This window comes from Pseudophryne corroboree, chromosome 3 (assembly GCF_028390025.1).
Source record: "Pseudophryne corroboree isolate aPseCor3 chromosome 3, aPseCor3.hap2, whole genome shotgun sequence".
NCBI classification, from domain to species: domain Eukaryota; kingdom Metazoa; phylum Chordata; class Amphibia; order Anura; family Myobatrachidae; genus Pseudophryne; species Pseudophryne corroboree.
The window spans coordinates 210496464-210568552 of NC_086446.1; the positions used below are offsets into that span (position 1 = coordinate 210496464).

The following is a 72089-nucleotide window of genomic DNA, read 5'->3' on the forward strand; positions in this document are numbered from 1 at the left end:
ACGTGATAAAGCGTCAGCTTTCACATTTTATCATCAATAGTTTTTATTGAGAAAAATCAATTTTATGGGGTACAAAATGAAAAAAAGGGGGGGCGTACAACACAAATTAGTAACATGATCTAGAGGGGGAAGGAGGGGGGAGACATGGGAGGGAGGGGGGAGCATCCAGTAACACAATGGTACAGGCACTTTGAGGTCAGATATGGCAGACAGAAGAGAAACGATAGGGATGAAAAGAAGAAAGAAATAGGTTGGGCAAAGTAGGAGACAGGACCGCTACAAATGGCGTGCAGACAGAAACTGTTAAATATGAAAAACGAACGTAGGTGCAGAGGCTACGAGAAAAATCAGACATAACATTTTCAAGGGGCATATCACGAGGAACAATATAATCCAAGGGGTAAGTGTTGAGGGATAAGAGGAGACAGAAGACATAAATATAAATATAAAATATAACTCTACAATCACTAAGGATAAGAGAAGAAAAACCATACTGTACTGAGAGCGGGGAAGATACACCGGGGAACGACCTACCCATTCATCACTCACTAGCGGGGGTTCAATTAAGCTAAAGCGAGCCGAAACGTTATTAGATGGGCTGTGGAAATATTGGGAACCTGGGCCAGTGGTGACAAACATATGCCATGAGGACCAGCGGGTCATGGGGGAGGTAGTTTCCATGAGGTAGTGGTGGTGCGTTTTGTGGATAACGTTTAACAGAGCAGGAGCAGCAGATTGCTTCCAAAGCTGAGCAAGAGTGGCGCGAGCGGCTATCAATATGTGTCCTAAGACATATCTGCTAGAGGGGGGGACGAGGGGGGGAAAGATGTGAAGTAACGCTACAATCGGGTCAGGGGTAATTCGCGTGTGGAGTACTTTATTGATCAAATCAAACACCTCGGACCAGTATTGTATAATTACCGGGCAGGACCAAAATATGTGGTAAATGTGTCCTATTGAACCACAGAGTCTCCAGCATTTATTACTGCAGGTAGGCCAAAATCTGTGTAGGCGATCGGGGGTCAAATACATTCTGTGGACTAGTTTAACATGCATTTCAGTGTGGTTCAGGCATTGGGACATGGAGTGGGAGGATAGAAAAACCGTTCGCCATTCCTGATGTGACAACGTTCTTCCCAAATCCAATTCCCATTTTAACTGAGCTCTAGATTTGGAGGGGGAGGAGGGGGTGATCAGTAGATTATAGAAGAAGGAGATATCACCCCTGGTTTTGCTCAGAGATAGCCGAGAGAAAAGGACTTGTGAGGTGGAGTATAGGGTTAGTAAATTGGAAGGGATCAATTTCCACCAGTGCGCGACCTGAAAGTAGTGGAAGAGTTCTGAAGCAGGGAGGGAGAACTTCCGTTGGAGAGCCGGGAAGGACAACAGGAAGAGTCCATCCAATATATCCCCCAAACACAATATGCCCAGCTGTCTCCATTTGTAGAGATTTAGATGGGGAATTATCACTGAGATAGTGATAATGGAGATCTGGATGATATAGCAAGCCAACAGGGTGGCAGATAGCTTGTCCCAGGATTTAAGCGAGGCTTGCGTGGAAGGGAGAAGGTGCGGGAGGACAGGTCTGAGCATCTTGGGAATGCGAAAAAGATCCGCAAGGGGGACCGAGCGGGCTCGGGTTTGTTCCAGTCCCACCCAAGACACCTGTGAGTCAGTGGCAAAATAATATTTAAGGGGTGCTAACAGAGAAGCCTCCTGGTATAGAGAGATGCTGGGTGAATAGAGGCCTCCTGAAGCTCTCGGCAATATCATTTAGGAGTGGGCCAGTAAAGGTGGTTTAGAGGACCATACATATTTAGTCAGTATTTTAGAACAGGTCTGGAGAGCCTTTTTTGGGAAAGTATATGGGATCGTGCGGAATAGGTACATCAGTTTGGGCAGGAGGGACATTTTGAATGCAGCCAAACATCCTAGCCAGGAGACTTCATATGCCGCCCAGGATTTCGATAGAGCCTCTAATGTGACTAATAGAGGGGAGAGATTATAGGTGAAAATGGGGATTTGAACACCTAAGTATTTTATCGAATTGTTCTGCCAGTTATAGGGGAAGGAGGATTGGAGGGTCAAAAGGGCGTGGGAAAGGTTAATGGGTAGGGCGTCAGTCTTTGTGATGTTAAGTTTATAATAAGAGGCTAAGCTAAAAGAATCCAAAATAGAGATCAAAATAGGAAGAGTAGTGGAGTGGTCTGAAATAAAAAGACGAACGTCGTCCGCAAACAGGCTTAATTTATGGCGGGAGGAGCCAAAGTGTAGAGCCGGAAAGTGGGGATTGTCACGAATAGTAATAGCCAGGGGTTCAATTGACAGAACAAATATCAGGGGGGAGAGGGGGCAGACCTGTCTGGTGCCATTTGTGATAGGGAAGGAGTCAGATAGAAAACCAGTGCTGAACACCCGGGTAGAAGGGGAGCTATATAGTGCTAAAATAGAGGAGAGGATACGGTCCCTGAAGCCAAATCGGGGAAGGACTTCACGCATATAGGACCAGTTTAGTCTATCGAAGGCCTTCTCAGCGTCCAAGGATAGCAAGAGAAGGCCCTGATCTGTAGAGAGAGAATCAATTAAGTGAAAAACTCTGCGCGTATTGTCCGACGCCTGTCGGCCCGGAACGAAACCAGTCTGATCCGGGTGTACCAGCAATGGGAGGAAACGATTCACTCGTGCCGCAATCAATTTGGCGTAAAGTTTGATGTCAGTGTTAAGCAAGGCAATGGGACGATAGTTGTGTAGATAAGCAGGGTCTTTGCCGGGTTTGGGTATAGTAACTATTTGCGCTTCTAAAAGTTCTGTTGGTAAAATTCCATGGTCAGAGAAATTGTTAAAGAGGGCAGTCAGGTGGGGAGAAAGAACATCAAGAAACGAGGCATAAAAATCAGAAACAAACCCGTCCGGGCCAGGGGCCTTGTTGCGGGGAGAGGACTTAACAGCTACGGAAATCTCAGCAGAGGTCCATGGGGCATTAAGAGCGGACAGTTGCTCTTGGCTAAGTGTGGGGAAAGAGAGATTGTCCAAAAAAGAAGAGATAGAGATAGGAGTGGGCTGAGGGGTGGAGGGGTCAGTCAGTAAATTGTAGAGTTTAGCGTAGTATTGTGCAAAGTGATTCGTGATATCTCTGGGGTTAAGGACCTTCCGTTTAGAGGGGGAGTAAATAAATTTGATCTTGTTCCTAGCTTGCTGAGCACGGAGCTTACGGGCCAACATTCTGCCAGATTTGTTGCCTAGCAGATAAAATTTTTGTCTGTCTGTTTAAAGCCGCTTGTGTACGGGCAAGAAGCAATTTTTGGAGTTGGCTACGAACCTTGGAGATTTCTTTCTTGAGGGCTCTAGAGGCATTGACCTTATTGCGCATTTCAAGATCCATTAATTCGGCTTCCAAGTCCGACTGTAGTTGGAGGGCTTTTTTCTTGAGGGTGGCACCAGCTTGGATAGCTGCACCACGAATAAAAGCCTTAAAGGGGCACCAGTGGTTGATGATGGAGGTGTCTTGGGGGGAGTTGGTGGCAAGGTAAGAGTTTATAGAATCAAGAATTATTGTTTTGCAGAGGGGATTGTGTAGAAGATAAGGAAAGAGATGCCACGGCCTAGGGGGGTTCTGGGGGACAGAAAGGTTCCATTTCCAGAGAACGGGGGCATGGTCCGACCAAGTGATCGGTAAACTAACAATGTCCCGAGTCCTCTGGAGAGACCACTTATCACATAAAATTAAATCAATTCTGGAATAGGAATTATGTACTGAGGAGTGGAAGGTGTAATCCCGCCCTGATGGATTGTTAATCCTTCAGATATCAAATAGGTCGAACTCCGAGAGTAAATTGCGGAAGGCTAAGGAGGGGCCGGATTGAGCTGTAGGAATGGGACGGGAGAGAGGGCCAGATTTATCGAGTTTCGGGTCCAAGACTAAATTGTAATCACCTAGAACAACCAGGGAACCCCTAAGTGATTTGCGAATTAAGAGAAACAATTTACGTAAAAATGGCATTTGGTTAGAGTTAGGGGCGTAAAGGGAAACTAGTGTAGTGGGTTTGTCATCCAGGAGACCTGTAAGAATTAGGTAGCGTCCGTTCTTGTCAGAGATTTGGGAATGGAGGGTAAAAGTGACATGTTTACTAAAGAGGATAGCTACCCCATTACACTTAAACGGGCCATTTGCGTAATATCCCACAGGGAAATTGCTATTATTAAACAGGGGGGGGGTTAGCAGAGGAGAAATGGGTTTCTTGCAACGCTACTACACCCGCCTTTTGTTGGTGGAAGAAAGAAAGGGCTAGTCTGCGTTTGTTAGGAGAGTTTAGACCCTTAACATTGAGAGAGAGGAGGTTAACCATAAAAAATGTAAGACAAGGGTGAGAAGTAAATATCTATACTGGGCATCATAAGTTCAGTTAAACCGGGGATCAAAGTACCACGGGACGTGGAGACAGGACACGGAGCTGGAGCTCGGAGGGGGGCGGGGGGACATGCGGGGGTGCCGGAAGGATATTGTGAACCAGGGAGTAGGAAAAAAAAAAAAAAAGGGTCCGGTACATTGGACCTGCATGACTACTGCAGGGGAAGGGGATAACTTGCAGTAGTATAGAAAAAGGTGGGGGCGGGCAGACAGAGCGTGCACCGCTACTCAGGTACAACGACTTAAGGAGAGAGTAAAAACATGTTAAAGTAGCCCTACGGCGCAATAGGCGCATGCATGGGGGTCAGCACCTATAAACAACTAAGAATGACTCCAAAGAGGAGCCATTCCCCCATGGGCCAAAGGAAACTTAAACAACGGCAAAAAAAAAACTGTATAGAATAACAGATACATTGTAACAAGTGAAAGAGCAACCTGTAACACATAGACCTAAAGAAATATCAAAAAGGGTAACAGATACTATAGGTACTGATGTCGTCCCCTCACGGCGGAGGGGAAGAGGACTATAGTTTCACATAACCAGGAAGAAATGTGGAGGGATCCAATGCTGTAACCACATAGCTCAGATAGTCGACCATTCCTGTCGAAGAGAAGACGGACGGGCCGGTACAGATGCCTTTTGAACAGTAATGTACCAGTCTGAGAGCAACTTGACTCCTGCATCGAGGGAGGAGATGGTGAAGGTGGAGTCCTCATAGGAGACTATCAATTTGACCAGGAATCCCCAGCGGTAATGGATATCATGGGACCTAAGCGCAAAAGTGATAGGGGAAAGGGCACGTCTCTTCGCAATGGTAGCAGCAGAGAAATCCTGGAATATATGAAGGCCCCCTAGGATATCCGAATTTCCAGATCCTCTGGCAGCTCTCATGATACGTTCTTTGACTGTAAAGAAATGCACACGGAGGAGAGTATCTTTAGGGAGGTCTGAGGAGACGGTGCGGGGTCTAGGGAGGCGGTGATTACGGTCGATGAGAAGCTCTGCGGCATCCGCAGCAGGGAGGAGCTTCCTGAAGAGGGCGATGGCATATGGTTCAAGTTCAGAATTGGTGACAGAATCAGGAATGCCCCTGATCTTGATGTTGTTCCGGCAAGATCTGTCCTGCATTTCCGCCAATTTGGAGCGGAATTGATCCAGATCCTGTTGTTGACGATCATGGGAGGAGATCAATTCATTATGGGAAGCGACCAGTTCTTCAACCTTACGTTCCAAGTGGTCGGTCCTATCACCGATTGCTACCAGCTCGGTCTTGACCTCGCGTACAGCAGAGGACAGGTCTTTAGAGAGTTCCGATTTAAAGGCGGAGAGAATCTGGCAGAGAGATTTCACAGTCAAAGGTGCGTCAGAATCGCAATCTACTCCAGAGACCGAGAGCATGGAAGACAGACCAGTCGACATCACAGGGTCTGGTATGGTGGGCGGAGGGGGGATGCTTTGTAGAGGGGAGATTTGGAGAGGTTTCGGAGGGGGAAAGGAGATTTTGGAAGGTGCTGGGTCTTTGTTCTTTTTGGGAGGCATCGCTCGGCAGTGGAGAAGGAGGCAGTTAGCAGTGAACAGGCGTCTAAGCACAGCCGGGTCCAGTCAGAGGAAAAACGTGAAACAGGTGTACTCAGTCACAGTAGGACCATAACATGTTGATTAGGCAAACATGAGTGGCGGTGGAAAGAAAACGATGGCACTCACATCATGGAGAGCATGTAATCAGGAAACAGCAGGGCCGTAATGGAGCTAGCTTGAAGATGTAATCAGAAACATAGGTCAAGGAGATCCTCGTGAACCGCAGCAGCACTACCGGGTGAGGATATATCCAGCAGGGGTAGCCGGGTAGCGAGGACAAGTGGCCTCCCCCGGATGGGCCACAACTGAAGCCCCGGTGACGTGACACTTGTGGGCCACTGTACTGCTTCTCCAATCCCCTCAATGGGTGACAATTGGTGGTCGGTCCCCCAGAGAGGGCCACAGTTGGCAGGGAGAGGAGGGCCACGGAGTCGTGTGAGCTACGGTGGAAGGTCCCTGTGATGACAGAGTGGAGGGGGAAATCAGCGGTCATATGCCGCCCCGGGCAACAGGAGCAACAGGCAGGCAGGAGGAGGCAGCCGCAGACCTCCTGCACCCCTCACACCCCTCCAGCCACTAGGCAGTGGAGCTTCAGGCCGCGATTTCCGAATCGTCAGGGGGCCTCGGGGTGCAGCACCTGCCGCGCTGGGATGCTAGAGGGGGAGCACCGCGGAGCACTGCGAGGGACAGGAGGCGCGGGATGGGGCCGGGACCCCTGTGCTGCGCAGAAGGCAGGAAACCAGAGGGGACGAGGCACACACCACCAGCCGCGCAGGGGCCCAGGAGGGGGACCTTCCAGACACTCCATGCGGTGGAAGGCAAAGGAGAGCAGGGGGAGACTTCGAGCCGGGCAGCGGAGGCAGAGCCGCAGCGGGTCCGCCACAGCGTCGTCCGTCAGTGACAGGCAAGATGGCCGCCGGCTGGGATACTGGAGAGATCTTCCACACACGGACTGCAGCTCTTCCACACACGGGAGACAGGCCGTAAGACCACCACAATCTTCGGGCGTCCGTGGGTCTGGGGCCGGCAGGGGGAGTCCCGGAGGAGGCCAGAGGTGGGGGGGAATGCAGCTACGGGTCCCGAGTCCGCCGCGCTCCGGTCTCGGAGCTCAGCTCCGGGTAGGGCGCAAACTACAGGCCCCGGCTTCAGGAGGGGGTGTAGGCCATGCTTCCCAAACAGCCCGGAAACTGCGCTGGGCAAACCACTCAAGTGCTGGCAGCTGCCCAGAGTCACATATAGAGATGAGAAAAGTGCTTATGGATGCAGGGGCTGCGGAAATAAGTGTGTATTTGATATTAGTAGCAGGAGCTCTGGTGTAATACGTCCATCCACAACCACATCCAGACCACGCCCCCCAGCTTTCACATTTTGAGAACCAGGATGAAATGTAATTAGGAAGTTGAATCTAGAAAAAAATAAGGCCCACCGGGCCTGACGTGGGTTAATACACTGAGCAGACTTTAGATACAACAAGTTTTTATGATCAGTAAGAATCGACACAGGAAACTTGGCTCCCTCTAGAAGGTATCTCCATTCTTCTAGAGCTAACTTGATTGCTAATAATTCTTGATCTCCAATGGAATAATTTATTTTGGCAGAAGAGAATTTCCTAGAAAAGAATCCACAGGGATGTGATTTCCCATCGTCTGAAGTCTGTGAGAGTACGGCTCCCACACCTACAGCGGAGGCATCCACTTCTAATACAAAAGGTTTCAGGATATTAGGCTGGTGGAGAATTGGTGCAGAAGTGAAAGCTTTCTTGATGAGATGGAAAGCAGACAAGGCCTCCTCAGACCAATGAGCTGGATCAGAACCTTTACGGGTTAAGGCAGTAATTGGAGCGACCAGTGTTGAGAATCCTTTGATGAACTTTCTGTAGTAATTAGCAAATCCTAAAAATCTCTGCACCGCTTTCAAAGTTGTAGGAAGAGTCCAATTGAGTATCGCATCCAGCTTAGCAGGATCCATACGGAGTTCAGAACCGGAGATAATGTATCCGAGGAAAGGAATGGACTGAACTTCGAACGTACACTTAGATAATTTTACGTACAAACGGTTTTGACGAAGACGACCAAGAACTTCTCTGACTTGTTGACGATGTGTTGCAAGATCTTGAGAGAAAATAAGAATATCGTCCAAGTAGACAACAACATACTTGTATAGAATGTCTCTGAATATCTCATTTACGAAATGCTGAAAGACTGCAAGAGCATTACTCAAACCGAAAGGCATCACTAGATATTCATTATGGCCGTCTCGGTTGTTAAAAGCAGTATTCCATTCGTCTCCTTCACGTATTCTGATGAGATTGTAAGCACCTCTGAGATCCAGCTTGGTGAAGATGGTGGCTCCTTTTACTTTATCGAATAATTCTGTAATCAATGGAAATGGATAGCCATTCTTGACTGTGATATCATTAAGAGCACGATAATCGTTACAAGGTCGAAGACCGCCATCTTTCTTTTTAACAAAAAATAATCCAGCACCTGCAGGTGAAGAAGAAGGCTGAATAAAACCCTTTTGGAGATTTTCTTCAATATACTCAGACATTGCTTGAGTCTCAGTAACGGAGAGTGGATAAGTGCGCCCCTTGGGTGGAGACTTCCCTGGAATGAGGTCAATGGGACAGTCCCACTCACAATGAGGTGGTAACACGTTTGCAGCTTGCTCGCTAATACATCAACAAAGTCTTTATAGGCACTTGGTAGCACAGAAGAAGTCTCATTCTGACGGAGAAGAGTAACATGCTATAGACAGGACTGGAAACAGGAAGGACTCCAAGCACAAATCTGAATAGTAGACCAATTAATGGATGGATTGTGTAACTGGAGCCATGGAAGACCTATGACCATATCATGGTTAGCTTTGGGTATCACGAGGAACTCAATCTGTTCAGAATGGAGAACTTCAATACGCAAGGTCAGAGGTTTTGTCTGAAGATTAATGTTGCTTTCAGGTATACGACTTCCATCTACTGCAGTCAGAGCTATGGGATAGGGCAGTAATCTAGTAGCTAGTCCCAATTCCTGAACTACAGAGAGAGTAATGAAATTGCCTGCCGTTCCAGAGTCTAAGAGTGCAGAAAGAAATCTTGTACCATGGGAATATTAAACAACAAACAAAGAGGAAGGGGGGTGCAAATCCCCACCCCCAAATTCCCTTCCACACACTGAAAATTACCTGTAACCATCCCTGAATCTATCTGGTAATAAAATTCAGAGAATTCGTCACAAATGTTTGCAAACACATGTTTAGCTGCTGGCCACTTCACGGCTTCTCTGATACAGCAGTCCTAACTCTACTTGATAGCAGTGCCCACATAGGGCCATGTAATTTGTCACAGTATGCCTCATGATAAAGGTTATTACTAAAACACTTCCAGACAGAGAGCTAACTTACCCGGGAGCCACCCCCAGGATCTCCCATTGGCACTACAAGGAACAGCATGCCTTCCAAATGCTGCTCCCATTCAATGCCTCATGCACACAAGCAGACAAACAATTTGGAAGCTGCTCAATCATACCTGGAGGTAATTATATATCAGGTGCTGGAAGGGGGAGGGGTCACAGACAAACAACAAACAAAGAGGAAGGGGGGTGCAAATCCCCACCCCCAAATTCCCTTCCGCACACTGAACATTACCTGTAACCATCCCTGAATCTATCTGGTAATAAAATTCATGGGAATATTCCAAGGTTGCAGGCAGAATACAGTCGTTATGTGGAGAAGCTTTCTGAAAATTTCCTAACCTGACTTCCCCTTTGCAGGCTAGGATATGGCAATTCCCGGACGAATGGGACAAGCACATAGGAAATGTCCAGGATTGGCACAATAGAGACATAACCTCTCTCGATGTCTCCGAGAACGTTCTTCAGGAGAGGGGCATGAGTGATTAGTTTGCATTGATTCATCTGCAGATACGAAAGAAGACACACGAGGAGCAGACTGTACTTTAATGTGGTCACTTTTGAATCGCTCCCTGATTCGTTCCCGCATCCGTAGATCAATTTTAATGCACAAGGAAATCAGGTCATCTAATTCAGTACGAAGGTCACGAGTCACTAGTTCATCCTTTAATTTATCAGAGAGTCCATGCAAAAAGGCTGCCACCAGGGCATCATTGTTCCAACTTAACTCAGAGGCCAGAGTCTGAAACTGGATCATGAATTGCCCAACAGAGCGGGATCCCTGTCGTATCCAAAGAATGTCAGCCGAGGCAGAAGCGGACCTGCCAGGCTCGTCAAAGATTTACCGGAAAGTGCTCACAAAGTTCTTGTAGTTAAATAATAGGGAATCAGCACGCTCCCATAATGGTGATACCCAATTCAAGGCGGAGCCGGACAGCAAAGAAACAATATAAGCCACTTTGGTTCTATCGGTGGGAAAGTTATGAGGCAGTAACTCAAATTGTACTTCACAGACATTTAAAAAGCCTCGGCAGAGTTTTGGGTTGCCATCAAACTTGCAAGGGGTGGGCAGCTGAAGTTGTGAACCCCTGGTGGCGATCGATGCTGGCTGTGTTGAAACGACTGGTGTAGGACTGGATATAGGAACAACTGGGTTTAAGGATGACTGGAAATAATCCATTTGTGTAGAAACCTCTTGCAAGAACTGTACCGCTTGCCGCTGGAAGGATTCCTGACCTTCAAGTCTGGTTATAAGACTTTGAAGAGCCCCCGAACCAACACTCTGATGTTCACTTGAATCCATATGGGCCCAGATCAAACTGTCAGAACTCTGGTATTTTGTGAACCCAAGTTTGAATCTATGTGTGGTTCAGTGGTAGGCACACGGTGCAGGAAACTCGGTGGATGTAGGTATGTCTTGCGCATGAGGTACACAGGGAGATGAGAATGTCTATAGGGATATTTATTGAAGAATGGCATAGAAAATATACTGCAATTAGTTAAACTTGAACAGTTGACAAATGCAGGAAAGGATTAACTTGAACCAGAATAGCAGTACAGACAAGTAAACACTGGATGGATTGCTCCGGGACTGGAATTGCAATACACTCTAGCACACACTGGAGAGATAGCGTAGCTCCTGAAATCACAGTACATGTACAAGTACTTAATGCTGGAAACACTGAGCTGGCAATGCTGCTGTAATCACAGTACAGGTGCAAGTACTTAGTGCTGTAAACAGTGCTGGCAATGCTGCTGAAATCTTTGTATAGGTGATATACCTGGAGCTGAATCACAGTGATGGTAATGCTGCTGAAGTCTTAGTGCAGATGAAGTACTCTGAGCTGCATCACAGTGCTGGTAGTACTGCTGGAACTTGGGATCGCTGGTATAGAACAGGGCAACAGGAACATGAAATGATCATTGGAGTCTGAGCCTGAACGTAGCTGAGACAGCGACGTTGATCTGGGCAATTTGCTAGAGCTCTGTCTAGCCCTTTTATTCCCCTTGCCGGTTAACCATTGGACAGTGGAATCATGTGACTAACTGATGCTTGTGGTTGGAGAACTTGCGATCAGCTGATCCACAGCAACATGGCAGCGCCCGTGACAACGGGGGGCCAGAGTCAGTGCAGCAGAAGGCAGAATGGGGGGCGACATGGACCCCACGGGAGCTCCGGAGTCGGACCAGAGTGCGCACTGGCAAGGTATGAGATGCTAAGTCCCGTTTCATGACAAATTGACTGAGACTAATTTGTGATCTGTTTGCTTGCCAGAAACTAAGGTACAGTATTACAACACAATGAAAGACTGTTATTACAACAAAATGAAAGACTACTTTAATTAAGTTCTAAAATTGCTTATCCCATTTAAATTCAATTCATCTTAACTGACACCCTATACACCAAATATCTGAAATCAATACAAATTCCAAAAGCTGGCAAACAAATACTGTGTATTCCTTATACACAAGTTTAGACTCAAACTTAGCCTCTTTTTTTGCTGGATTAATTCCTGCTGGGAGAAGCTCTATATTTACGTTATATTTATTAAGGCTCTGCATAGTACAAAGGAAAATATAGTAATCATATACTGTAATACAATGTCATACAATTAAGGAAATATAGCAACAGGAATGAACATATAGGGCCGGATGTAATGACGCACAATTTTGGTGGCCGTGCGGGATGCAGTCCGAACTTGCACATTTTATTAAAAGGGGAAACACTTACAAGGCAGAGTTTTGCCTTATAAGTGATTGCCCCTTTAAAAAATGTCCGCGTTAGGATGGCATCCGCACGGCCGCCAAACTCGGACGTATTACACTTGGCCCTTAGGGTCTAAGCTAGAGCCAACATTTTTTCCTTTTTTTAAAACAATATAGAATTATATATTTGTAGACAGAAACAGAGTTGCTTGACTATCCTAAATGGAATATGTAGGTTCAATATATCAAGGAAAAGGGGAAATGTCTTAGTCCTGTTATATCAACCCAAAAAGTAAAATGACCGGCAAGTAGATTTAATTAGCACAGTACAAATAATAAAAGAAAAAGGAGAGGAACACAAAATAGAATTAAAAATAACCAGTACAACAGGTGCTTACCCCAGGACCCACAAGCCGCCAATCTATCCATGGAGCAAATCAAGGATGAGAGAAAAGGGAGGTAAGGAAGAGGATAGTGAACACAAATATGCATATAATAGGGATAAAGTTGAAAGAAGAGAAATAAAGGTTCTCTAAAGAATGGCTAGCGAGTAATAGGGTTTAGATCCACCAGTAATTGGTAAGAAAACATGGAGTGTGCTGGAAGCAATGCTGAATAGCAAGTTTTTTAAATGATGGGAGCGTCTGAATAGATTTGCCCCAACATTGAAACAATTTAGATGTCAATTTCTCCTTATTCATAATTGTTTACAGCCAGTCAATGGTAAATAAAACAAGGAGTCTAGAAGTGGCCATGACTACAGTGGGTGCAGAATTGTTGAAGGATAGTTTTCCTTCCAACTGCCACTAGAAATAGTAATATTTTTTATCAACATTGGGGACATCTGGTTGGACAGCTAAATAGCCAAATATTGCCCAAGACGCTGTGCCTCAGAAAGATATGCCTAAAGTGGTATTACCATGATGAGTCAAGTCTTTCCAGAACTGTTGAATTTATTGGCAGTTCCAAAAGCAATGCTTAAGATCTGCTTCCACAACTAAGCATTTGGGGCAACTGGCATCTTCAGATAGACCAATCACATATAATTTTTGAGGGGACAGATGCGCTCTGTGTAAAACTTGATATTCCATTTTCTGATAGGTACTGGCTGGAATGAGCTATTGGTTCAAATGAAAAGTATTGAGGATGTCAGTAGGGAAAAGAAATGGTAGTTGTGTAGCCCATTTGCGAGTTTCCGGAAGCTCACTTTCTGAATCAAGTTTAATTATTATCGGAGCATATATAGTGCAGTTCGAATGTGAACCAAATTAGTCAAAAGCATCAAGAGGATTAACAAAATCTTGTGAATGTAACCTTTGAAAATGGATTTTAAATAATGTACTGTATAGCTTGAAAGTCAGGATACTGGGGTTGAGGTCAAAGAATATGCTTTTCCACAGCTTCAAAAAAAGTAAGTGATGTCGAAGAGGAGCCCAGTAAAAGAGTAGAAATACCCAGGGAGGACCAAGTTGTAAACGATAAAGAGACAGTGCCATCTTGACATTCCATACATCCTACCAAAGGAAGGAATAGAGAATGTGTGTAACTGAGATTATGTAAACAAATGGTGAATGATATAGCATGGCATAGGTAGGGGAAGAGAAGAGGGAGGGGGGAATATTTATTAGAGATGAGCGGGTTCGGTTCCTCGGAATCCGAAACCGCCCGAACTTCAGGTTTTTTTACACGGGTCCGAGCGACTCGGATCTTCCCGCCTTGCTCGGTTAACCCGAGCGCGCCCGAACGTCATCATCCCGCTGTCGGATTCTCGCGAGGCTCGGATTCTATCGCGAGAATCGGATTCTATATAAGGAGCCGCGCGTCGCCGCCATTTTCACACGTGCATTGAGATTGATAGGGAGAGGACGTGGCTGGCGTTCTCTCCGTTTATAGAGAAGAGAGTGAGACTAGAGTAGAGAGAGACACAGTATTTACTTTAGTAATTTTGGGGAGCATTAGGAGGAGTTCTACTACTTGCTGAAGTGATAGTGTGACTGTATATCTGACTTGTGGGGGAGACAGTGGGGAGCAGTTAGAGTCTGAGAGGCAGATTTATGAAGCCTGGTGAAGTGATAAAGTGGAAGGAGATAAAGTACCAGCCAATCAGCTCCTAACTTCCATGTTACAGGCTGGGTTTGAAAAATGACAGTTAATAACTGACTGGCTGGTGCGTTATCACCTTCCACTTTATCACTTCACCAGGCTTAATAAATCTGCCCCAGAGAGCAGGAGTACATATTTTAACGTACAGTGCACACTTTTGCTGCCAGAGTGCCACACTGCCATTGTGACCACACTGACCACCAGTATATATTGTGATTGTCTGCTTAGGAGTACTACTTGCAAGTTGCTGATAGTGTGACCAGTGACCTGACCACCAGTTTAATTAATCACCACCAGTTTAATATATATATATATATATATATATATATATATATAAAATTGTATATAATATATATATAATTGTATACCACCTACCCGTGTGTTTTTTTTTCTTTCTTCTTGATACATACTACTATAGTAGCTTACTGTAGCAGTCTGCGGTGCTGCTGAGCTGACAGTGTCCAGCAGGTCCGTCATCAGTCATTACATAATAAATATATATACCTGTCCGGCTGCAGTACTAGTGATATTATATATATATATATATATTAATTTCATCTCATTATCATCCAGTCTATATTAGCAGCAGACACAGTACGGTAGTCCACGGCTGTAGCTACCTCTGTGTCGGCAGTCGCTGGTCCATCCATAATTGTATACCACCTACCCGTGGTTTTTTTTTCTTTCTTCTTGATACATACTACTATAGTAGCTTACTGTAGCAGGCTGCGGTGCTGCTGAGCTGACAGTGTCCAGCAGGTCCGTCATCAGTCATTACATAATAAATATATATACCTGTCCGGCTGCAGTACTAGTGATATTATATATATATATATTAATTTCATCTCATTATCATCCAGTCTATATTAGCAGCAGACACAGTACGGTAGTCCACGGCTGTAGCTACCTCTGTGTCGGCAGTCGCTGGTCCATCCATAATTGTATACCACCTACCCGTGGTTTTTTTTTTCTTTCTTCTTGATACATACTACTATAGTAGCTTACTGTAGCAGTCTGCGGTGCTGCTGAGCTGACAGTGTCCAGCAGGTCCGTCATCAGTCATTACATAATAAATATATATACCTGTCCGGCTGCAGTACTAGTGATATTATATATATATATATATTAATTTCATCTCATTATCATCCAGTCTATATTAGCAGCAGACACAGTACGGTAGTCCACGGCTGTAGCTACCTCTGTGTCGGCAGTCGCTGGTCCATCCATAATTGTATACCACCTACCCGTGGTTTTTTTTTTTTCTTTCTTCTTGATACATACTACTATAGTAGCTTACTGTAGCAGTCTGCGGTGCTGCTGAGCTGACAGTGTCCAGCAGGTCCGTCATCAGTCATTACATAATAAATATATATACCTGTCCGGCTGCAGTACTAGTGATATTATATATATATATATTAATTTCATCTCATTATCATCCAGTCTATATTATCAGCAGACACAGTACGGTAGTCCACGGCTGTAGCTACCTCTGTGTCGGCAGTCGCTGGTCCATCCATAATTGTATACCACCTACCCGTGTTTTTTTTTTTTTCTTTCTTCTTGATACATACTACTATAGTAGCTTACTGTAGCAGGCTGCGGTGCTGCTGAGCTGACAGTGTCCAGCAGGTCCGTCATCAGTCATTACATAATAAATATATATACCTGTCCGGCTGCAGTACTAGTGATATTATATATATATATATTAATTTCATCTCATTATCATCCAGTCTATATTAGCAGCAGACACAGTACGGTAGTCCACGGCTGTAGCTACCTCTGTGTCGGCAGTCACTGGTCCATCCATAATTGTATACCACCTACCCGTGGTTTTTTTTTTTCTTTCTTCTTGATACATACTACTATAGTAGCTTACTGTAGCAGTCTGCGGTGCTGCTGAGCTGACAGTGTCCAGCAGGTCCGTCATCAGTCATTACATAATAAATATATATACCTGTCCGGCTGCAGTACTAGTGATATTATATATATATATATATATATTAATTTCATCTAATTATCATCCAGTCTATATTAGCAGCAGACACAGTACGGTAGTCCACGGCTGTAGCTACCTCTGTGTCAGCAGTCGCTGGTCCATCCATAATTGTATACCACCTACCCGTGTTTTTTTTTTTTTTTTTCTTCTTGATACATACTACTATAGTAGCTTACTGTAGCAGTCTGCGGTGCTGCTGAGCTGACAGTGTCCAGCAGGTCCGTCATCAGTCATTACATAATAAATATATATACCTGTCCGGCTGCAGTACTAGTGATATTATATATATATATATATATTAATTTCATCTCATTATCATCCAGTCTATATTAGCAGCAGACACAGTACGGTAGTCCACGGCTGTAGCTACCTCTGTGTCGGCAGTCGCTGGTCCATCCATAATTGTATACCACCTACCCGTGTTTTTTTTTTCTTTCTTCTTGATACATACTACTATAGTAGCTTACTGTAGCAGTCTGCGGTGCTGCTGAGCTGACAGTGTCCAGCAGGTCCGTCATCAGTCATTACATAATAAATATATATACCTGTCCGGCTGCAGTACTAGTGATATTATATATATATATATATATATATATTAATTTCATCTCATTATCATCCAGTCTATATTAGCAGCAGACACAGTACGGTAGTCCACGGCTGTAGCTACCTCTGTGTCGGCAGTCGCTGGTCCATCCATAATTGTATACCACCTACCCGTGTTTTTTTTTTTTTCTTTCTTCTTGATACAAACTACTATAGTAGCTTACTGTAGCAGTCTGCGGTGCTGCTGAGCTGACAGTGTCCAGCAGGTCCGTCATCAGTCATTACATAATAAATATATATACCTGTCCGGCTGCAGTACTAGTGATATTATATATATATATATATTAATTTAATCTCATTATCATCCAGTCTATATTAGCAGCAGACACAGTACGGTAGTCCACGGCTGTAGCTACCTCTGTGTCGACAGTCGCTGGTCCATCCATAATTGTATACCACCTACCCGTGGTTTTTTCTTTCTTTCTTCTTGATACATACTACTATAGTAGCTTACTGTAGCAGTCTGCGGTGCTGCTGAGCTGACAGTGTCCAGCAGGTCCGTCATCAGTCATTACATAATAAATATATATACCTGTCCGGCTGCAGTACTAGTGATATTATATATATATATATATTAATTTCATCTCATTATCATCCAGTCTATATTAGCAGCAGACACAGTACAGTAGTCCACGGCTGTAGCTACCTCTGTGTCGGCAGTCGCTGGTCCATCCATAATTGTATACCACCTACCCGTGGTTTTTTTTTTTCTTTCTTCTTGATACATACTACTATAGTAGCTTACTGTAGCAGTCTGCGGTGCTGCTGAGCTGACAGTGTCCAGCAGGTCCGTCATCAGTCATTACATAATAAATATATATACCTGTCCGGCTGCAGTACTAGTGATATTATATATATATATATATATTAATTTCATCTCATTATCATCCAGTCTATATTAGCAGCAGACACAGTACGGTAGTCCACGGCTGTAGCTACCTCTGTGTCGGCAGTCGCTGGTCCATCCATAAGTATACTAGTATCCATCCATCTCCATTGTTTACCTGAGGTGCCTTTTAGTTGTGCCTATTAAAATATGGAGAACAAAAATGTTGAGGTTCCAAAATTAGGGAAAGATCAAGATCCACTTCCACCTCGTGCTGAAGCTGCTGCCACTAGTCATGGCCGAGACGATGAAATGCCAGCAACGTCGTCTGCCAAGGCCGATGCCCAATGTCATAGTACAGAGCATGTAAAATCCAAAACACCAAATATCAGTAAAAAAAGGACTCCAAAATCTAAAATAAAATTGTCGGAGGAGAAGCGTAAACTTGCCAATATGCCATTTACCACACGGAGTGGCAAGGAACGGCTGAGGCCCTGGCCTATGTTCATGGCTAGTGGTTCAGCTTCACATGAGGATGGAAGCACTCAGCCTCTCGCTAGAAAAATGAAAAGACTCAAGCTGGCAAAAGCACCGCAAAGAACTGTACGTTCTTCGAAATCCCAAATCCACAAGGAGAGTCCAATTGTGTCGGTTGCGATGCCTGACCTTCCCAACACTGGACGTGAAGAGCATGCGCCTTCCACCATTTGCACGCCCCCCTGCAAGTGCTGTAAGGAGCACCCGCAGTCCAGTTCCTGATAGTCAGATTGAAGATGTCAGTGTTGAAGTACACCAGGATGAGGAGGATATGGGTGTTGCTGGCGCTGGGGAGGAAATTGACAAGGAGGATTCTGATGGTGAGGTGGTTTGTTTAAGTCAGGCAACCGGGGAGACACCTGTTGTCCGTGGGAGGAATAGGGCCGTTGACATGCCTGGTGAAAATACCAAAAAAATCAGCTCTTCGGTGTGGAAGTATTTCACCAGAAATGCGGACAACATTTGTCAAGCCGTGTGTTGCCTTTGTCAAGCTGTAATAAGTAGGGGTAAGGACATTAACCACCTCGGAACATCCTCCCTTATACGTCACCTGCAGCGCATTCATAATAAGTCAGTGACAAGTTCAAAAACTTTGGGCGACAGCGGAAGCAGTCCACTGACCAGTTAATCCCTTCCACTTGTAACCAAGCTCACGCAAACCACCCCACCAACTCCCTCAGTGTCAATTTCCTCCTTCCCCAGGAATGCCAATAGTCCTGCAGGCCATGTCACTGGCAATTCTGACGAGTCCTCTCCTGCCTGGGATTCCTCCGATGCATCCTTGCGTGTAACGCCTACTGCTGCTGGCGCTGCTGTTGTTGCTGCTGGGAGTCGATGGTCATCCCAGAGGGGAAGTCGTAAGCCCACTTTTACTACTTCCACCAAGCAATTGACTGTCCAACAGTCCTTTGCGAGGAAGATGAAATATCACAGCAGTCATCCTGTTGCAAAGCGGATAACTGAGGCCTTGACAACTATGTTGGTTTAGACGTGCGTCCGGTATCCGCCGTTAGTTCACAGGGAACTAGACAATTTCTTGAGGTAGTGTGCCCCCGTTACCAAATACCATCTAGGTTCCACTTCTCTAGGCAGGCGATACCGAGAATGTACACGGACGTCAGAAAAAGACTCACCAGTGTCCTAAAAAATGCAGTTGTACCCAATGTCCACTTAACCACGGACATGTGGACAAGTGGAGCAGGGCAGGGTGAGGACTATATGACTGTGACAGCCCACTGGGTAGATGTATGGACTCCCGCCGCAAGAACAGCAGCGGCGGCACCAGTAGCAGCATCTCGCAAACGCCAACTCTTTCCTAGGCAGGCTACGCTTTGTATCACCGGTTTCCAGAATACGCACACAGCTGAAAACCTCTTACGGCAACTGAGGAAGATCATCGCGGAATGGCTTACCCCAATTGGACTCTCCTGTGGATTTGTGGCATCGGACAACGCCAGCAATATTGTGTGTGCATTAAATATGGGCAAATTCCAGCACGTCCCATGTTTTGCACATACCTTGAATTTGGTGGTGCAGAATTTTTAAAAAAACGACAGGGGCGTGCAAGAGATGCTGTCGGTGGCCAGAAGAATTGCGGGACACTTTCGGCGTACAGGCACCACGTACAGAAGACTGGAGCACCACCAAAAACGCCTGAACCTGCCCTGCCATCATCTGAAGCAAGAAGTGGTAACGAGGTGGAATTCAACCCTATATATGCTTCAGAGGTTGGAGGAGCAGCAAAAGGCCATTCAAGCCTATACAATTGAGCACGATATAGGAGGTGGAATGTACCTGTCTCAAGCGCAGTGGAGAATGATTTCAACGTTGTGCAAGGTTCTGCAACCTTTTGAACTTGCCACACGTGAAGTCAGTTCAGACACTGCCAGCCTGAGTCAGGTCATTCCCCTCATCAGGCTTTTGCAGAAGAAGCTGGAGGCATTGAAGGAGGAGCTAAAAGGGAGCGATTCCGCTAGGCATGTGGGACTTGTGGATGGAGCCCTTAATTCGCTTAACAAGGATTCACGGGTGGTCAATCTGTTGAAATCAGAGCACTACATTTTGGCTACCGTGCTCGATCCTAGATTTAAAACCTACCTTGGATCTCTCTTTCCGGCAGACACAAGTCTGCTGGGGTTCAAAGACCTGCTGGTGACAAAATTGTCAAGTCAAGCGGAACGCGACCTGTCAACATCTCCTCCTTCACATTCTCCCGCACCTGGGGGTGCGAGGAAAAGGCTCAGAATTCCGAGCCCACCCGCTGGCGGTGATGCAGGGCAGTCTGGAGCGACTGCTGATGCTGACATCTGGTCCGGACTGAAGGACCTGACAACGATTACGGACATGTCGTCTACTGTCACTGCATATGATTCTCTCACCATTGAAAGAATGGTGGAGGATTATATGAGTGACCGCATCCAAGTAGGCACGTCAGACAGTCCGTACTTATACTGGCAGGAAAAAGAGGCAATTTGGAGGCCCTTGCACAAACTGGCTTTATTCTACCTAAGTTGCCCTCCCACAAGTGTGTACTCCGAAAGAGTGTTTAGTGCCGCCGCTCACCTTGTCAGCAATCGGCGTACGAGGTTACTTCCAGAAAATGTGGAGAAGATGATGTTCATTAAAATGAATTATAATCAATTCCTCCGTGGAGACATTGACCAGCAGCAATTGCCTCCACAAAGTACACAGGGAGCTGAGATGGTTGATTCCAGTGGGGACGAATTGATAATCTGTGAGGAGCGGGATGTACACGGTGATATATCGGAGGATGATGATGAGGTGGACATCTTGCCTCTGTAGAGCCAGTTTGTGCAAGGAGAGATTAATTGCTTCTTTTTCGGTGGGGGTCCAAACCAACCCGTCATTTCAGTCACAGTCGTGTGGCAGACCCTGTCACTGAAATGATGGGTTGGTTAAAGTGTGCATGTCCTGTTTATACAACATAAGGGTGGGTGGGAGGGCCCAAGGACAATTCCATCTTGCACCTCTTTTTTCTTTCATTTTTATTTGCGTCATGTGCTGTTTGGGGACAATTTTTTTGGAAGGGCCATCCTGCGTGACACTGCAGTGCCACTCCTAGATGGGCCAGGTGTTTGTGTCGGCCACTAGGGTCGCTTAGCTTACTCACACAGCTACCTCATTGCGCCTCTTTTTTTCTTCTTTGCATCATGTGCTGTTTGGGGAGTGTTTTTTGGAAGGGCCATCCTGCGTGACACTGCAGTGCCACTCCTAGATGGGCCAGGTGTTTGTGTCGGCCACTAGGGTCGCTTATCTTACTCACACAGCTACCTCATTGCGCCTCTTTTTTTCTTCTTTGCATCATGTGCTGTTTGGGGAGTGTTTTTTGGAAGGGCCATCCTGCGTGACACTGCAGTGCCACTCCTAGATGGGCCAGGTGTTTGTGTCGGCCACTAGGGTCGCTTAGCTTACTCACACAGCTACCTCATTGCGCCTCTTTTTTTCTTCTTTGCGTCATGTGCTGTTTGGGGAGTGTTTTTTGGAAGGGCCATCCTGCGTGACACTGCAGTGCCACTCCTAGATGGGCCAGGTGTTTGTGTCGGCCACTAGGGTCGCTTATCTTACTCACACAGCTACCTCATTGCGCCTCTTTTTTTCTTCTTTGCGTCATGTGCTGTTTGGGGAGTGTTTTTTGGAAGGGCCATCCTGCGTGACACTGCAGTGCCACTCCTAGATGGGCCAGGTGTTTGTGTCGGCCACTAGGGTCGCTTAGCTTACTCACACAGCTACCTCATTGCGCCTCTTTTTTTCTTTGCGTCATGTGCTGTTTGGGGAGTGTTTTTTGGAAGGGCCATCCTGCGTGACACTGCAGTGCCACTCCTAGATGGGCCAGGTGTTTGTGTCGGCCACTAGGGTCGCTTATCTTACTCACACAGCTACCTCATTGCGCCTCTTTTTTTCTTTGCGTCATGTGCTGTTTGGGGAGTGTTTTTTGGAAGGGCCATCCTGCGTGACACTGCAGTGCCACTCCTAGATGGGCCAGGTGTTTGTGTCGGCCACTAGGGTCGCTTATCTTACTCACACAGCTACCTCATTGCGCCTCTTTTTTTCTTTGCGTCATGTGCTGTTTGGGGAGTGTTTTTTGGAAGGGCCATCCTGCGTGACACTGCAGTGCCACTCCTAGATGGGCCAGGTGTTTGTGTCGGCCACTAGGGTCGCTTATCTTACTCACACAGCTACCTCATTGCGCCTCTTTTTTTCTTTGCGTCATGTGCTATTTGGGGAGTGTTTTTTGGAAGGGCCATCCTGCGTGACACTGCAGTGCCACTCCTAGATGGGCCAGGTGTTTGTGTCGGCCACTAGGGTCGCTTATCTTACTCACACAGCTACCTCATTGCGCCTCTTTTTTTCTTTGCGTCATGTGCTGTTTGGGGAGTGTTTTTTGGAAGGGCCATCCTGCGTGACACTGCAGTGCCACTCCTAGATGGGCCAGGTGTTTGTGTCGGCCACTAGGGTCACTTATCTTACTCACACAGCTACCTCATTGCGCCTCTTTTTTTCTTTGCGTCATGTGCTGTTTGGGGAGTGTTTTTTGGAAGGGCCATCCTGCGTGACACTGCAGTGCCACTCCTAGATGGGCCAGGTGTTTGTGTCGGCCACTAGGGTCGCTTAGCTTAGTCATCCAGCGACCTCGGTGCAAATTTTAGGACTAAAAATAATATTGTGAGGTGTGAGGTATTCAGAATAGACTGAAAATGAGTGGAAATTATGGTTTTTGAGGTTAATAATACTTTGGGATCAAAATGACCCCCAAATTCTATGATTTAAGCTGTTTTTTAGTGTTTTTTGAAAAAAACACCCGAATCCAAAACACACCCGAATCCGACAAAAAAAATTCGGTGAGGTTTTGACAAAACGCGGTTGAACCCAAAACACGGCCGCAGAACCGAACCCAAAACCAAAACACAAAACCCGAAAAATTTCAAGTGCACATCTCTAATATTTATGGGTAGCTGGTATGAATGCCAAATTGATTTCTCACAAATATTTAAAATGCCCGCTCTAATATATATTGTAAATGCCTGCACATCTTATTACCATATCCCATAAATGTGCGCTGTACATCGCACAACACTGCATCCCATAAGAGAAAACAATACACCCACACATTATCTGAGTTCCAAAGCTCATTGATGTATATATTTGTTATTAAAAGGATATGGATTCAATATATATTACAAAGTACAGTATACCTATAGTTACATAAATACAACTCACACAGTAAACAGTTAGAACATGCAATTACATACAATTACATACAATTTCAATTACATGCCAGCGATACAATTACCATTCCCTCCAATGTAGCTTATGTCTCCCTCTATCTGTAAATAAATACAGGAACTGATCTGCTAGCAAGTCCATCATCATCCTCTGAGAGCAAAAAGCAAGTAACTCTGACCTCCTGTGTGGTCAGCTTATGTCTCATCTAGTTTCTGGGGGAGGGGTCAACGATGAATCACCAATTCCTTTGTATATGGTAATCAGATTCAGCCTTGAAGACATCCAAATGGCTGGCCTGAGTTCCCTATCCTCTACCTCTAAGAATATCTATTGTTCTAATAAGAGCGATTTTAGCTTTTGTACATGTAATCATAACTATTTGCTGCAATATCCTATAACTTCATAACAAGTATCAAATTAATCTACACATTAAGCTGGTTGTTTTAATAGTAAACATGACCGGTCTATCTTGTTCCGTTCAAATAATACACATACATGACATTATTTTAATATATATAATTCTAAATCATCATGATGTCTGGCGCTTGATATTATTATAATTATGTACTGTATGAAATAAGTGTCGAATCCATCTCTGTGGCATGTCCGTGTAAATGCGTGTGTTACCATATATTGCTGCGCTCGCTGCGCGTATTTGCAAGTATAGAGACTTAAATGTGTGTAGTTTGTATGTTCTCTTTATGTAATATTTTTGACTTTGACACTGGTGTGAGCAATAAAAATTTATGTTGCCCCAAAATAATGTATTTGCAGTGTATATATACTGTAAATGAACACGTAAGATGAAATATCTTTAAATCAATGGTGTTTATTGAAATATCCAATTCTCAAAATATGGAGAAGTGACAGTGCTCTCCATAAATGAGGGATTACCCTTATAACAGTAAGTCTTAGGTGATTCTTTAGGAACATCCTTGGCCATAAGCACTTAACCTAGAGATTATGTTCTCCCTTGGTGAGTACATTAACCCTTGTGTGAGCCTCAGTCCAGAAATGCAGTGTGTATTTGCGGCATCCCGTCTACACTGTCCACTTACCGGTAAGTGTCTGTGTGTTGCCAAACTGTCTTCTGTGAAATCAGCCGGGCTTGTTAGGCATGTCTGTGCCATTTCTGCTTCTTTGTCCTGATGCTGCAGACTACCTTTACAGCTTCTTGGCTCCCTTGATGTTTGAAGCCCACTATTTGCACTGGGAATATTGGCAGACACTTGTCACCGCCGGCATGGGGCTCCTGTGTCTTTTGGGTCTACAGTCACGCGAGTGGCCTCGCAATGCTCTGCGGTATCTTGGTCCTCTACAGCCGAAGTGCGGCTGTTTGAAGTGTAAATGTGTAAGTGTAAACTTCTTAGTTCCCTGTCATGGGTGAGTATTATAATCCTAACTTCTCATCGATTCTCTTTTTTATTTTTCCTGTGGCAGATCTGATTTGTACTGGATATTTCAATGTTTTGAACTTTACATAATGTCTCCTATCTAATGGCCGTGTGTGTTAAGTGTTCAAGAAAGATTATTACAGTAACATATGTGTCGCTAGGTGTGGATTATTAGATCTACACTAAAAAGGTCCAGTCAATAGGTCTACCACTAATGGTAGACATGCATTAGATCGACAGGGTCAAAATGTCTACAGGGTCAAAAAGTCAACATAGAATAGGTAGACAGTAGGAAAGGTCAACAGGGTCAAAAGGTTGAAATATAAATAGTCAGCACAAAAAAGTAAACAATTTTTTTGTTTTTTTGGCTGTTTTGTCACTTTTTTGCCACAAATAAGCCCCATTAGTGTACAGGCAGGTTACAATTTCCCAGTCATAGTCCATGTGGATGGTAATGTATGAAAAAGTAAAAAGAATTGAAAAAAATGAAAAAAACTTTTGTCTACCATATGTGTGTCGACCATTGTCATATCAACCTTTTTGACTGTATTGCCTTTTTGACCCTGTCAACCTAATGCATGTCTACCATTAGTGGTAAATCTATTGACTGTAGATCTTTTTAGTGTAGATCTATAGTCTTGATACAAAGATTAATGATGGGGATGTTGTTGAGTGATCATTACGCTCTTATGACAATCATGCTCTCGGGAATGATGCAGCATGTTTTCATGCAGTGTGTTACTAAATGTATCACCTTCTGCTGAATTAACAGGATGTGTTGTGCTTTCTGGGGTGTATGTATCTATACAGTTTGTCCAGAGGGATCTATTATTTGTTACTGTGTCAAACGGTAGTAACATGTTCATTAGATTTAGATTGTCATCTGAACATCATGATACCAATTGGTCTGTAAACATTGTGATATATTATTGTGTGTTTGATCAGACCGCTGAGAATGTGTTGTAGTCAATATTTAATTCCTTTGGATTTAAAGATTTCAGGGTGTAAATCCACCATAGTTCCTCTTTATTGATTTCAGTTTACCTCCTGCCCCCTTCAGTTATGGGGTACCTGTCTTTTAGCAGCAAACAGATTTAATTTGGTGCAACATAAAGTCTTATTTCTCACACCAGCCTACACATAGATTCTCCCCCTCCCTTCCCCTATCTGTTCCATGCATGGCTGTAACTAGGTGTGAGCCAGTGGTGCCTGGCACACAGCACAGATGCGCTGGTGGCACAGGACCACCGGCAAAACCCACCTGCCCACTCCATCACTGCTCTGTCACTGCCACCTGTGCCCTCCCATCATCAACACCTGGCACGCCCTGCCATCTCTCACATAGGTAGCCAGGCAGCGCTGCAGCTCCCCCTTCACTCCCTCCCCATGTGCTGGGAGAGAAGACATCTCTCCCAGCCTGCCCCCAGCCCACCCACAATGTACTGCGCTGCGAGGAGTGCAGCATAGGGCAGGAAGAGGTAGAAAAGGCTATTGGTGTGAAGCATGCTTGACCATCACAGGTGAGTATACCACTCTCTCTCTCGCTCTTCCCCCAATAATGTGTAAAAAATGGAGACTGCCTGCCATAATGTGTAAAAAAGGGGACTGCCTGCCATAATGTGTTAAAAAGGGGGACTGCCTGCCATAATGTATAAAAAAGGGGGCTCTGTTGCTGTAAGGTGTTAAAAAAGGGGACTCTACTGCTTTAATGTGTAAAAAGGGGGGACTCTGCTGCCTAATGTGTAAAAGAGAGGGACTCTGCCTGCCGTAATGTGTAAAAAATAGGAGCTCTGTTGCTATAATGTGTAAAAAAGGGGCACTCTGTTGCTGTAATGTGTAAAAAAGGGAGACTCGACCTGCCTAATGTGTAAAAAAGGGGAATTCTGCCTGCCATAATGTGTAAAAAGGGTTATTCTGCTTGCCATAATGTGTAAAAAGGGGGACTCTGCCTGCCATACTGTGTAAAAGGGGACTCTGCCTGCCATAATGTGTAAAAGTAATCTCTGCCTGACGTAATGTGGAAGCTCTGTAGCCATGCCCCTATATTTTTGGCGCGCACCGGCCCTGATTTGTACTATATATGGGGAGGGGGATCTCCAATGCTGTTTTTTGCACACAGCATTAAAATTCATCATCTATTTAGTAGCGCCAAATTGAACCCATACCCCACAGTGAGTGCAGTGCAATCCATTTTTGTATTAAGATTATGTGTTTTCCTAGCTAATTTACAGGCCTGCATATATTTATGGGTTAGATGAGGAATTTACTTAATTAATGGATTGTGGGTTGATCCAATACTGAAATTTATTTGGGAAAAAAAGACACTTTAGGGATAGAAATTCTGACTGCAAAATGAGCGTGTGACCATCACAATATCTATCTTCAGTATTATTTAAAAAAACAAAATACTTTTCTTCATTTGGATAATGTAGACAATTTCTGACTATCTGAAAGAACTAGAGCATTGGCTTCTAGATACAACAAACTTCCTGGGTCCTGATTATTTCTGTATTTAATTTTCAATGCCAGGCATTAACTGTACTCTCAGCATTTTCTTTGTGTTTGACTTACAATGCTAATATATCACTGTGCAGTAATTGTAGATTACACTCATCCCAACAGAGATTAATGTTGAGCAGCTACATTACACAAAACCACACAGGAACACATCCATGCTTTTTATAGTTAGATTGTTTTATAATAGGTAGTGACGTGCACCGGAAATTTTTCGGGTTTTGTGTTTTGGTTTTGGATTTGGTTCCGCAAACCGTGTTTTGGATTCGGGCGCGTTTTGGCAAAACCTCCCTGAAAATTTTTTGTCGGTTTCGGGTGTGTTTTGGATTCGGGTGTTTTTTAAAAAAAACCTCAAAAACAGCTTAAATCATAGAATTTGGGGGTCATTTTGATCCCATAGTATTATTAACCTCAATGACCATAATTTCCACTCATTTTCAGTCTATTCTGAACACCTCACACCTCACAGTATTATTTTTAGTCCTAAAATTTGCACCGAGGTCGCTGGATGGCTAAGCTAAGCGACACAAGTGGCCGACACAAACACCTGGCCCATCTAGGAGTGGCACTGCAGTGTCAGGCAGGATGGCACTTCAAAAAAATTGTCCCCAAACAGCACATGATGCAAAGAAAAAAGAGGCGCACCAAGGTCGCTGTGTGAATAAGCTAAGCGACACAAGTGGCCGACACAAACACCTGGCCCATCTAGGACTGGCACTGCAGTGTCAGGCAGGATGGCACTTCAAAAAAATTGTCCCCAAACAGCACATGATGCAAAGAAAAATGAAAGAAAAAAGAGGTGCAAGATGGAATTGTCCTTGGGCCCTCCCACCCACCCTTATGTTGTATAAACAGGACATGCACACTTTAACAAACCCATCATTTCAGCGACAGGGTCTGCCACACGACTGTGACTGAAATGACTGGTTGGTTTGGGCCCCCACCAAAAAAGAAGCAATCAATCTCTCCTTGCACAAACTGGCTCTACAGAGGCAAGATGTCCACCTCATCATCATCATCCGATTCCTTACCCCTTTCACTGTGTACATCCCCCTCCTCACAGATTATTAATTCGTCCCCACTGGAATCCACCATCTCAGGTCCCTGTGTACTTTCTGTAGAGATGAGCGGATTCGGTTTTACTCGGTTTTACTCGGTTCTCAAAACCGAATCTTATTGGCTATCCAAAACACGTGACATCCGTGAGCCAATAAGATTCGGTTTTGAGAACCGAGTAAAACCGAGTAAAACCGAATCCGCTCATCTCTACTTTCTGGAGGCAATTGCTGGTGAATGTCTCCACGGAGGAATTGATTATAATTCATTTTGATGAACATCATCTTCTCCACATTTTCTGCAAGTAACCTCGTACGCCGATTGCTGACAAGGTGAGCTGCTGCACTAAACACTCTTTCGGAGTACACACTGGAGGGTGGGCAACTTAGGTAAAATAAAGCCAGTTTCTGCAAGGGCCTCCAAATTGCCTCTTTTTCCTGCCAGTATACGTACGGACTGTCTGACGTGCCTACTTGGATGCGGTCACTCATATAATCCTCCACCATTCTTTCAATGGTGACAGAATCATATGCAGTGACAGTAGACGACATGTCAGTAATCGTTGGCAGGTCCTTCAGTCCGGACCAGATGTCAGCACTCGCTCCAGACTGCCCTGCATCACCACCAGTGGGTGGGCTCGGAATTCTTAGCCTTTTCCTCGCACCCCCAGTTGTGGGAGAATGTGAAGGAGGAGCTGTTGATGAGTCACGTTCCGCTTGACTTGACAATTTTCTCACCAGCGGGTCTTTGAACCTCTGCAGACTTGTGTCTGCCGGAAAGAGAGATACAACGTAGGTTTTAAATCTAGGATCGAGCACAGTGGCCAAAATGTAGTGCTCTGATTTCAACAGCTTGACCACCCGTGAATCCTGGTTAAGCGAATTAAGGGCTCCATCCACAAGTCCCACATGCCTAGCGGAATCGCTCTGTTTTAGCTCCTCCTTCAATGTCTCCAGCTTCTTCTGCAAAAGCCTGATGAGGGGAATGACCTGACTCGGGCTGGCAGTGTCTGAACTTACTTCACGTGTGGCAAGTTCAAAGGGTTGCAGAACCTTGCACAACGTTGAAATCATTCTCCACTGCGCTTGAGTCAGGTGCATTCCCCCTCCATTGCCTATATCGTGGGCAGATGTATAGGCTTGAATGGCCTTTTGCTGCTCCTCCATCCTCTGAAGCATATAGAGGGTTGAATTCCACCTCGTTACCACCTCTTGCTTCAGGTGATGACAGGGCAGGTTCAGGACTGTTTGGTGGTGCTCCAGTCTTCGGCACGCGGTGGCTGAATGCCGAAAGTGGCCCGCAATTCTTCGGGCCACCGACAGCATCTCTTGCACGCCCCTGTCGTTTTTTAAATAATTCTGCACCACCAAATTTAATGTATGTGCAAAACATGGGACGTGCTGGAATTTTCCCAGATGTAATGCACGCACACTATTGCTGGCGTTATCCGATGTCACAAATCCCCAGGAGAGTCTAATTGGGGTAAGCCATTCTGCGATGATGTTCCTCAGTTTCCGTAAGAGGTTGTCAGCTGTGTGCCTCTTATGGAAAGCGGTGATACAAAGCGTAGCCTGCCTAGGAACGAGTTGGCGTTTGCGAGATGCTGCTACTGGTGCCGCCACTGCTGTTCTGGAGGCAATACATCTACCCAGTGGGCTGTCACAGTCATATAGTCCTGAGTCTGCCCTGCTCCACTTGTCCACATGTCCGTGGTTAAGTGGACATTGGGTACAACTGCATTTTTTAGGACACTGGTGACTCTTTTTCTGAGGTCTGTGTACATTTTCGGTATCGCCTGCCTAGAGAAATGGAACCTAGATGGTATTTGGTACCGGGGACACAGTACCTCAATCAAGTCTCTAGTTGCCTCTGAATTAACGGTGGATACCGGAACCACGTTTCTCACCACCCAGGCTGACAAGACCTGAGTTATCCGCTTTGCAGCAGGATGACTGCTGTGATATTTCATCTTCCTCGCAAAGGACTGTTGGACAGTCAATTGCTTACTGGAAGTAGTACAAGTGGTCTTCCGACTTCCCCTCTGGGATGCCGATCGACTCCCAGCAGCAACAACAGCTGCGCCAGCAGCAGTAGGCGTTACACTCAAGGATGCATCGAAGGAATCCCAGGCAGGAGAGGACTCGTCAGACTTGCCAGTGACATGGCCTGCAGGACTATTGGCTTTCCTGTGTAAGGTGGAAATTGATACTGAGGGAGTTGGTGGGGTGGTTTGCAGGAGCTTGGTTACAAGAAGAAGGGATTTAGTGGTCAGTGGACTGCTTCCGCTGTCATCCAAAGTTTTTGAACTTGTCACTGACTTCTGATGAATGCAGTCCAGGTGACGTATAAGGGAGGATGTTCCGAGGTGGTTAACGTCCTTACCCCTACTTATTACAGCTTGACTAAGGCAACACACGGCTTGACACCTGTTGTCCGCATTTGTGTTAAAATAATTACACACCGAAGAGGTGATTTTTTTTTGTATTTTGACCAGGTATGTCAATGGCCATATTCGTCCCACGGACAACAGGTGTCTCCCCGGGTGCCTGACTTAAACAAACCACCTCACCATCAGAATCCTCCATGTCAATTTCCTCCCCAGCGCCAGCAACACCCATATCCTCATCCTGGTGTACTTCAACAGTGACATCTTCAATTTGACTATCAGGAACAGGACTGCGGGTGCTCCTTCCAGCACTTGCAGGGGGCGTGCAAATGGTGGAAGGCGCAAGCTCTTCCCGTCCAGTGTTGGGAAGGTCAGGCATCGCAACCGACACAATTGGACTCTCCTTGGGGATTTGTGATTTAGAAGAACGCACAGTTCTTTGCTGTGCTTTTGCCAGCTTAAGTCTTTTCATTTTTCTAGCGAGAGGATGAGTGCTTCCATCCTCATGTGAATCTGAACCACTAGCCATGAACATAGGCCAGGGCCTCAGCCGTTCCTTGCCACTCCGTGTCGTAAATGGCATATTGGCAAGTTTACGCTTCTCATCAGACACTTTCAATTTTGATTTTTGGGTCATTTTACTGAATTTTTGTTTTTTGGATTTTACATGCTCTCTACTATGACATTGGGCATCGGCCTTGGCAGACGACGTTGATGGCATTTCATCATCTCGGCCATGACTAGTGGCAGCAGCTTCAGCACGAGGTGGAAGTGGATCTTGATCTTTCCCTATTTTAACCTCCACATATTTGTTCTCCATTTTTTAATGTGTGGAATTATATGCCAGTATCAATAGCAATGGCCTACTACTATATATACTGCGCACAACTGAAATGCACCACAGGTATGGATGGATAGTATACTTGACGACACAGAGGTAGGTAGAGCAGTGGCCTTCCGTACCGTACTGCTATATATACTGGTGGTCACTGTCAGCAAAACTCTGCACTGTACTCCTCCTATATAATATACTGGTGGTCCCCAGTGCCCACAATAAAGCAGTGTGAGCACAGATATATGCAGCACACTGAGCACAGATATGGAGTGTTTTTCAGGCAGACAACGTATACTGGTGGTCACTGGTCAGCAAAACTCTGCACTGTACTCCTCCTATATAATACAGCTGCTCCCCAGTCCCCACAATTAAGCAGTGTGAGCACAGATATATGCAGCACACTGAGCACAGATATGGAGTGTTTTTCAGGCAGACAACGTATACTGGTGGTCACTGGTCAGCAAAACTCTGCACTGTACTCCTCCTATATAATACAGCTGCTCCCCAGTCCCCACAATTAAGCAGTGTGAGCACAGATATATGCAGCACACTGAGCACAGATATGGAGTGTTTTTCAGGCAGACAACGTATACTGGTGGTCACTGGTCAGCAAAACTCTGCACTGTACTCCTCCTATATATTACAGCTACTCCCCAGTCCCCACAATTAAGCAGTGTGAGCACAGATATATGCAGCACACTGAGCACAGATATGGAGTGTTTTTCAGGCAGACAACGTATACTGGTGGTCACTGGTCAGCAAAACTCTGCACTGTACTCCTCCTATATAATACAGCTGCTCCCCAGTCCCCACAATAAAGCAGTGTGAGCACAGATATATGCAGCACACTGAGCATAGATATGGAGTGTTTTTCAGGCAGACAACGTATACTGGTGGTCACTGGTCAGCAAAACTCTGCACTGTACTCCTATATAATACAGCTGCTCCCCAGTCCCGACAATTAAGCAGTGTGAGCACAGATATATGCAGCACACTGAGCACATATATGGAGTGTTTTTCAGGCAGACAATGTATACTGGTGGTCACTGGTCAGCAAAACTCTGCACTGTACTCCTCCTATATAATACAGCTGCGCCCCAGTCCCCACAATTAAGCAATAAGCAGCACAGCCACAAATATTATTAATAAACGGAGAGGACGCCAGCCACGTCCTCTCCCTAACATTTCCAATGCACGAGTGAAAATGGCGGCGACGCGCGGCTGCTTATATAGAATCCGAATCTCGCGAGAATCCGACAGCGGGATGATGACATTCGGGCGCGCTCGGATTAACCGAGCCATACGGGAGAATCCGAGTATGCCTCGGACCCGTGTAAAATGGGTGAAGTTCGGGGGGGTTCGGTTTCCGAGGAACCGAACCCGCTCATCACTAATAATAGGATTATTTTTTTTTAGAAAGTAGTAAATATTTCTTCCTAGAATTTCCTAAACATTTGAAGATTACGTCATTTGCATTTTCAAAGTGTCTGTACTTATAACAAAGAACAATCTTCTGATCTTCCAATGTTTCAGTCAAAATTATGCCTCATTTTCTATATGGACTGGAGATAGAGGAGTCACTGCACAAAGGGGTACAGGTGGATACATTTGGCGGGATGTAATGGAACCCAAGATCCCCAGAGGTGCGGGATGCCAGCTGATTTCAGATAATTTCTTTAAAGGCGCAAACAGTTACAAGGATAAACCGTGCCTTGTAAGTGATTTCTCCTTAAAAACAAGTAAGAGATTGTCCGGCATCCCGCACCTCCAGCGATCTCAAACTTTATTACATCCTGCCTAAGTTTTGTCTCTTGGGAAAGTTACATCAGTATTCTGTCTGATACTGTGAAGTCCAGATGTGCCAGTAATTTCCCAAAACTATGTGGTATGAAATTAGATAATTAGATAATTGGGGTTAGATCCCCCAATAGTATTTCCTCTGTAAACCTGCACACCTGGTGGCAGCTGATGTGGCTACAACCTGCATTGGAATTTTATTTTTTTTCAACATCTTGTCAGCACTGTGGTCCATTTGATGTTTACTACTTGATATTGGATAACTCATCCTCGATATGTTCCACTATACAATACTCATATAAACACAATATACAGTAAATACACATTACTCTTTTATGTATGTGTAGACATGTTTTAGTTTGCTCACACTTAATTGCACCGCTTGTTTATACCATAACAATAATATATATATATATATATATATATATATACTGCTGCACCTGTGTATGATGCCCACATCTTGTGGGCCACATGCACCCTTGGGCACATATATTGGGGGTGATTCCAAGTTGTTCGCTCGCTAGCTGCTTTTAGCAGCATTGCACACGCTAAGCCGCCGCCCTCTGGGAGTGTATTTTAGCTTAGCAGAAGTGCGAACGAAAGATTAGCAGAATTGCGAATAGAAATTTCTTAGCAGTTTCTGAGTAGCTCCAGACTTACTCAGCCATTGCGACCAGCTCAGTCCTTTTCGTTCCTGGTTTGACGTCACAAACACACCAAGCGTTTGCTCAACCACTCCCCCGTTTCTCCAGCCACTCCTGCGTTTTGCAACTCGAACGCCTGCGTTTTTCCGCACACTCCCATAAAACGGCCAGTTTCCGCCCAGAAACACCCACTTCCTGTCAATCACACTATGATCAGCACAACGATGAAAAAGCTTTGTTATGCCGTGAGTAAAATACCTAACTTTTGTGTAAAATAACTAAGCGCATGCGCTCTGCTAACCTTGCGCATGCGCAGTTAGCGACTAATCGCAGTATAACGAAAATCGGCAACGAGCGAACAACTCGGAATGACCCCCATTGTGTGTTAAACTGGCTCTGGTACTAGCCAGTGAACCTTTTTCGAGCAGAATCAGACTACTGAAACTTGAAAATTTAATTTGGCCCTGTGTGTTTCTATGAGTTCTATGTGATACAAAATTTCTGCATAGCTGAGTGTTATCAGCAAATGGAAAATGTTTTTATAAGAGTTGATTTGTTTTCTTGTTGGTCATTTTTTATGAGGTAAATTGCATACATTCTGTTTAGAAATGATTGAATAAGCAACATGTAGATGTATTCCAAAATAATCACTCTCAGTTTAAAACTTGCATTATTTTTAAATGTCCATTATTGCATTTTAAGTTAAGTGGTTATTTGTTACAGTGGAAAGAAAGAGATACTGTAGGAGTTGAAACCATGAACGCCAGTATGGAGAAAGGAATATGCTTTCAAGTTGTGTGTACAATAACAGTTTTATTTCCAAGTGTTTAAAATAACAGTTAAAAAAAAAAACTCCTTTCACAGAACTAGCAAGGATGTGAGAATAGAAGTACCATTACCTCTGTAATTAGCACCAGATAAGACAGAGCGGCTGGCCGGCGGTCGGGCTCCCGGCGACCAGCATCCTGGCGCCGGGAGCCCGACCGCTGGCTTACCGACAGCGTGGCGAGCGCAAATGAGCCCCTTGCGGGCTCGCTGCGCTCGCCACGCTACGGGCACGGTGGCGCGCTACGCGCGCCACACTATTTTATTCTCCCTCTATGGGGGTCGTGGACCCCCACGAGGGAAAATAAGTGTCGGTATGCCGGTTGTCGGGCTCCCGGCGCAGGTATACTGAGCGCCGGGAGCCCGACCGCCGGCATACAGAAGACCACCCGACAGAGCCCCTCCTGAGAGTGCCAGGTGACTGTAAACCATCTGTCATGTCAGGAAAAGGTATATTCTGCTATGAGGTAATGTTTAGATGTTGCTGGTTACTTACTAAATGATGTAAGTATAACATGCCAAGCTTCAAGAAACATGAAAAACTCGGAGAAAACATAAGTGCATATATTATTAATTATTATATGCTAGGGAAAGGCAACAATATAAAAAAATAAACCTTGTATATCCTATTATATAGTAACATTACAAACCTGACCCTGTGCAATGAGTAAATGCCTAATTGATTGCTTTAGGTTTTTCACTTCTGTATATTGTTAGCAAATAATATTCAATTGGTTTAGGTTTTATGTTAAGACAATGAGTGCCCATAATACATACAGTAGAATGGCAATACTTCACTTGGTGGTATAGGTGTATGTCTCTGTAGCCTATACCTCTGCATTACCCTGCAGTTTGCACAAGCTCGCTCTCTTAAATTGTCAAGTCCAGCTGGCCGATCAGGCAGACAAGAGCCCTAGCACATGCAAGTGTAATAACAAAGATCATGTGTGACAGGTGCAACAAGAGTATTGGTGTAATAACAATGAACACATGACTGCCTCTATCTTTGAAGTTTTCCTGGGCACTTGCTGTAGTAGGTGCACAGGTGTATTCATTACTCATTGAATCATTTTAGAAGAGTCTATGTGGATCGTAAAGTATAAAAAAGTGAAAAAAAGTGAAAAACTCATGTCGACCTTTTTCCATGTTGACCTTGTTCATGTCGACCTAATGGCAGTGTCAACCTATTTCCTGTGTCGACCTGCTCAATGTTGACCAATAGATGTTGAGCTAATGTGTGTCGACCAAGACAGTGTCGACCTAAAGTCTGGAAAACAGAACACTCAGCTATGCAGAAATTTTGTGTCACACAGAACTCATAGAAACATACAAGGCCAGATTTAATTGTGTTGTTCATTTCCCAGTTACAGCAGCCTGATTCTGCCCGCACCATGATTACAGTCAGTCTTTTCAGAAATAAAATGCAAATCCTCAGCTTCCACAGCTACAGGAATTGAAACCAGCACTAGTGTACATCCATCTGTGCTGAGAAAGTTCACATTGGATTTGTCTGTGCACTACATAACAACCCAGAAGGAATTTACATTACAACAGAGTTGATGTAGAGTAAGTGCTACTGAAAGTGGACTCATATAAATGCATGGCTGATTGTTCTTGGAGAGGAGGGACAAGGGAAGGATGGGCTGTTCTATCATATCAGCCTTATAAACCAGGCTGCTTATTGTTTACACAGGTTCTGTGGCTGATTAAAACCAGGTGAAAAGCAGGCTTAATGGCATCAAGCCACACAACCTGTGTAATTCATTAATGCATACCTCCCAACTTGATCCTCTCCAGGAGAGACAGAGTGCTCTGCTCATGGACTTTCCTCTTAATTTATGATTGCTGGCACCTGTTCTGAACAGGTTAATGGAGAAGAAAGGTGTTTCACTTCAGGTGATGGCAATCTTAAATTATGAGGGAAGTCCAGGAGCATGGCATTCTGTCCCTCCTAGAGAGGGTCATGTTGGGAGGTATGATTAATGTCCCAATTTAAAGGGATAGTATGGTAAGCCTATTCATAGACCAAATTCAGTTATTGCGTGTTTACACAAATGTGGCTCAAGCATGCAGACCTGCAGATATATTATTTATTTATTTACAGTTTCTTATATAGCACAGCATATTCCATCGGGCTTTACAATTGGAAACAACAGTGATAAGACAAACTGAATAATAACAGTCATAGAAGTAGTATGGCCCTGCTTGCAAGCTTAAAATCTATAAGGAAATAGGAAGGACACACAAGGGGGTTTATTTACTAAAGTCACGATTTTGTCCGAGTTTTATTTTTTATTTTTTGCTAAGTGTCAACACGGGAATTTACTAAGCACAAATCTCGGCAGTGTTGGGGCTATTCATAATGGTTTTCACGGCAGAGGGCAGAGATATGAATGAATAGACCATCGGTCAAACACGGCTGTTTGTTCATACAACACGGTAATTTATTATTCATTCGTATTTTGGTGTTTGTCAGTGAATGTTTTGTTGTGCTCGTATTTTTTTTGCAAATCGTAAAAAAAAGCAGCAAAAAATAGACCTGCTTTTTTCTGGCGTGTTTGGATAGTCATGCACGGATCAGTGAGATCCATGCATGCTTATCTGTGGGAAAGGGTAAAGGGTCTGTTTTCCTTAAAAATCAAAGAAAAAAATTGCTTGGGGTCCCCCCTCCTAAGCATAACCAGCCTCGGGCTCTTTGAGCCGGCCCTGGTTTTAAAAATACAGGGGGAAAATTGTGTAGGGTCCCCCCATATTTATCCAACCAGCACCGGGCTCTGCGTCCAGTCCTGGTTAAAAAAATATGAGGGACAAAAGATGTAGGGGTCCCCTGTATTTTTAAAACCAGCACCGGGCTCCACTAGCCAGAGAGATAATGCCACAGCTGGGGGACACTTTTATATAGGTCCCTGCGGCTGTGGCATTACCCCCCCAACTAGTCACCCCTGGCCGGGGTTCCCTGGAGAAGTGGGGACCCTTAAATCAAGGTGTCCCCCCCTCCAGCCACACAAGGGCCAGGGATGAAGCCCGAGGCTCTCCCCCCAAAGTTAATTGGGGTAATCCACAAGAGTGACTCCAATTAACTTCCGCTGTTAACCACAGACCGCAAAGTTCCCATCATTGGGTAGAATGGAGGAGTGCTCTCCTCCATTCTAGCCAGTGCGCTCCTCCGTATTGACAGGCTAGGAGTGCACAGCCAATCAGAAGAGCGCCATTACGTGGCGCTCCCTGATTGGCTGGCGGGACCTTCAGGTCCCGGCATTCGGGGAAAGGGGTTCCATGTGTAAACATGGAACTCCTTTAAGTGTGTGGATCGGGTTTCCGTTTTTTTTTTTATTCAAGTACGTGGATTACGTAGAAGAAGAAGAGGACAGATCTACATAGGATCGGTTGTAAGTATAATTTTTATTTGACAGCAAGCCCGTGGAATCTACTTGACAAGGGGACTGAGGGGCTATGTGGGACAATAAGTAAGTAAGTGAGTGTGTAAGTGTGCATCTATGTCAAATAAGCTTTACTTTCACGGTGTGTGTGTTGTGTTTTTTGGGGGGTATTTTCTTTGTGGTAGAACTACAGGTACAAGCGGGCCCGTTATTTCCCTGCATGCTGGTACTTGTGGTACTCCAAGTACCAGCTTGCGGGGAGGCTTGCTGGGACTTGTAGTTCTACCAGAAAAAAACAATATTTTTTTACACAAAGGCTTTCAGCTTTCAATCCACCGCCCACGGGTGGGGGGACAGCCTCGGGCTTCATCCCTGGCCCTTGGGTGGCTGGAGGGGGACCCACCTTGATTTAAGGGGTCCCCACTCCTCCAGGGAACCCGGTCAGGGGTGACTAGTTGGGGGGGTAATACCACGGCCGTAGGGACCTACAGTGGGGCAAAAAAAGTATTTGGACAGCCACAGATTGTGCAAGTTGACCCACCTAAAAAGATGAGAGAGGTCTGTAATTTCCATCATAGGTACACTTCAACTGTGAGAGACAGAATCTTAAAAAAAAAACTAGGAAATCACATTGTATGATTTTTAAACAATTTATTTGTATATTCTTGCGGAAAATAAATATTTGGACAATCAAAAAGTTTAACTCAATACTTTGTAATATAACCTCGGTTTGCAATTACAGAGGTCAAACGTTTCCTGTAGTTCTTGACCAGGTTTGCACACACTGTAGCAGGTATTTTGGGCCACTCTTCCATGCAGCTCTTCTCTAGATCTGTCATGTTTTGGGGCTGTCACCGGGCAACACGGACTTTCAACTCCCTCCACAGATTTTCTATTGGGTTGAAGTCTGGAGACTGGCTAGGCCACTCCAGGACCTGGAAATGCTTCTTACGGAGTCACTCCTTAGTTGCCCGGGCGGTGTGTTTGGGGTCATTGTCATGCTGGAAGACCCAGCCACATTCCATCTTCAATGCTCTTACTGAGGGAAGGAGGTTTTTGCACAAAATCTCACGATACATGGCCCCATTCATCCTCTCCTTAATACGGATCAGTCATCCTGTCCCATTTGCAGAAAAGCAGCCCCAAAGCATAATGTTTCCACCCCCATGCTTCACAGTGGGTATGGTGTTCTTGGGATGCCATTGATCATTCTTCTCCCTCCAAACATGGCGTGCGGAGTTTATACCAAAAAGCTCGATTTTGCTCTCATCTGACCACATTACATTCTCCCAATCCACCTCTGGATCATCCAGATGGTCACTGGCAAACTTTAGATGGGCCTGGCTTAAGCAGGGGGACCTTTCAGGTGCTGCAGGATTTCAATCCATGACGACGTAGTGTGTTACTAATGGTAACCTTTGTGACTGTGGTCCCAGCTCTCTTGAGGTCATTGACCAGGTCCCCCCGTGTAGTTCTGGGCTGATTCCTCACCGTTCTCAAGATCATTGATACCCCACAAGGTGAGATCTTGCATGGAGCCCCAGGTCGAGGGAGATTGTCAGTGATCTTGGATTTCTTCCATTTTTTCATAATTGCACCAACAGTTGATCACTTCTCACCAAACTGCTTGCCTATTGTCGAGTAGCTCATCCCAGCCTTGTGCAGCTCTACAATTTTGTCCCTGGTGTCCTTAGACAGCTCTCTGGTCTTGGCTATGGTGGAGAGGAAGCAGTCTGACTGTTTGAGGGTGTGGACGAGTGTCTTTTATACAGATAACCAGTTCAAACAGGTGTCATTAATACAGGTAACAAGTGGAAGATAGAAGAGCTTCTTAAAGAAGAAGTAACAGATCTGTGAGAGCAAGAAATCTTGCTGCTTGGTAGGTCTCCAAATATTTATTTTCCACAAGACTATACAAGTAAATTGTTTAAAAATCATACAATGTGATTTCCCAGGTTTTTTTTTTCAGATTCTGTCTCTCACAGTTGAAGTGTACTTATGATGGAAATTATAGACCTCACTCATCTTTTTAAGTGGGTCAACTTGCACAATTGGTGGCTGTCCAAATACTTTTTTGCCCCACTGTATATAAAAGTGTCCCCCGGCTGTGTCATTATCTCTCTGGTTAGTGGAGCCCGGTGCTGGTTTTAAAAATATGGGGGACCCCTACATCTCTTGTTCCCCGTATTTTTTTAACCAGGACCGGACACAGAGCCCAGTGTTGGTTGTATAAATATGGAGGGACCCTACACAATTTTTCCCCTGTATTTTTACAATCAGGGCCGGCTCAAAGAACCCGAGGCCGGTTATGCTTAGGAGGGGGGACTCCACACAATTTTTTTCTTTGATTTTTAACTATTTAAACACTTCTCATAATGTACAGAATGAAGCCCTGCACGGATCTCACTGATACAGCTGGACTTCATTGTGTTATGTCCGGCAGTGTTTTACTAATCACTCCCGTAAAACCTTGCCCAACAATACGAATCACATCGACATCGGAAAATACAAAAATAGAAAACTCGGCAGCTTAGTAAATTACAGTAGATGGATCAAAAAGTTGCAGTAAAATACGTCTGATAAAATTCGAGATCAAACTCCTTACAAATCGGCACAAACATGAATATTAGTAAATAAACCCCAAGGATGGGAGATACATGCATTTACAGTATGCCTGTCAAGAGGGCTATCATTTGATGCTTTGCATATGGGTGTAAACATACCCTTCAACTGTACCTTTTTGTCCAGTACAGTAAAAAAATGTCATGGTCTGTACTGCCCATAAAGGGCTTTGTACCGGCTTTTGGTGTCTCCCAATCCTATCGATTCCTATGGTCGCATGTCCACACCCCCTTTCCTAATGTGTACCGATTTTCTGACACAGCTGTTTAGAAGGGTAGGTGTAAATATTCTATGTTTAATTTTTTTATACTACAGCAGGTTTTCCCAAACACAGTCCTAAGTCACCCTAACGGTCCTGGTTTTAAGTCTATCCATGGTTCCGAGGAGATAGTTGAATCAGTTTGACTGAAGTATTAATTAAGTCACCTGTAGCCAGGCATGTATAGTCTTAAAACCTGGACCATTAGGGTGCCTTGAAGACTATGTTTAGGATCCTCTGTACTATATTAAAATATACATATATATATGGGATGTGTTTGGATGTGACCGAAGCCAGGATTCAGAGACCACTCAGGAGACCGGCACTGGAACACTGACGGCCAGAATTCTGAAGGTGAGTAACGGTGTTGAGGGTTAGGGTTATGCACTAGGGGGTGGTTAAGGGTTATGGTTAGGCACTAGGTGGGTGGTAAGCCATAATTGCCACCCCCTGAGGCTTAGTCTTAGCCACTGCCTCCCCACTGTTTGACCCTAGCCACACCAAAGGGTTAGGGTAGGGGACAGGACAGGGGTAAATTACTTACCCCTGTCCGGTGTCTGGATCCTCATTGTCAGGAAGCCATGGTTGGCTATGTGACCGCAGGCATCCCAACCGCCGGTATTTCATCCCAAACCCATATATACATATATTGCTATCAACTTAAGAAAGGGCTAAAAATATCTCTCATTCATTGACACAGTATAACAAATAATTTAGCAACCTACATGAAATTCATTTATTTTATTAATAACATAACATTGGCCATGGCATTTGTGTGAAACTATGAAATGTTAGCAAACGGCTTTATTTTTATTTCAGCTGTCTGTGTCGCTTTTTCCATTTAATGGGAAAATATTATAAACCTGATAGGTGGTGCTCAGATATAACTTTACTAAATTTAGTTATTAAACTGAGTTATCTGTTTCCACCACATACTGAGAAGTATAGCACACCTAAAGCCTGCTATCTCCACAGAACACTCAATGGGCCTAGTTCAGACCTGATCGTAGCAGCCACATTTTTTTTAGCAGATGGATAAAACCATAAATTTAGCATAGCTATGATCACTGCCCCGCATGTCAGGCCGCAACCCCCCCCCCCCCCGCACAAGTACAAAAGCATCGCTCAGCGCAGCTCCTGTAGCTGGCCGGGAGTTACTTGGAGCTGCCCTGGGTTGCAGCGGTTGCGTGTGATGTCCCCGCCGTCCCCTCCCGCCCAGCGACCTCCTCTGCCTGTCAATCAGGCAGAGGTGATCGCTAGGCAATGACAGCTGCAGTTCTGACCTGATCGCTGCGCTGCGATAAACTGCAGCAAGCAATCAGGTCAGAATGACCCCCCATGTGCACTGCAGGGGGCGCAGATATAACATGTGCACAGAGAGTTAGATTTGGGTGGGGTGTGTACAAACTGAAATCTACTGTAAATTGCAGTGTAAAAATAAAGCAGCCAGTAATTACTTTGCACAGAAACAATATAACCCTCCCAAATCTAACTCTCTGCACATGTTATATCTGCCCCCCGTGCAGTGCACTTGGTTTTGCCCATTGCTAACAAATTTGCTGCTGCGATCAGGTCTGAATTAGGCCCAATATCAGCTTATAAAAGGAAAGTAGGACTATTGGACCTGCAGCAGTGCAAAAAAAGACGAGGTTCAGTGCATGTATCATTGCTTTTTTTTATGAAGCCTTCCCTCTTGCTGTCCTAAAGTGGAGAAAGTTTGTTGATTCTTTATCTGAAGGCAAAAAAGTGAAATTCTTTCATTAGGAATCCCCAGACATTACAACATGGAGGCTAAAATCTTGCTTGTCTTTCTCTGCACTGTAAATGTCATCCGTAGCTGATGTAACCCAGGTTTAGGCATTTACCAGTATATTACTGGGTCCTCTTCCTGTAAATATTGACTCCTGCTACTGCACCTCCACCAATGCCTGACTACTCTCTCCACCATGTGAAGGCTCGGAGTATTCCTACTAGCTACTGTAAGTAGTGCTTGTTAGTATGAATAAAGGAATTTGTACCTCTGCAAGATTTGTTTCCTCTTGTCCATCAGCTAGTATTTGCAGTCACAAACTTTTAGTTGATACAGTAAATAAGCCATTTAATCAAATAATTTATTGTACTGTATATTCAGGTTGTTCTTAAAAGTAATTACCAGTGGCGTGCGGTGAGGTTAGTGGCTGGTGAGGCACTACAGCCATAATGTCTGTTGAATCCTGCCGATGACCCCTACCGCCGCTCAGCCAATGCCCGCTACTGCCACTGGGCCAATGCCCGCTGCCACGGCCAATGGCTTGCAAACTCGGCCACCATCAATTGACCCAGCCCTCCACCACTAATTTGCATCTCAGTGCGATGCCTGCCTGCTCATCATACTTGTGATATATTGCACATTTTTGTAGAATAAAAATTCAAAATTAGTGTTTGGGACTGGAAAGGGAGTGGGAGGAGGACATGAATGCAATTTTGTTGTCCAGGGCTTCCATTAACTTAATGTCTGAATGGGTTAAAAAATGTAAAAAAAAAAAAAGTGTGTGAGGTCCCCCCTCCTAAGTATAACCAGCCTCGGGCTCTTTGAGCCAGTCCTGTTTGTTTAAATACTGGGGGAAAAATTTGGACAGATGTTCCCCAAATTTAGACAACCAGCACCAGGCTCTTAGTCCGGTCCTGGTTCAAAAAATACGGGAGACAAAAGATGTAAGGGTCCCGCATATTTTTAAAACCAGCACCGGGCTCAACTAGCCAGGGAGATAATGCCACAGCGGGGAGACACTTTTATATAGGTCCCTGTGGCCGTGGCATTACCCCCCAACTAGTCACCACTGGCCGGGGTTCCCTGGAGGAGTGGGGACCCCTTAAATCAAGGGGTCCCCCCTCCAGGCACCCAAGGGCCAGGGGTGAAGCCCAAGGCTGTCCCCAGCACCCCTGGGTGGTTCGTGCCGGGCTGATAGCCATAAGTGTGTAAAAAATAATATTGTTTTTTGTTGTGGAACTACAAGGGCCAGCAAGCCTGCCCCACTTGCTGGTACTTGGAGAACCTCAAGTACCAGCATGTGGAGAAATAATTGGCCCACTGGTACCTGTAGTTCTACAACAACAAAATATCCAAATAAAAACACAACACACACACCGTTAAAGTTACATTTTATTAAAACACACTTACACACTCACACATACTTACCTACATCCCATGCCGATCACGTCCAGTTGTCCATGTAGAATCTAATAGGGGTACCTGTACAAATGAGAGAGATTACTTACCTACATCCCACGCCGATGACGTCCAACCTGCAAAAATTAAAATTATACTTTATACAGGAGGGGGGAGGAGAAGAGAAGGATAGAGAGAGGGAGGGAGGGGGAGAGGGAGAGAGAGAGAGAGAGAGAGGGGGGGGGGGGAGACAGAGAGAGAAAAAAACACAGAAAACCCACACACTAATCTGCCTATTATGCTGCAGCTGCTGCCGCCGGGCCGAACGGGAGGGGAGAGAACTGCTGGCTGAGACTGGAGGGGAGAGTGCAGAGTGCTGCTGCCTGGGTCGGGAGGGAAGACAGCTGCTGGCTGCGATGGGAGGACAGAGGAGGAAGGACAGGGGAGAGCCAAACTCACTCCTGCTTCAGCCCCACCGCCACTTCCGCCTCCAGCGCTGCGTGTGGGTGATTGGACAGCGGATCCAACACTAGATCCATTGTCCAATCACAGGTGCCTCTCTGACATAGGGCTGGTGTCCCTGTCAGCGAGGCACTTGTTTCAGTGCCGCATTCCCCATCATTTTTATATGGGCTTTTACAGCCCAGTGCTTGTCCCTACCTCCCGCTCTGCCCCTTTATCATTATCAATGGGAGGCACTGCTATCAGTGCCCCCCAAACTCATTTAATAGCTAAAATTATTACAATTAAATAAAGAAGATACTTATGACAAAGAATATGTGTCACAAGTATCTTCTTTGTATTATTTTAATAATTTATCACAGGGGAGGCACTGCCTCCCCTGACTGCACGTCCCTGGGAATTACTATTTATTAGAGAAGTGCACTGACCCTGGTGTTTTGGTTTTAGATCTGGATTAGTTTTCATGGTTTGATTTTGGTGCTCATGTGTTTTAGCATACCTCCCAACATGACCCTCTCCAGGAGGGACAGAATGCTCTGCTTCTGGACTTTTTTCTTAATTTGTGATTACCGGCACTTGTTTTGAACAGGTTAATGGAAAAGAAAGGTGTTTCACTACAGGTGATGACAATCATACATTAAGGTAGAAGTCCAGGAGCAGAGCATTCTGTCCCTCCTGGAGAGGGTCATGTTGGGAGGTATGGTTTTATTTGTGGATCTGTTTTTTTTTTGACCACTTCACAACTCACAATATTGTTGTCACCAATACTGGCCAAAGGCTGCAGCGAGCTGTGTACTAAGTGATAGAACAGTGGCACAAACACACAGCAATTTAAAATAATATAGCACATCTATCAAACACTGCCACACAGCACTGGCAGACAGGAGAAGACAGTTTAATAAACTATACAACCCCACAGAAAGTAACTAAGACTGTTTTAATTAGTTAAAACCTAGCTCAGAGTCCCAAGGGCAGTACAAGGAAATGGAGGTTGAGTATGTAGTGGAAGGAAGGTAAAAATATTATAGCTTGATTAAATAGATTATTTAAAAAAATTGAACTTGCAATGTGGACTATAGTGACATCTATTTTGCAGCATTAAATAGATTATTTAACAAAATTGAACTTGCGATGTGGTCTATAGCGACATCTATTTTGCAGCATTTTAATAATTTATCACAGGGGAGGCACTGCCTCCCCTGCCTCCCCTGACTGCACGTCCCTGGGAATTACTATATATTAGAGAAGTGCACTGACCCTGGTGTTTTGGTTTTAGATCTGGATTAGTTTTCATGGTTTGGTTTTGGTGCTCATGTGTCTTAACATACCTCCCAACATGACCCTCTCCAGGAGGGACAGAATGCTCTGCTTCTGGACTTTTTTCTTAATTTGTGATTACCGGCACCTGTTTTGAACAGGTTAATGGAAAAGAAAGGTGTTTCACTACAGGTGATGGCAATCATACATTAAGGGAGAAGTCCAGGAGCAGAGCATTCTGTCCCTCCTGGAGAGGGTCATGTTGGGAGGTATGGTTTTATTTGTGGATCTGGTTTTTTTTTTGACCACTTCACAACTCACAATATTGTTTTCACCAATACTGGCCAAAGGCTGCAGCGAGCTGTCTACTAAGTGATAGAACAGTGGCACAAACACACAGCAATTTAAAATAATATAGCACATTTATCAAACACTGCCACACAGCACTGGCAGACAGGAGAAGGCAGTTTAATAAAATATACAACCACACAGAAAGTAACTAAGACTGTTTTAATTAGTTAAGACCTAGCTCAGAGTCCCAAGGGCAGTACAAGGAAATGGAGGTTGAGTATGTAGTGGAAGGCAGGTAAAAAAAATTATAGCTTGATTAAATAGATTATTTTAAAAAATTTAACTTGCGATGTGGACTATATCGACATCTATTTTGCAGCAATTGAGAAGAGAAAAGCCATAAAAGAATACAAGAATGATTGATTGATTGATTGATTGATTGATTGATTAATACAAATGAACATGTGTGAGGCACTACATTACTTTGGTTAAAAATGTGTTGCAAATGTAAAGATTTAGAGCAATAACCAAACCAAGAAAAATAGACTTTCACCAATGCCTGCATACAGCCCACAATTACTAGAAAATTGGTGCAAGATGTCATTTTCCTTGGGCCCTCCCACCCACCCTTAGTTTAGATATTAAAAAGGGCATTCACAGTTTAGCAAACCTAGCACTTCAGTGACAGGGACTAACACTTGTGTGGCTGAAGTGCTGGGTTTGTTTAGACACCCACAGAAACTCTTTTGGGAAGGACTTCCACTGATCATTAATAAGGAGGTTGATGATAAAGGTGTTGGCAGTAGAGATTGCATGGGTTGGTCCAAACTGCTGGTTGCTGACACTGGACTGCTTGTTATTATTTTACAAATTATTATAATTTGGAAAATAAATTTCATGAACTTGCCACAAATGATTCAACATGGATGAGGTTCCTAGATGGGTAACATCCCGACAGTACCTCTACTAACTTTGGACTCACACATGGAACAGATGCCTTCAAAAATTTTGTCATGTATATGGGATAAAAAAAAATCACACCCAAGAGGTGGCTATTTTGGTCTAATGCCTAGGCATGACAATATCTTTCTTTTTATCACAGCAAGAACTACTGCCACTGGTGGTTGGGTTACACATCCAACATCCTCATCATCAAAATTCTCATTAGCATCAGATAGTACACAAATATCCCCTCATCCTGGTTAAAGGAGACTTCTTTACGAGCATTATCAACATTATCACATATAGCTAATGTAGATGCCCTTAGACTCTCCTCAAGGATTTGTGATGTTTCTGAACACAGAGTTGATTCTTCAGCCTTAGTGGGTTTTTCCTGCACTGATTTGCCTGATTTAAATTTGACATCTTTTCTAGACACTGAGTGAGAAAGTGTTACATCATTACGTGAGGCAACAGAAGAAGATGCCTAGCTGACATCAGCTCTAGAACCACCATTTGCAAATAAAGGCCAAGGCCTGATCCTTTACTTTGCACTGGGTGAGGAGTACGGTATGTTGGCAATTTCATGTTTTCAGCAGTAATCTTTCCCCGTATTAGAGGTAACCTTTTTTCATTAACACTGTGAAATATTGTTTTGATTTCAGATGCCCTGACTTAAATCCTTTATGTGTTTGAGCACTGGTTTAGTAGATGTGAAAGTACTAGTATCATCATAACTGGCAGCAGCCACAGCACTAGTACTTGGTTGCTGCTCCCGTTCTTCTATTGACTGATCATGATCCATATCGACTCAAAGCACTTATATTATTAACGTAGTGGCATGCCATCTACCGAGCATTATTGTAACACTGTGCCACTACCTGGACCTGAACATGCACATGTTTTCAATTTTTTAAAACAAATAAGAACAGCTTCACACTGTGACTCACAGTACTTATAGTATTGATATGGTGGCACAGCATGTCCTGAGCATTATTATAACACAGTGCCACTGGCTGGCACTGAATACACACATTTTTTTTCTATTTTTTTTACAAATGACAGCTTCACACTGTGACCAATCAATTCTTTCTTTTTGCAACATGTGCTCTCTAGAACTACAGCTCCATCCTTTCCTGTGATACACCCCTCCCCAAATATAATACAGTAAAATATGAAATGGAAAGGCACATAAGGTGCTGTTTTCTTAATGTCCCCTGTTTAATGAAAGGGTAGTTTGTACTGGTGTTTCTTCAACTTTAGCAATCTCCTTCCTTTTGTGTTTCCAGTGCATAGAAGAAAGTAGAAAACACAATGGTGAAGAACAATCCTAAACATTCTCTTCAATCAAAAATAAAGTTGAGAATGAATTCTCACCTGTTTTTGGTGATTGGCTCACAGCATTTATAATATTAACGCTGTGGCACAACACATACAGAGCGTTTTTGTAACACAGTGCTACTGCTTGTCCCGGAGTACACAGAAGTTTTAGAAACTTTTTTTTTTTACAAATAACTTCACACTGCAACTTACAGCACTGTAAGTCGCAGTGTGAAGTTGTTATTTAAAAGCACTTATACTTTTAATGCGGTGGCAGAAAACCTACTGAGCATTAATGTAACACAGTGCCACTGCCTGGCATTGGGTTACACACATGTTTTTTCTTTTTTTACACACTACAGTGCCCGAATGGGCTTAATAGTAATGGTGGCACACTGAAACCTAATGAAAGTTATTCTTTTACAACAGAATACCTGAACAACACACACAAGTTTTATTTTATGTTTCATTTTCATTTAATTAACACATGGCTGCGACCCACTGCTCTTATAGTAATGGCAGCTGACTGGCACCTAATGAACATCTTTTTTTTACAGTTTTATTTTATTTTTTAAATGGTGCCTGCACTAAACAACACAGTGCCTCACAGTGCTACACCCCACAGCACTTCACAGTCTTACACATATATATATATATATATATACATACACATTATCGAACAAAGCAACCCTTTTGTGCGACCTATTACTTCATAACTGAGTATTGTCAACAAATAACACCACCTCTAGTTCAATGGTAAATTATTAATGCATCAACATTCAGAGAATCCTATATAATAACAGGCTAATGCTGCTCCTCACCTCTATGGGGGAATGCAAGTGTTTTGCGCACTGGCAGTCAGTAGATGGCCCCCGATAAAGCAATTCAAGTGTTACTATGTACAGGGGTGCGCACAGCTACTGGTGTTGACATTACTGTTATGTTGTTACATTATTTTGATGGGCTGGTAACTAGTACATTTATAAAACACACCATAACAATATTGGTATGTAGCTAGCATTCCAGTACTGAGTATTTGAACCATTCAGGTTGCACGTCCCATTGGGAATGATTCAGGGTTGTGTGGGATTTTCTTATCCCACAGATAGTACACAATTCCTGAATCAGGTTACTCTCAAATTCCCTCCACTGGTCTGAATATAATTTTGCTGGGAGTCCATGGTGTACATAATGTATTTATAGTGTGGACATCAAATGACACACCATATAAATAATCATGAAAATTTTCTACTACCATCCATTTTAATACCAAGAACTTGAGTTTATGGACAGGACAGTTCTTTTCCCTTTTTGATAATCCCAAACTCACCTAGGCTACTGATTTCATTTGATCCTGATGTACAGTATTTTGTATCAGTGACATGCGGTGAGGCGAGGCAGGTGAGGCAGAGCCTTTCCTGGTATACTCCAGTATAATCCAGAGTTTTGATTTTATAAATTATCTGAAAAATACAAAGAATATAGTATAAATATTTTATTTGTATTTTTCTAATAATTTTGTTAGTTAAAAGTCTGGAGAAAAAAAGCCTATGAGAAATGATGACCTGAATCACAATGCCTACTTTTTACGCACATCTCTCACCAAAACCCACCAAATTTCCAGCAGTACTGCATATACTGTTGCCCCTTAGTATAATGCCCACGTGAACCTTTGGGCTCATATACAGTATTGTGTGTAAATTTGGCTCTGATACAGTAGTAGACAGTGCCTCCTCAGCCATTTACCTCATGTCACTGGTTGTATAGGGCACTTCTTAACTCTTCCTGAGATACAGTATATCTATATGTAGTATATGGTACAGCAGGATTAGCATAGGCTAATGTGGGGGCTTCAGTTAACCTTTTATTTATTTCAGTAAAAAGCCTCATCATAAACGGGTGTCCATCTCTCCCCATACTCTCTGTATGGTTTTTAAAAAATGTAGCTTACAATAGCTTGGGTTTTGGATTTAGACACTCCCTCAAGAGGTGCATATCCCTTAGTTAACTAATTCAATGGTTTGGCTATATTAGTGCACTGAGGCCCAAGCCACCTATAATATTCTCAAAACCTTATTCAACGCTTAAACTATACTTGGTTCAGTTGATATGCCATTTCTGTCCACCATATGCCCATGGTATTTCACAGATGCCTGACATAATTTGCACTTGTCCAAAGACTGTTTCAGACCTTCCCATATTAATCAGTCTAATACCTTGATAAGTCTATCATTGTACTATTGTAAGGTTTTACCAAATAAAATGATGTTATTCAAGTATACTATGGCCTCCCTTTAGTTCATGTCCCCAAAAATTATTTCCATAGCTCTATGGAAAGGTGCCAGGTTTCCCTTAATATTGTGGGACAGCTTTAAGAATTTAAAGAATCCCAAGGGACATGTGAAGACTGTTTTGGCTGTGTTGCCTGGATGCATGGGGATTTAATAGTATACATTATGCAAAGACAGAGATCTAAGCACTGCCTTGTAAGCAATCAAGGGCCTCCCATATCTTTGGTGATCTGGATGATTCTTTTTATTAGAGTTCTGTAATCAATGCACAGCTTTATGTCTCAGTTTTGCGATGCGTAAGGGCTTTTAGAGCCAATGTTGACTGGGTATCTAACATCCAATGGAGATGTTGACAGGTGTATTCAAAGTCCATCATTGCTAGTCTACAGGAAAATTCTCTGAAAGGGAACTCATCCATCAGATTGATTCTGTGCTCAAGTCTTGTCGTGACTATTAAATCCCGTTCCTCATGCAAGAAGGCTTTGTCTCTTAACAGAAGTTTATTTATTCATTGCCCCCCCAGGAAATATATAACTTCCCTGGAAACATGAGTCTAATCCATTTTGAATAACTTTACTTGTCGACCTAAAACTAGTGGTTTCCACTTTGGCATAACTATTCAAATATTGTGGATGAATGGTGAGTACTGTACATTAGCGTATTTCACTTTCCCTACCTGCTGGCACTATTAGGCAAAATTTCTGAATGCAGTATGTAAGTATTTATATCAATAAATACAGGTATGTCCCCTCTGTCACCATATGTTACTGTACAAACTAAAGCCATAGCAGGGACTGTTCCTTGACATCCACTACCTCTTCAGGAAAGTCAATGTACACTATGACACGTATATGTCTGTTCACTTAGGCCCATTACAAATCTGGCCAGGGTAACAATTGGGAAAGTTAATAAATGCTTACTATACCATTGCTCAAAAAGAATGGTCACTTGTTACCCACTGTCAAATTATGAGCCTTACTAAGTTAGCTGGTCACATCATGCCTTCAGGACTGGTTGGGCACTCCCCACAGCAAGTACTTCTATTCTTCAGGGACTCATGTGGGGACCACTGGCATCCTGCTTGCATCAAAACAACAACTCATTAATGCTTTACTGGTTCTCAAACACAAAATATAAATATATCAAGTTGGCGGGATTTGAAAAATTGCCAGTTTTGGGAGTTATAATTCACTAGCAAGCCAAATTAGAGGAGGTCAGAATTCAGAAAGATTGTGTTACAAAATAAAAAAAATTCAAAACATAATACTTTCCAAAAAAAGTTTCATTATAGTTATAGTAAATTTACATTTACCAAATATGTATACACATATACATTTAATTAATAAACAATGTATGTCCGATTTATAAAATATTAGTTTCAATTAAGAATATATGGTTTGCAAACTGTTTATATTAAACATCCTAATGGCCCACTATCGTAAAAACAGCCAGAGATTTGCTTCACTATAAAATCCTCCTATTGTACATTCGCAGCTAAAAAATCTATTTTCTTGGCACTGTAGCAGCTGACCGTCCATTCACTGATGAAATGAATACAACCTGACTTCCTTCAACTGTGCAATGTCATCTCTTCTTTCACTATAATTACTGTTAATTGTACCTTGGTTCCAGGATCCTACAGTACAGTATGTGATGTATCTTTTCATCAGGAAACAGCTTCAGTTCCTTCTGAATATTAATACTTCTTCTGAAATATTCAGACCCATTTAATACAGAGTTTAGGAATATACACTGTGAGAGAAAGGGCCTAATTCAAATGTGCAAGCAAAGCAAAAAAGCAAGCAACTGGGCAAAACTATGTTGCACTGCAAGTGGGGGAGACATAACATGTGCAGAGAGATTTAGTGCATTTATTGCTGAGCAGAATAAGGTGCAAAAACCATGATGCAAAACTATGAGAATGACAGTCAATAGTATTTCATGTTGCGTGTGCATCTATTATGCTTTTGTGCCTGTATTTTTTCAAAAATTTCCTACATTAGATGGAGAGTTGTTTCTGCTGTATCAGATAGGTTTTTGATGTTATGTTATGTTGTTGCCTAATTGTAAATGCATATTTCACAAGCAAAATAAAACCTATAGTAGTGTAAAAAAGAAGAGATAGAGATAGAGAAAGAAGAGACAGAAGACCAAGGGGTCTATTCATGAGGCAGTGAAAACAGTGGAGAAACAGACCAGTGGAGAAGTTGCCCATGGCAACCAGTCAGCATCTCCCTTACATTTTATAGAATATACTTGATAAAAGGCTTCATTTAAAGCTGATTGGTTGCCATGAGCAACTTCTCCACTGGTCCTTTTCTCTACCCTTTTCGCTTTTCCATGAATAGACCCCTAAAAATGAGAGCAGATTGGTAGGAAATGAGGAAATCAGTTCCTCTACCTAGTCCCAAGGTTTAGATAGGGGACTGTAAAAAGTTGAAAGGCTGTTCAACATTCATGTATCAGGATGCAGCCATAAGTTCATACTTTTGAACGCATCCAGTGTGTCTGCCACTGAAACAACTGAAAGTTGTTTCATATTAAATACTCAACAAATCGTACTTTGTCATTAATAGTAGGTATTCCTATTGTACTTTTCAGAGTTTAGCGATGCAGTACTGGAAACCTAGGACGACACAGGAAAGCAATATGAATACAGTCGGTGACATTCAGCTGGGTTTTCTTATATAGTAAAGTCATCCAAGGATAAAATGGTGAAGAGAGAAACAAGCTTAGAGGAAAACCATCAGAAGACCTCTTTCCACTCTCAAAAAATATCAGCAGGAAAGTCCACCACATATACACTGTTATCTACACATAACAATTTGATATTTGTAACATTGTGGGACAAGATTTAAATATGTGTGAAGTTTTCATCACAGTTTTATGCCAATTCATAAATATTTCATAAGGTTTCTAACTGTTTATTACACAAAAATAAGATCTCACTATGTTGGAAAGGATGATCTCAAGTCTTCTGAATAGTGAAAAGCCCTGGTCAATCAGTAAAGCATGGTAGTATAAAGAAAAAATGTCATGTTTGATTAGAGGGTTTTCATAAATTCAATCAATTTAAGAGCAGGCCAGTTGTACAGTTTAATACTTTCAATTATGTGTGCCTGTTGTGCAAACTATAAGAGAATCAGAAAAGTCATAATGGCTTTCTAAAAGGTGAGAAGATAGCCAAATACATACAGGGCCATAGTCATACTGAATATTTAAATTTGACTTGATCAGAAGTATGTCTGTATCAAGGGAACTTTTTTCTTTAGGAGTTAGAAGAATTAAATTATGGATGCTGTGTTAATTATCCATTGTACTTCTAGAATAGACAAAATCTAATTGTTCAGGATATCAGAGGGATTCTGAGACTTGATATTTTTCTAAAGTCTAGATGTTTGCTGTCAATGTCACTTCTACAAATGAGATAGAGCAGTAATTTCTGCACATGATTGCATCATTGCATACTTTAAAACTTATGGGACAATTTAACAACATTCTTAAAGTTCCCCCTTTAGCTATAATTTGTTATTGAAACATACCACAATAATAAAAAAAAAAAATAGCAATTTCTCAGAATTCTCTTGCCGGAACAGTGGGTCCGAAAAGAGCTCATATCGGCAGAGTTGAAAGTAAATTGTTCACTGTACTGCTGGGTTCAGGCCTAGCTTGCCTACAGCACATGTGTGGCCATTAAGAGGTGTATGTGAAATAATAGGCAGGTGGAGAAGGATCTAAAAATGTAGTCTATAAACCACAATGCCTAATGTTATCAGGGCCAAGCTCCAAAATCCTATGCACATCAGAGCTTTGGTAAATTTGGCACTATGGTCATGATTCTCGCACACAAAATGGTTACAATTTCAGACACCTCCAGTGACCAAAAGTCCTGTGCTAGCATCCTTCTGTATGTTCAGTCAAATGCATCTAGGCAACCACACTACCCGAATCCCTCTGGCCACAAGATCACTATTAATGGCACATACAGCTTGTGCTTGATGCAGAAGATCTGACTGAAGATGGTGGGAACTCACAACTTTATCTTCACACCCACAACATGCTCATTGGACACTTCTCCTATAGGCAAACACGCTATTGATGGCTATTTGACACTCAAAAATACCCATTAAGCCATCAGTGAGAAGTGATTAAGATGCGTATGACTGAGACATGTATATATACCACATGCTTTTATAAAAAAATAAGAGTTGATGAAGATTACTCACCACCTCCATAGTCCACTATGTTTTGTTGGTGTGGGTCCCTCTCACTATTCCATTGTTGGGTCCTATATTACATTGATATCCTGTAGCAATGATCCAGGAGATGTGCCCTGTTCTAGTGATCCTGCTACTGTAGCAAATATATATATTTTTAATCTGTTTAATTGTGTTTTTTCACAAAATAAGGAACATGCATGTCATAGAGACAATGAGGTGATACAGATCAACATGTAAATGGTTTTCACAATTTGGTAAATTCCAAACCGAGAGACAATCTAGTGTGAGAAAGGCACAGTACAGAATAACCAGATATTTGTACAATGTATTCACATATTAGAGAATCAATGTGTTAAGTCACCATGAAGCAAGACAATAGGAGATAATCATGACAAAATGTAAGAAAAAACAACTAACCTCTAAGGCAGTGTTTTTCAACCACTGTGCCGTGGCACACTAGTGTGCCCTGAGCAGTCTCCAGGTGTGCCGCCATAGAAGCAGAGCCAGGCCCATCAGTGTTTTGCCGCTACCGAGGCCCTGGAACGATCAATACTGGTGAGTTTAGTGGCTGCAGAGCCAATTCTAATTTTGGGCCCAGGCAGTGTTGGGCTCTTCTGGCTTTCTCAGATGTGGCTCAGGTGTTACCTATGGAGAAGCTGCGACATGACATCCTAGGACACGCAACTGCACCACGCATCACCATTATATTTGAGTGTGCCTTGGCAATATTTAAATCTTGTTCAGTGTACCGCGAGTTGTAAAAGGTTGAAAATCTCTGCTCTAAGTGGTAGAACATTGGAAAGAGGGGAATATAGGGAAAGACAAAGAAAAACACAAATGGTTATGAAAGGTGGGAGAGAAGGAGGGGGAGGGGTGTAGCATTAATTAAATCATATTAAAACAATATTATGATACAATAATGTTGTGTTTTAGATTAAACACATCAACCAAGATTGTACCAAAAAAGAGTATCTCCTTTGGTCTTCCCTTTGAGAACGCAACCTATACATATACATTTGCACATTACTCCAGGCGCACCAACAACGCACAGCAATACTGTTTATCCAACAGTAGATCATTATTGATATACAGTTGGTCACACACTGTAATACTTCTCATTTAATTTGTCCGTGTTGTGGAACCAAATAGTTTTTTTTAGTGAACACCCTTTTCAATGTCAGGTACTGAAGAGTGTCTATCAAAGTATAACAGTTGCAACATTCTTTTCCTTACATGGAAGGGGAAGATGGGGTAGTCCAATGAAGCAAAATAAACTATTTATACATGGTAATTATCACTGTAAGAAGAGGAAGTGCCATTTGTTTATTTGGTCCCAAGTCCCAATTAACAATATTTGCACAAGACAAGCCAATGGGGCTGGTAAGAGAGTAAATCTAGGTACACATTAGAGTGAGAGGCCTTTCTTCTGACATCAGAATAAATGCCTTTGAGCCAAGATTTTGTGTAAACACAGGGATGAGTTTAATGAAGGATGGAACAATCATGTTCCATCCTTTATTAGCACAAACAAGGTTGCTAGGGATATGGCTAGGTTTGATGTGCAGCACACAACTACAGTAGACTGCAATCACCTGTACATATTGAGCGATGTAGATGAACTGTCATTGTGAAATGACAAATCAGCCCAACATCACTCCAGTGTGTACCCAGCTTAATTGAAAATAAATCATTTATGTATGATACTACTTTGTTCCAGAATCTTTTGATTTTCCCACATCCCCAAAAACATTGCAGTTACGTTAGAGTTGTGGCACTTGATATATTCCCCTAATTATATTCCCCTAATTCTTCAGGTACCATGTATTTGCGCTGACTTGGGGATAGAGTATATAGGCACTATGAATAATCCACATATGAACCGCATGTAATTAAGCTGATTGTAGTATTTTCATAGTCGTGTCATGATGCTTAAGTAGGTCTGTGGTAGAGACTATAGAGGGAACATCCTTCTGCCAGAATTTGACTAGCTTATCCCAGGAGAAATTGTATCTGTGAGAGTAGGGTAAAGGTATTTAGTTTTGATGGGACTGGTAATGAAGAACTTAAACAAAGTATGCAAAGGTTCTGGAGCATTCAGAGAGGTGACAGCTGGAGGTAATGATGCAATAAAATGTTACGTTTGCAGTATAGAAGTTGAGTTTACAGTATAAAAGTAATTATTGGGGAGCTGGAATAGGTATTGGAGCCAGAGTTGCATCAAGGAAGGGGCTCAGGGGGTGAGTACCCCTACACCCCACCTCTTTCAAGGCCCCCTTCCACAGGCACAGTTGCTCAGACATGGCCTACACTGCTTGAAGCAGCTCTCTGCAGCAGTGCTTGCTATTGCTGCATAACAATATTTTTGCCCTATTTAATTGAAAGCAATTGCAGGGACAGATCTTCCACTAAAAGTGTATCCCGGCAAAGTCCCCAAAGAGCAGCGTCACTTCTCCAAAGTGCTGCTGTCACTGGTTCTCTGCCATCTACCACTTTCCCGGTTTCCTGTAGCCAGCCAGACTGTATTCTTGGTTGGAGCTGCTGCTGTATGAAGAGCATGAGTAGTGATGCTGCTGTTGTGCGCTGGAGGGGGTGAGTGTACAATCCCCAGCTGTGAGATGACTAAGGGTGGGGAGAAGTTTATTGCAGCTGATGACTTACCTGGTGGGGGTGCAATGTGCCGACCGCTGCTATGATCCAATGGGGTGAGTAGGTGAACAGGAGTGCTGGCAGCTGGCAGTGCTGCATGGCAGAAGTACTGTAGTTGCTGGACGATTCTTCTTCAGGGGTGGTGCCAGTGGTTGCCTGCTCGTTGGTAACATCCCACACTATTAACACATCATCTATGTATCTTTTTAATAGTTCGATGTTTTCAACAAATGGATTTACAGTATTATCATATATAAACTTCCGTTCCCATTTTCAGAGATATATGCATGCTAAGCTTGGTGCAAAGGGTGTTCCCATCGTGGTACCGCAATGTTGAACAAGATATTGATCCTGAAATTTAAATAAGTTATTATTCAAAATATACTTAATATATTCTTATCATATTCTAGCAGAAAATCTTGTTTTTCCATGAAATGTCTAGATCAAAGGTTCTAAAACTCGGTCCTCAGGATCCCACACAGTGCATGTTTTGCAGGTCTCCTCACAGAATCGCAAGTGAAATAATTAGCTCCACCTGTGGACCTTTTAAAATGGGTCAGTGAATAATTAATACACCTGTGCACTTGCTGGGTTACCTGCAAAACATGCACTGTGTGGGGTCCTAAGGACCGAGTTTGAGAACCCCTGGTCTAGATCCTGCATGAGAAAGACTTTAACAGCCTATATCCCATTGTCATGTGGCCAGAGGCGTAACGAGGGCAGGGGGAGCAGGGTGCTTGCCCTGGGAGCCATGGCAAGTTCAACAGAAGGGGCGCTGCTGTAGGGGACTGCAGTTTCAGACACAATACACATAAAGGGGGGAGAGGCCACCTATTCCTACAGCCAAATCCCACAGACCCTTGCATAAAGGGTGAACTGGGGACCCGCACTTACCAGTGCACCACCAGCGACTACCCCCGTGCCTACCCTTGACCGGCGCCCACCCAATAAAGTTTCTTTTGTTGTTTTTTGAGCTGGCATGCGTGATGTCACAAGGTCACGCTGCGCCGCTCAAAGAGTGAGGAGCCAGCTGCGTACATAAAGAGGCATACATGCAGACAAAACACCAGGCACTGCAGGCCACCCACAGGTCCGTCCGCACACACGCCCGCCCGCCCGCCCGCCGGCAGGTCCGTCTGCCCAGAACACAAACAGGAGGAGGTCAGATAATGTCTTACAGGTGGGGACTGGATTTGGGACTTCCTTGTTAGGGCTGAGAGGGAGGGTGGAAACAGGGGATCCGGCCTCTAGATCAACAATAACTAGGTCGACAATGTTTAGGTCGACCACTACTGGTCGACAGTAACTAGACAGACAGGGTATCAAGGTCGACAGGGTCTCTAGGTCGACATGTTCTAGGTTGACAGGTCAAAAGGTCGACATGATATTTTCACATTTTTAAATTTTTTTGAATTTTTTCATACTTAACAATCCACGTGGACTACGATTGGGAATAGCAACCTGTGCCAAGCACAGCGGTAGCGGAGCGAGGCACCTTGACCGAAGCATGGCGAGTGAAGCGAGCCATGCAAGGGGACACGGTGCACTAATTGGGGTTCCCGGTCACTGTACGGAGAAAACTACACCAAAAAAAAAAACAACTCATGTTGAACTTTTGACCTGTCGACCTAGACCGTGTCGACCAAGAGACCCTGTTGACCAAGCATTCCTGTCGACCTAGTTACTGCCAACCCAAACATGGCCAACCTAGACACTGTCGACCCTATGTACCACACCCGGAAACAGTTGGGTAGAGCAGCTGGGTGTGGGTTATGACTAAGTCGGTTATTCAGGATGGATTGCAGATTCTGCTAAAAGACAGACTCTGCAATCCTTTTTTATTTTTGCATGCTGGGGGCCACCCATTGCAGGGCAAGGCCACCGAGCATGCTGACCGTGCCACTCGGCGGCTGTGACCGCAATTTAATTGCGGCCAACCCCCTGCCTGGCAGCCTGGACACCATGCAGCTGTCCCGAAAACTCGGGCACCCCGCCCCCATTTTCCCCATGCCGCCACCCGCAATGGTCTGTCGCTGCTCCCCTGCCCATCACGCGAACGTCTCTACCTGTCAATCAGGTAGAGGCAGAGCTGCGCACGTGCAGGATGGGACCTGCACATGCGCATTAGCACCGGGAATGGGGAAATTGCGGTTGCAACCATAGCGACCTGACTAACCCCCTAAATCCAAGTTGGCTGCGTGCACACTGAGAGATAGCAGATAGGAGCAGAGAAGAACAGTGTTGTGCATACAGAGGTGTAACAAAGGTGGGGCGAGCAGAGCTTGTGCCCTGGGCTCTGCAACAGACCCTGTAGAGGTTGCCAGAGCAGTTTACGCCTGCCAGAGTGTCATCCTGCCTGGTGTTTGTTTACATGTACACACTGTGTACTCAGCCTCCTGGTGCTCACAACCATCTGGGGTTGCCCTGTGACGCCACCTGGCCAATGGAAGATGGGAATTCCATAAGGAGGCAGGATGTAGCCCCCACCCTGCCAGTAGAAGCCGGATGGGGCGGGATTATTATTATTACCAGGTATTTATATAGCGCACACATATTCCACAGCACTTTACAGAGAATATTTGGCCATTCACATCAGTCCCTGCCCCATTGGAGCTTACAATCTATATTCCCTACCACATGTACACACAGACACCTTAACACAAGGGTTAATTTCTATTTTTTTTTGTTGGAAGCCAATTAACCTACCAGTATATTTTTGGATTGTGGGAGGAAAACGGAGTACCCGGAGGAAACCCATGCAAGCACGGGGAGGATATACGAACTCCACACAGTTAAGGCTATGGTGGGTCAAACCCATGACCTCACTGCTGTGAGGCAGTAATGCTAACCATTACACCATCCGTACTGCCCAAATAGCCAAACACCAGAGCCAGCATATTAAGAAGGCAGGCGCCGGGCAGGCTAGTGTCTGCACAGTTGACAGGGCTGGTACCAGAGCGGGGCTTGATGGTATGTGGCGTGACATGCATGCCAAACTTCCTGACTGATATTACATCACCTGCGGTTTTCAGCACTCCGCAATGAACTGAGGGGAGTTCAGTCTCTGACTGCCTGCAAAGTGCACTCTCTGCATAGAAGAGTGGCTACAGACTCGAAGGGGAGATTACTGCAGCTCAATCAGTACCCTAAGGATGCGTTCTAGCCAGGGGTTCGGAGGAGGGGCAATGGATGCTAATATCTGTCTCTCTTTCTCTCCCATGTCTCTCTCTGCCCATGGTCTCACTCTCTCTCCATATGTCTCTCTGTGTCCATGGTCTCAATCTCTCTCTCCCATGTCTCTCTCTCTCTCTCTCTCTCTGCCCCTGGTCTCACTCTCTCATGTATGCCTATTTCTCTTCACCTGTCTATCTATCTCTCTGATGTCTCCTCCTCTCTCTGCCCTTAATCTCTCTGTCTCTCTCACTCTCTCCCATGTCTCCCTCTCTTTGCCCCTAATCTGTTTCTCTATATACCATGTCTCCCTCTCTCTCTGCCCCTAATCTATCTGTCTCTGTTTCCCTCTATACCATGTCTCCCTCTCTCTCTGCCCCTGGTCTCTCTGCCTATCTCCCCCATCTCTCCCTCTCTTTTTGTCCCTCATATCTCTCTCTCATGTATCTCTCTCTATGTCTGCCTCTGGTCTTTCTCTCCCATGTCTCCCTATTTATCTGCCCCTGGTCTCTCTGTCTCTCCCATGTCTCTCTCTCTCTTTGCCCCTAATTTCTCTCTCTCTCTCTCTCTCTCTCTCTCTCTCTGCCCCTGGTCTTTCTTTCTTTCTCTCCCTTGTCGCCCTCTCTATCTGCCACTTGTCTCGCTGTCTATTTCTCTCATGTCTCCCTCTCTCTTTGCCCCTAATCTCTCTCTATACCATGTCACCCTCTTTCTCTCTGCCACTTGTCACTCTCTCCCTCTCACTCCCTGGTTTCTCTTTAACAGTTAAAAGAAAAAGTGAAATGGCGGCTCTCCCCAGTTGACCACTTTTTCAAGAGGGATGTATTGTTTTTTTGTTGTGGGCGAGCACCATTTTTTATCTTGCCTTGGGCACCAAAGAACAATGTTACGCCTCTGCATGTGGGATGCTAGTATATAGTGCTTCTATATCAATTGTTCACCATATACTGCTCTCTGCCCACTTTTGGCGGGATCTACGGAGACGCTGATGCTACAGCGGTGACGTCACAGGACCCGGAAACAGTGCACTGAATGCTGCATGGATACTGATGATGCCGGGGAATAAAGCTACTACAACATGTAAGTAAAATACTGTATTTAAACAATACTTCACTATTGTGTGCCTCTGTTTCTTTTTGCAACAATTACAGATTTTGGCCATTAGAAAGGCCCATTTATGGCGTGCTGCAGCTGCTCTTAATAATTGGAACTAAACCAGGACTGTTACTATTCACATTTGAAGCTGTGCAAATAGGAAAATACTGTTGTGATAGATATATATATATATATATATATATATATATATTGAATTAAAAGTAGAAAAAATATAAACTTCATTACTGTATTTTTATTTCATACACAAAAATGTAAAATACAGTAGCATTTTTACTGAGAGAACAATAACAATTAGTTTCAAAAATAATGGTTTACAGTATGGTTTATTGTGAAGTGCAATACATTAAGCATTTTGTCCTGAGATATTAATTTATGGTGGGTGGGCACCAATGTAAACTTTTGCCCTGAGCTCCAAATGGTCTAGCACTGGCCTTGCCTTCAGCATATACAGAAGTAAGTGCAGTATTAACCAGGCAGTGGGGAGAGGGAAGTAATATGCCAATTTAAACAGTAAGTAATTAGAACTACTTCACTGTTAGAAATTTGCACTAAATCCACAAGGGTCTCCAGGGCTTTTTATCAAAGAAGTAAAAACATGACCAATCTCCTTTACAATGAGATAAACTAATGTCTGAGGAATAACAGTGGTTAGGATTGGTCATAGTGACATACTATAGGCATGTACAGTAGCAGGAAGAAAAAATATTAAAATACAGTATCTTCCATTACATGTAGCAAACTGTCCAATACGTATAGCTTTAATACTGGGGGGAAAAAAGAGTATGCAGCAGCAGTAAAAGTGACAAAACACCTAACCAGCAAAAACAGAGTGGCGGATTATAAAAATAGAAATAGACATATATTAAACACATATGGGCAAATTTACTAAGAATCATGTTTCACCAGTGTTTGACCGAGATCAAATATGGGTGATGTTGATCAGACATGGGTGTTAATTTAAAACTAAAACACAGGATTTTACTATGTTCCCATGTCTCAGTTAATCATGTTTTCCAATTATGTATGTGCTGGTGTTTGGCTGCTGTGTTTGCAGCAACCAAATACTCCCGTACAGGGGCGGATCCAGAAGAAAATGAAAGGGGGGGCACCATGATAGGGTAACGGTAATAGTTATATTTACATGCACCTAAGGCACGCGTGCTCCCAGATAAGAGGAGTGGTATCACAGGGGGCATGGCCTCACAGAATACGCCATCAGGTACTGATTGGTTTTAGGAGTGCATCCTGGTTTATTGACAATGTTTTACCCTGATGAAAAGGCTGATTGGGCCTTGAAATGTTGGTCACCTGTCCCATTAGGTATGGGAGCCTGGAAGGCACCCCAGCACAATATAATTATTAAAGTTTTTAGTTGGTGGTAGCAGGTGCAGCATACCTTGTTTTGGGCACTGCACTGAGACTCAGACTGCAGGACATGAACTGCCCATCTTTGATTAGCAGAAGCAGCCAGCTGGATCTCCAACAAGCAGCATAAGACATCTGCAGGACAGCCCTGTCATAATCACACGGGCCGCCTTCTCAAAGCTGAGGCTGAGTCTGACTGCACCTAGCACGGTGGTAAAGGTAGTGGAGGAGGAAGCGCTGGGAAACTGTGCGGCGCAGTGAGGGCTAATATTCGGCGCCATCATAAGTAACAGTCTTACTTGATGATGGCATTTGAACCCCGCACCTGGGCTGGACTCTGGCCGGCTGGCAGTGGGGGAGGTAGGTTGCTGTGTGAGCATGGGGAGGCTGGAGCTGCAGCTCCAGCCTCCCCATTGGTCACCACACGGACTTGCCATTAAAGCCGCGGCGGGTCCTAGTGCCTGCCGGTCCTTTTATCAAATCTGACTGACGGAAATAGCAGTAGTGCTGCTGCTGTTCTAATTTAAAAGTCAGAAACGATCCGCCTATGCTCCCGTACATGAAACTGCACAGATCAGTGAGATCCAAGCAAGCTTCTCTGTTTAAATCTGTCAAAAAAGGGTTACAAAATAGAGGGGGAAAAAACTGCATGTTGTCCACCCTCATAAATATAACCAGCACCCGGCTCTTTGAGCCGGTTCTTGTTTTAAAAAACAGGGGGGAAAATGTGCAAGGTCCCCCTGTATTTCTCTTACGTCCTAGAGGATGCTGGGGTCCATATTAGTACCATGGGGTATAGACAGGTCCACTAGGAGCCATTGGCACTTTAAGAGTTTGAGAGTGTGGTCTGGCTACTCCCTCTATGCCCCTCCTACCAGACTCAGTTTAGAAAATGTGCCCGGAGGAGCCGGTCACAGCTAGGGGAGCTCCTAGAGCTTCTTTAGTTTTATTATTTTCTAAGAGTTAGTTTAGGCACAGGACGGCTGCTGGCAACAGCCTCCCTGCTTCGAGGGACTAAGGGTGGGGAGTAGTGTCCGCCCTGAGGGGTCTGAGCCACTATCTTCGCTGACAGGACATTAGCTCCTGAGGGTGATGATCGCTAGCCGCCCCAGGTGACCGCAGCATGCCACCACCCCCATACAGAGCCAGAAGATTTCGGTGGCGGGTGAGTCACCGGCCCCCCTGACAAGCGGGGAGCCGGTGTGAAGATTGCGGTAACAGGGTGGGAGCGCAGTATTAACTGCGCTCCAGGGGCTCAGCGGTACATAGTGCGGCGCTGTGAGGGGCGCCCTGAGCCAGCGCAGATACCCTACACTGGTCTACAAGTCTGTCAGGGACCTTGGTAATGCTGCCAGCACTAACCTCAGGCCAGCATAAAACAACTGAAGAGCGAGAAGCAGCGCCATGTTCAGGGGGCAGAGCTTCTACTCAGAGTGGACCCAGCAGCGTTCAGCGCCATTTTCCTGCCTGCAGATCCTGATACAGAGACGCTGACGGGGAGAGCTGTCCCTCCAAGCAACTCCAGCTATCCTTTGCGGTACCAGGGGGTTGTAGAAGGGGGAAGGGAGGCTGTGTAAAGTCTGTGTAGTGTATTAAGGTACACAGATAGCGCTGGTAGTTGTGTAATTTCTACCTCAAACAGTGCTGTGTGTGGCTTGGCTCCAATCTCTGTGTCTTTCTGTGGTATACTTGGGGGGGGGGGGGACTATGTCTGACATTTCCCTGTGTGTGTGGTGGTGTTTGATATCTTCCATAGCCATGTCTAGGGACTCTATGTCATATGCTGCAGAGGATGTTTCCTCTCAGGAGGAGTCCATTCCATGTACACAGGGATGTAATGCCTTGTCTCAGATCCCTGTTATTGATCCTGGGTGGTTAACCTTTATTAAAGGGATGATCTCTCAGATCTCTACTAGGGTAGCAAATACTGAGACTGAAACTCAGGTGTTAAAGAAATCTATGGGAGTTTGGTCAGGTTCTGTTCCTATTCCTGCAAAATCCCCTAGCATGTTCCCACAGAAACGTGCTCTTGCCCAAATTATGCAAGATGACACGGATACTAATTCTGATACTGCAGATGGTGATGGGGATGTGCTGAGGGGGGCGGCATCCCTTGCAAAGAGAGTGCAGCTCATGATTGAGGCAATTAGAGATATGTTAAACATTATTGACACACCACCTGAGCAGGTTGAGGAGGCTTACTTCACTGACAATAAGAAAGCCTCGCTAACTTTCCCTGCGTCTATAGAATTAAACGCAATATTTGAAAAATCCTGGGAAAACCCAGGGAAAAAATTCCAGATCCCAAAAAGGGTTCTGGTTGCTTTTCCCTTCCCTGAGGAGGATAGGAAAAATGGGAAAACCCACCCATTGTTGACGCATCTGTCTCCAGACTGTCAAAAAAAGTGGTTTTACCTGTCCCTGGATCTACAGCGTTAAAAGAACCAGCTGATCATAAGATTGACACTACGCTCAAATCCATTTACACTGCTTCAGGAGTGGCGTTAAGGCTCACTATTGCCTGTGCATGGATTTCTAAAGCCATAGTAAAGCGGTCAGGCACTTTACTAGAGGATTTGGATACAATGGATAGAAGTGACATTGAATTGTTTCTACATAACATACAGGATTCTGCGGGGTTCTTGGTGGAATCCATGAAGGACCTGGGTACACTGGCTACGCGGATATCTTCCATGTCGGTATCAGCTTGCAGGGGACTCTGGCTACGCCTATGGTCTGCAGACGAGGAATCCAGGAGAAGTGTGGAAAGTCTATCCTACAAAGGCCAGGCTCTATTTGGGGAAGCTTTGGATGCGTGGATTTCCACGACAACTGCGGTTAAGTCACCTTTCCTTCCCTCTGCTACACATCCTACGCAGAAACCTTTTTCTGCAGCTGCATCGCAGTATTTTCAGACCGCTAGGGCAAAAAAGTCCAGGCCTCTACCACCTTCTTTAGAGGGGGTCGGGCAAAATCCCAAAAGCCTGCTCCCACAGGCTCCCAGGACCAGAAACCTGCTTCTGGTTCCTCAAAATCCTCAGCATGACGGTGGACTGCACAGCCTGGAGGACGGTTTGGTAGGTGCGAGACTCAAACGTTTCAGACACGTCTGGGTGTCATCCGGCCTGGATCCCTGGGTACAGGTTATTGTGTCCCAGGGGTACAGACTGGAGTTTTAAGAACTCCCGCCTCACAGATTCTTCAAATAAGGCTTGCCAGCCTTGCTGACAGACAGGGCTATCCTACAGGAAGCCATCCTAAAATTGGAAAAGTCACAGGTCATTATTCCAGTTCCACCTCATATGCAAAACAAGGGTAATTATGCAAACCTTTTCGTGGCACTGAAACCGGATGGTTCGGTCAGACCGATTTGGAACTTGAAATCGCTGAACCCTTACCTAAAAGGTCTTCAAATTCAAAATGGAGTCTCTCAGGGCAGTGATCTCAGGTCTGGAGGAGGGAGAGTTTCTGGTATCCCTGGATATCAAGGATGCGTACCTCCACATCCCGATTTGGCTGCCACACCAGGCTTATCTCAGATTTGCACTGTTAGACAGTCACTATCAATTTCAGGCGCTGCCATTCGACCTCACCACAGCACCGAGGGTGTTCACTAAGGTGATGGCAGAGATGATGGTTCTCCTCCGCAGACAGGGGGGGTGAACATAGTTCCATATCTGTACGATCTGCTGATAAAGGCATCGTTTAGGGAGATATTGTTGCAGTCCATTGTTCTCACGACTCATCTGCTCAGGGAACATGGGCCCTCATTCCGAGTTGATCGGTCGCAAGGTGAATTTAGCAGAGTTACACATGCTAAGCCGCCGCCTACTGGGAGTGAATCTTAGCTTCTTAAAATTGCGACCGATGTATTCGCAATATTGCGATTACTAACTACTTAGCAGTTTCAGAGTAGCTTCAGACTTACTCTGCCTGTGCGATCATTTCAGTGCTTGTCGTTCCTGGTTGACGTCACAAACACACCCAGCGTTCGCCCAGGCACTCCCACCGTTTCTCCGGCCACTCCTGCGTTTTTTCCGGAAACGGTAGCGTTTTCAGCCACACGCCCCTGAAACGCCGTGTTTCCGCCCAGTAACACCCATTTCCTGTCAATCACATTACGATCGCCGGAGCGAAGAAAAAGCCGTGAGTAAAAATACTTTCTTCATAGTAAAGTTACTTGGCGCAGTCGCAGTGCGAACATTGCGCATGCGTACTAAGCGGATTTTCACTGCGATGCGATGAAAAATACCGAGCGAACAACTCGGAATGAGGGCCATGGTTGGATCCTGAACCTTCCAAAATCACATTTGGAGCCGACAAAGAGATTGTCTTTTCTGGGAATGATCCTCGACACGGAAGTGCAGAGGGTGTTTCTGCCAGAGGAGAAAGCGTTGATGATTCAATTAATGGTCCGGGACGTCCTGAAGCCAGCCTGGGAATCGGTTCATCAGTGCATTCGCCTTCTGGGGAAGATGGTTGCTTCTTATGAGGCTCTACAGTACTTAAGGTTTCATGCTCGGCCCTTCCAACTGAATCTCCTGGACAAGTGGTCGGGATCTCATCTACACATGCACCATAGAATACGTCTGTCGCCGAAAGCCAGGATCTCACTCCTCTGGTGGCTGCAAATAACTCACCTTCTGGAGGGCCGCAGGTTCGGGATTAAGGACTAGACCCTTCTAACCACGGATGCATGTCTCCGGGGCTGGGGCGCAGTCACTCAGGGGGAAACCTTCCAAGGAAGGTGGTCAAGCCTGGAATCCAGTCTTCCAATAAACATTCTGGAACTAAGAGCCGTCTACAACGGTCTTCTCCAAGCGGCTCATCTTCTGCGAGATCGAGCCATTCAAGTGCAGTTGGACAATGTAACGACGGTGGCTTACATAAACAGACAGGGCAGAATGAAGAGCAGAGCTGCAATGTCAGAGGTAACAAGAATCATCCTCTGGGCATAAAAACACACATTGGTGCTGTCAGCAATCTTCATTCTGGGAGTAGACAACTGGGAAGCGGACTTCCTCAGCAGACATGATCTCCATCCAGGAGAGTGGGGGATCCATCTGGAGGTGTTCAAGGAAGTGACAGATCTTTGGCGAGTACCTCAAATAGACATGATGGCTTCCTGTCTCAACAAGAAGCTTTGGACGTATTGCTCCAGGTCAAGGGACCCACAAGCCATGGCAGTGGACGCCTTGGTGTCTCCGTGGGTGTTCCAGTCGGTGTACATGTTTCCTCCACTTCTACTCATTCAAAGAGTTCTAAAACTCATAAGGAGAACAAGAGTTCAGGCAATCCTCATTGCTCCGGACTGGCCAAGAAGGGCTTGGTACGCGGATCTTCTGGGTCTTCTGCTGGAAGATCCGAGGCCTCTTCCTCTTCGGCAATGTCACGATCCGGGTATCTGGATGCCATTACCTGCCTTTAAGATGTCTCCTGAGGCTCGCTCAGCGTTCCAAGGCCGGTTCTCATCTGTGTCCACATGCTGCACGTTCCTCCTGTCACGCTGAGATGCTGTCACAGCGGCGCCATGTTTGAATCCTGCATGGCGTCTCCGTTCTCCGCGGACTCCGCCGCCGCTCCTGTGTTATAGGTGCAGGTTGTCAGTGTGGTGTTCCATGCCTGCTGCGGCCTCCGTTGTCATCCACGAGTCTCAGCATACATTTGTCAGTCTGGCGTCTCCTGTCCTCTGTGGCCGGCGCCGCCATTACAGTTATGTTTCCACATGGTTTCCCAAGCCAGTTTTCCCTCCAAGTTCTAACATGGGCGCAGCCATGTTGGATCTAATCACATGCTTCAGTTCCTCCAATCCACTGCCTGTAAATCTGCATAATTGCCCAGCCAATACCTGCATTGCTGCAGGTATAAGTATCCTGTGCCTGGGCCAGGAAATGGTCAGTGCTTTGTTTGTCATACCTTGTTCCATTCTCTCTCCTGTGGTTGTTTCTCCAGGTTCCAGCTCCTGTCTCCAGCATCCACCAAAGAGACCCGCACCTGCCTACCATCCTGCGGTGCAGCCTGACTCTGCAGTCCTCCGTGGCTGATCCAGTTTCCAGCTTCCAGCTATTTCATCTGCTTCCAGCAGTATCCACTACCACCGGTAATCATCCTTCAACTCCTCTGTTTCCACGCTCCCTAGCATCTTATTATATTCACTCTGTGTTTCATCACCTGGCTGGTTCCACCCAGCATTCATTCAGTGACTTTATCATCTGGCTGATCCCATTCCGCATCCACTCCGTGTCTTACCATCTGGCTGGTTCTATCCAGCAAATACAACAGCTGATTCAAGTTACCAGCTTTATCTGTTCCATCTACTGGCATGTTCCTTGGATATTTTCACTACTACAGCCAGGCCTGGTAAGGTTATTCCATCTAAGGACTTTAACAGCTGTTCTTAACCTACCAGTGTCCTGTGTAACCATTTCATGGTCAGAGTGCTCCAGGAATCATATTATTTAACATTGCCATTATTAACCTTGAATGCTGTCTGTTTACACAGAGTCTGTTAATAAACTTTTATTTTGACTTTTACCTGGTTGTCATGGTCACACCTTCGGGTTTCATTTTAACACTTACATGTCTAGGGGTCTGATTAAACCTCCCCGGTTTAAGTTCCTCTCAGCCCCTACAACTGAGGCTTTCTCCTGTCAGCCAAAACCCTCAGTTGTGACAGGCAAGACGTATTGCAACAGGGGCCATTCGCTTATCAAGACTTACCGTGGCTACGTTTGATGGCATGGAAGTTGAACGCCAGATATTAGCTCGGAAAGACATTCCAAACAAGGTTATTACTACCCTGATACAGGCTAGGAAAGGAGTAACGTCTAACCATTACCATTGCATTAGGGAAAAATATGTATCTTGGTGTGAGTCCAAGAAGTTTCCTACTGTTGAGTTTCAACTAGGACTATTTCCCCTCTTCCTGTAAGCAGGTGTGGATATGGGCCTGAGGTTGGGATCCGTAAAGGTCCAGATTTCGGCCTTGTCCATTTTCTTCCAGAAACAACTGGCTTCCCTCCCTGATGTTCAGATGTTCTTGAAAGGGGTTCTACACATCCAGCATCCCTTTGTGCCACCTACGGCACCCTGGGATCTTAATATGGTGTTACAGTTCCTCCAATCAGATTGGTTCGAGCCTCTTCAGTAGGTTGAGGTCAAGTTTTTCACATGGAAGCCTGTCCCTTTGTTGGCCTTAGCTTCTGCTAGACGTGTGTCGGAGTTGGGGGCTTTGTCTTGTAAAATCCCCTACTTGATCTTTCACGAAGATAGAGCTGAGCTCCGGACCCGTCAACAGTTTCTTCCTAAGGTTGTGTTGGCTTTTCATATTAACCAACCTACTGTGGTGCCAGTTGCTACTGACTCAATTACTTCAAAGTCCTTGGATGTCGTAAGGGCTCTGAAGATCTATGTGAAGAGGACTGCTCGTCACAGAAAATCGGACTCTCTGTTTGCCCTGTATGATCCCAAGAAAATTGGGTGTCCTGCTTCTAAGCAGACTATCTCTCGCTGGATCAGGTTCACTATCCAGTATGCATATTCTACGGCAGGCTTACCGTGTCCAAGATCTGTTAAGGCCCACGATACTCGTAAGGTGGGTTCTTCCTAGGCAGCAGCCTGGGGTGTCTCGGCTTTACAACTTTTCCGAGCGGCTACTTGGTCTGGGTCGAACACGTTTGCCAAGTTCTACAAGTTCGATACTTTGGCCGCTGAGGACCTAAAGTTTGGTCAACCAGTTGTGCAGGAGCCTCCGCACTCTCCCTCCCGTTCTGGGAGCTTTGGTACATTTCCATGGTACTAATATGGACCCCAGCATCCTCTAGGACGTAAGAGAAAATAGGATTTTAATTACCTACCAGTAAATCCTTTTTCCGTAGTCCGTAGAGGATGCTGGGGTCCATATTAGTACCATGGGGTATAGACGGGTCATGATGTATGGTGATACAGAAGATTAATTGCAAATGTTATCAAATACTCTCTAAAAACTTTATAAAAACACATTTCAAGTGAAGCCTTTATCAGTACTGATTAGAACATACAGTATTAAGGATATGGAAGAGAATAAGGATACAAAGATTTCCATAATGTTTAAAGTGTAATGGCCCTCATTCCGAGTTGTTAGCTCGCAAGGCGATTTTAGCAGAGTTACACACGCTAAGCCGCCGCCTACTGGGAGTGAATCTTAGCTTCTTAAAATTGCGAACGATGTATTCGCAATATTGCGATTACAAACTACTTAGCAGTTTCAGAGTAGCTTCAGACTTACTCGGCATCTGCGATCAGTTCAGTGCTTGTCGTTCCTGGTTTGACGTCACAAACACACCCAGCATTCGCCCAGACACTCCTCCGTTTCTCCAGCCACTCCTGCGTTTTTTTCCGGAAACGGTAGCGTTTTCATCCACACGCCCATAAAACGCCGTGTTTCCGCCCAGTAACACCCATTTCCTGTCAATCACATTACGTTCGCCGGAGCGAAGAAAAAGCCGTGAGTAAAAAAACTATCTTCATAGCAAAATTACTTGGCGCAGTCGCAGTGCGAACATTGCGCATGCGTACTAAGCAGAAAAACGCTGCAATGCGAAGAAAATTACCGAGCGAACGACTCGGAATGAGGGCCAATGTTCTTTCATTATATGTTTCTACATAACACAAAATGTGTTTGAATAAATCATCATGCAGAGATGATAGATAAATTATGAGAGCAGACAGAGATCTCTGACTTCCTGTAGTCAATATATAGGC

At 44.5% G+C, this 72089-nt stretch overlaps 1 long non-coding RNA gene across 1 annotated transcript; it reads left to right on the plus strand.

Moving 5' to 3' along the window:
- Window positions 1–11485: 11485 nt before the first annotated feature.
- Window positions 11486–53906, plus strand: LOC135057600 (uncharacterized). Its single transcript, XR_010244232.1, has 3 exons — window positions 11486–11600; window positions 47654–47788; window positions 53431–53906. It is a non-coding gene; the product is annotated as an uncharacterized LOC135057600 (long non-coding RNA).
- Window positions 53907–72089: the final 18183 nt, after the last annotated feature.